At 39.9% G+C, this 72,089-nt stretch overlaps 3 protein-coding genes across 3 annotated transcripts; 1 reads left to right on the top strand and 2 right to left on the bottom strand.

Moving 5' to 3' along the window:
* Window positions 1–13,983: 13,983 nt before the first annotated feature.
* LOC135711309 (mantle protein-like) lies at window positions 13,984–14,702 on the bottom strand. Its single transcript, XM_065234099.1, has 2 exons — window positions 14,613–14,702; window positions 13,984–14,533 (listed from the first exon to the last, which is right to left on the bottom strand). The coding sequence occupies exons 1-2, from the start codon at window positions 14,616–14,618 to the stop codon at window positions 14,045–14,047; spliced, it is 495 nt and encodes a 164-aa protein (XP_065090171.1). The 5' UTR covers window positions 14,619–14,702; the 3' UTR covers window positions 13,984–14,044.
* An 18,040-nt stretch (window positions 14,703–32,742) lies between these two features.
* Window positions 32,743–34,226, bottom strand: LOC135711308 (involucrin-like). The gene is made up of 3 exons (XM_065234098.1): window positions 34,175–34,226; window positions 32,961–34,098; window positions 32,743–32,879 (listed from the first exon to the last, which is right to left on the bottom strand). Exons 1-3 carry the CDS (start codon window positions 34,178–34,180, stop codon window positions 32,743–32,745), a joined length of 1,281 nt encoding a protein of 426 aa, XP_065090170.1. The 5' UTR covers window positions 34,181–34,226.
* Window positions 34,227–37,690: 3,464 nt separating this feature from the next.
* On the top strand, window positions 37,691–59,272 carry LOC135711306 (uncharacterized). Its single transcript, XM_065234095.1, has 3 exons — window positions 37,691–38,345; window positions 38,407–38,675; window positions 57,971–59,272. Exons 1-3 carry the CDS (start codon window positions 37,691–37,693, stop codon window positions 59,270–59,272), a joined length of 2,226 nt encoding a protein of 741 aa, XP_065090167.1.
* The last annotated feature ends 12,817 nt before the right edge of the window (window positions 59,273–72,089 follow it).

The raw sequence follows: 72,089 nt of genomic DNA, 5'->3' as shown, positions 1-72,089 counted from the left end.
AAGAGGAATTTTCCAAATCGATATCCAAGAAGGATTACCTCGGGTAGGGTCCAAACAAGGATCGAAGAGGAATAAGAGTTGAACGAGGTAGAGAATTTACAAGTTGAGCACTGAAAAGGTCTGTTTAAATTTGTTGTAGCTTTAGGTAGTAGTAACACTTCCTTCAGCAAAAAGCAAATAGATCCGCACGGCATGAGAGCACGATGCGGACTGCCAGTGGAAAATTGTGATTCATTTATCCGAACACTTTATTGTTTAAGAAGGTAGGAAGCGCGTTAATATGTTCGCCAGCAATATTATCATTTAGGGATGATACCTATACAAAATGGCTGTAAACCACGGGCTGACTACAGGGACTACCGTGATATATATTTAATTTTTATATCATATAGGTGTAAAGGCACTTCAAGACATAATTATATAGTATCCGAACTATGAAGTTCACCGAAATATGCAACTGACTCAAAAGTAATTTATTTTTTTCATGATTTTCCAACATACACTTCTCGAATATGAGGAAAATCGAGTTTGGTTTCACTCAGTCTTTTAGCATACTCCTAAACATAGTGAAATTTTCATCGATTTTCTTCGAGAATTCGATTCGAGAAGTTTTTCCTGGGAAAGCACGAAAAATTTTTCTCACTTTGTGAGCAAATATACACTTAGAAATGACTACACGAGACGTAATCCTTATTGGACGTAAATCATGAAACGTAAACAAACATTGCATGTAAAATTAAGTGTTCTTAAACCGGAACATAAGCAACTCGACGAAGAGTACGTTTGATTGAATTGATTTTCTAGTTTCTTTCAATTGATTCTTCTGTCAAAATGGCCGCTTACATGTGTCGGTATCAGGAAACCGAAATTTACACGACTTTTTCGTAGTGTGTACAATTGACGAAAGTCGAATTAAATTCACTTTTGAGTCGGTTTCATCGTTCGAAAGAATCATTGAATCCAATCCAACAACGTTGAATATTGTTTGCCATGTAATCTGAATGTGTTAAACAAATCCAATCTGATACAATCTCTCAATGTTCTCAAATCTGCATAACTCACCACTCCACCCTCCACCGTATAGTTGACTAACGCGAGGATTTCCTTCGACATTTCACGCGAGATGAATGTAAATGCACAGCACCACCCACACCCTGCGCCACTGGTACAATCAGAAGAGTCCACGTTACACATACCAAACCAACACCGGTTCCCGTGTTGGAAAAGAATTCCCGCAGGTGCAAACGTCGACCGTTTCTCCGATCCATGTCAAGAAAAACGTTATCGACAAGTTTCAGTGGACACGACGACAAGACGACGCCACGAACGTTGACGATGATGGCACCAAAGGTGCGCATTCCTTTCCTTCGAAATGGTCGCTCCACCGATTGGACCATTGTTTATGGTCTTCATAAATTATCGCTGAATACTTTCAATTATTTGCAACTGTCGCCATCCATTTGAGTTGAATGTCGCATACTGAGTTGGTGCTTATCTCATGAAACGTGAGAACTAGGATGGGGTCGCGATTTAGTTCTACATATCTAAAAATTATCAAACGCATTGCTTTCCTTTGATGCAACACACATTTCACGTCTCTATTGTTTCAGCTTGACCAAGCCGATAATTCGATGATTGGTGTTTGGCTTTAATTTCCATATCGTCAGTTTGGGACAGCGTGGCTATTCATTGCTCCCTATTTTTTTTTGCATCGTCATGATTGAGCTCCCGGGATGGAAGGCTTTTGCTAATCAATCGACGATAAAGTCCGTGTGGTTGCTAAAATATTAACCCCGTGCGTGGTGCAGAAAATTTCTGTATCAAATAGAGTAAAGAGCAAAAAATAAAAATAGTGCCAGCCAGTTGCCACATTTTTGCACTTTTCGTTTCAATAAATCGCGGCAGTGCACATCAAGCCCACCAATAAAAGCCAACGTTTTAGCTTGAATGTGAAACTCCAATAAAAAAAATACCCTGCAGTTGGCTTTCAATAGTTCAAATATTTTTATCGGTTCATGATTTGAGCGCTATTTTCGAATAATTTATTGTGACCATTGATGACAATTTTTTGTTCATTGAATATGCAGTGCAGTAGGGCAACAGTGGGAGTAAGACGGACAGTTGATTGTTTGACGGTTCAACTATTAAATAATTATGTTTTTGTCACATCCACTCTTAGTTTACGATATTTGATGCTTCTCAGAATACTCTTCTGGGTGGTTATCATTTTATAACATTGTGGACGGTATCCTCAAAGTATCTTGATATTTTTGATCCTCCGAAAAGCATTGTTCTGGCAATGCTTCCTACTATGAAGACTCTCTTGAAACAGTTGACATTGAAGTGGCACCTTCTTGAAGTGGTAATATCTTTCGGTTGATAATTTTCCAAACGAGGTCAGAAACTTTATCACTGTTCTACAGTGGAATTGTCGATGTCTCATTCCATAATTAGAATCTTTTAAGTTTTTAGTTCACAATAATGGTTGTGATGCATTTGCTCTTTGCGAAACTTGGCTCTCTTCCTTTTTATGATTTTAAAATTATTCGATTGAATCGTGAGGATTCGCGTGGATGAGACGTCAATCTATCCAGCGGGACCAACTTAATGAATTTCAAAGACGATACGTGTTTTGCTTCTCGAAAAACCCGTGTCCCGCTGGATAGACATACGATTCCGGCAATGACCGCTTGGATCGACCAGGCTTCCAAGTAAATGTGATGTACCAAATGCGTACTTTACGAATCTGTAATTCGTTCACTTTTATGTAAATATAATTTAAGAATTGCCTAGTACTATTTTGAGTTTATAATTTGTTTTGCCATATTAATTATCGTTCACGTTATTTATTTACCATTAACATTAATTCATTTCGTGTTAAATTGTCAGATCCGAGTTGTACGATTCCCTTCGGGCTCGAGGTAGACAACCTAATGTCCCAGTTCGGGATATTTTGGCTAGACGCGATCTTACCTTACGCGATTAACCTTAGATTGTAAGTTTGATTAACCTTGTGTTTAGTTTGTATTTTTTGTGTGTGATGTTTTTTTTTTGTATATTTGTTTCTGTAATAATTGTTTAATTACAGAGTTGATATAACGTCGATAGGATTAAGTACATGTTTTTGAAATAGTGAAATTTGTTAATCATAAATCATATTCCAAATCTCCTTTCCCTCTCCCGATCCAAACAATTGTTATCCACTAACCTCGAGAAGACCGCAAGTAATCGGTCAAGTCCTTTAATTTTAGGTTTAAGACATTTATAATACATAAAGAAAATAATATCTTGGCTCTGTAAAGTTTATTCGATTAAGTCTGTAAAAATACTGTTATTAAAAAAATTGTGTGGTTAGAATCGCTGCAGAAGGAATTGCTTAAAAATGACTAGAAGAAAATATTCGCCCTGGATATATTGATTTGGGAAGTACGTTCCAGTTTGTTCCAGATTGTTCTTATACATTTGTGAATTGTATTTTTGGCGGGGCGTGTTTGCTTTTGTGGGCAGTACTTTGATGATCGGTTGGTGTGGCTGGGGGCTCACCCACGCGTGCTGGCGTCGCTATCAGACAGGAAAAATTTCCCCTATCTGATGGTGGTGTTGGCATGCGTGGGCGGGTTACCGGTTGCGCCGAATTGGGGATCGGATGCATTGTTTGCGGGAGTGTATGCGTTCCTTCGGGGGAAGTAATCGAGATTTATATTCATCGTTTCCCATTTGTCAGGGGGATGACCTCGATCGCGTGAGGTATGTTCCTCGGTTTTTACGGTTAGGTGCCGACGAATAATGCATTGTGATTTTTTTTTTCATGTTGAAGCATGATTGTTCCGATCGAAGTGCCAAGCATGCTTGGACCAATTAGTATTTGATGTGTTGCTGGGTGTGCTGCGATCATGAGGGCCATCGTTGAAGACTGACGGTAGTTACGGCGGGTCGTGTTTGATTGTGTGGTTTGGTGGTTTTGATGCGGTAGTTTGACGTATAATCGGGGCGGTCCGGTGAAATATGAAGGAAAATACAGGCGTTTTAAAACGCAATAGAGTTTGGTCGAGATAGCTTAAAAGATGTGCAATATTTGTACGCTGGACGTCGCGTCAGTCGTAGTTTACTTTGTAAAGTAAAGGACACGGTAGCCCAAAAATTTGAAAGTTTTATGGATTCTATTCCCGTCTTACGTAAGAACCAAATCGAAAGAACGAACGTCGCGTAAAAGTAGAATTTAATGAAGACATAAGCGCTTTTTCGTAGCTTTTTTGTCTCCAGGTTTAAAAGAGCGTAGAGGCTTATTCTTGTGTATAGGGCACAGCCGTCGAGTTTGAGTTTGAAAAAATCCTAGGTCCTATTATATTTGGGAGACTTATAGTAACATCGCTTGATTATCGTGTGTTTTGTGAAACATAACATCGTCATCAACATCACCGTCGGGGCCGGTTTTGAATGGTTGCAACAACATTGCGATCGTAGCGAATATGATGTGATATGAGGGGCTTGGTGGTCTTAGAGCAACCATGTTTGCTTTCTGAGTAGAACATCATGAGTTTAATCTCAAGCCCCCCTCGATTACTTGTTAAGTTGAAAACGTTTTTGCTTACTGAGCAGAAGATCGTGGGTTCAATCCCAAGCTCCTTCGCGTTATAGGATCGTTAGGATATCAATTCAGCTTATCGTTTACCAAAACGAGTCATGCTGCCAACCCGACCCTTTTATCCAACATCCCAGTGATTTCTCGTGGAAGTGCAGATGATTTCTCGGCTTTCAACATAGCGGGTATCACGCCAACACATTCCTAACCATTCCTATCTTGACCTGCGTTTGGGTGCGACTGTCGCTGTTATTGCCTTGTTTGAGATCACCAGTTTTTAAATATTGAGGATGAATGCTAGTCCCAAGCATCGTCTGTTGGTTCTCTTTGTAATTACAGCTGATCTGGCAATAACAGAGTAGCATCCGTGGGCGGTCAATCATGCTCATGGTAATACCAATCGGTGGAAACTAACGATTTTAAATTGGCTCACACTAGACTAGCCTATCGGTCTCAAGTGTATCGATGAGCGTGCCTATTCTAGTCGAAATTCTAGTACACTCAAAATACTCGACACGTTATTGTTACGTGAAAAATCACGTGGGGCATCTCTTTTTCCGTTGACGTCAATGCGTCATGTGCGTTTCACGTAAACCCTAAGTGATTTTCACGTCTGAAAAAGAAATGAGTGATTCACTAATAGTGCTTTACAATATGGAGCTAGTTCATTGTGCATGTTTACAAGTCATTGAAAATTCAGATTGGTTTGGTTTTTATTTTTGTTAGGCAATTTAGTGTTGTAAGTACCTATAATGAATTAAAGTTTTGCATGGAGATTAATTTAGTTTGTTCCATTTTTAGTATGATGACAAGGACTATCTTGCATGGACATCAAATCAAGTGGATGTTAAAAGCTGATGTATTCTGGTTTGTGTTCTTGTTCTTCATTCGTGACGCGGTCGAATTTTATTTAATTATATATTTAATGCTGATGTGTTTTGTTTGTCTATTTATGTCTATTAAGAAATAAAGAATACATTTTATTGAAACCGAATCGTAGCATTGACGTTTTTTTTTATATATAGTAAGGTTTAGGAAAGCTTCAAGAAGCCTGGTCTATAGTGTAGTTGGCACGGTGTGGTATCCACTAGTTGTCTAGTGCAGCTCCACTAAAACCCATTTCTTACTCTCTCCTCTGCCTGGATCCCCCCGGGACCACTGTGAAGCGACTACATTGAAGCATTGACGTGAGGATTATATTGAGTGTATTACACTATGTGTGTTTTGATTCGTTATGAAAGTTTGACAGATAAAATGAGGGGTGCATGGATTTTCCTATGTTTCGAAGACAGTACCAAAACTGAACCAAAAAGTTGAGCATGTTCCGTGCGTGCCTAAATCAACTGGATAATACGTTATACCGTGCCTTAACTAGCTATTTGAGGCTATTAGTCACAAAGCGTTTTCTAAAAATTCGATTAATTCCAGTAGCCAGAATCCATTAACTTGACTTTCAAAACAATCAATCCATGCCACTGAAATAAGCAGTCCCGAGAGCACATACCAACATTTCCGACGAAAGGTTCGCCTCGTCTCGAAACTTAGCTCGATACTTTGTTACCGGGATGCACACTTCCAATTTTCCACTGGGTAAATAAACGAATGTTAAATTAATTTCTTTAAACAAGTTCCATTGTCACGGTTCGAGAGTCTTGTTCTGTTTCGCAATAAAACCGTGTTTACACAATCAAATTGTACTTGAATCCATCCATTGTAAAGAAGGACCAGCAGCAGTAATAGTCAGTGGTGCGACAATGCTGAACTTCTCAGCTGGTGCTTCTTGGTAGGTACTTGATGCGCACACCTTTGTTTTCCCAGGTGTGCGATCCTGATGGGAAACTTACACACTGTTTTGTGTACCTAGCTATTTGCACTGCTGATGGTGACTTTTCCGCCCGCCAGGGTGTGAAAGTGAGAAACTAAATTCAAACCATCCGTTCCGTACAACTGAGACGTGAATTTTTACACGTTAACAGTTATGCATATGTTTGCTATTTTCACAGTTTGGAGTTAATAAAACAAATCATCGGTAACTCAATAAATGATAAAAATGTGATAAATATACAAGCCACAGTATCTGTGGTACCTTCGCAAATGCAGTCACTTTACAACTCGATTGATGGATGGATGGCCTTAGGCCAGGTTCATCGGGACAGTAATAGACTGGTCCACTAAAATAAAAGATCAAATTTTCAACGGACCAACCCCTAGATTTTTTTCCTTTAGGTAAGAAAACCATTCACTGAAAGTTTTAGCTCATTTGGTTGGAAAATGAGCTGGCGCTTTTAAATGAAACCAAAAAACAGCTGAATCATTTAGAGAGTGATTACCTCAACTAAAGACACGAATCTGGATGTTGGCCTGTGGAAAATATGAACGTTTGTTTTTTAGTGGTAATCTATTTGATACGTTGCAGAAGTTGCCTGTATTTTGTTGCAATATATGAACAAAATGCACATATAAATTCAAGAAGAAATATTTCCATAATACTAACATGAATCGTAATGCTGTGTCAGACAAACAGACATAACTCTTAGAAGGTAATTCTTCATAAATATCGTCAAGCGTATTTTACATTCACACTAGTACCCTCTATCATGCACATTCCCAAGCAGGGATTTTTAACCGGAGCATCCCTCGTTCATGCGATTTGTTCAATAGCTGCTTTTACCTCGATCTGTCTACACACCAGCTGTGTTGAATAAAAACTACAAGGGACAGCCCTATGGGGTTGTACGCAATGGTGACGTAGGACTACGTGGCCTTATATAATAAATATTATTTTTTGTGTAGGAAGATGATGATGACGTGTAGGCAGCTGGATCAGCAAATCGGACCGGACAATCCCATATTCTTCGGTTCAATGATTGGGCACTCGCAAGAGTCTCGGCCCGTCTGCTGCTGGACAGGGGTTTATTTATTTATTTGGAGGGAACAACCCATACTAGTGGGCGCAAAACCTCATCATTTCAGTACCAACAGATAACATGGAATCCTACAGATACATTTGCTTGAACTTAGTACTAAACATATAAAAAGATATTAATGATAACATAATTAACTGAATTTAAATACAGAAAACAGAAACCGTCAGGAAGTTAAAAGTACGTTATAAAAGAAGATTCTTTAGTCTATCACGAGAGGTATTAAAATCAAAGCAGTTATAACCATTGTTGAAAATCTTGCACATGCTAGTTAACGGCTCATTAGCGTGAACTGCAATTAATGTCCGATCGTATTAGATCAGCGGTGAAGGTAGCCTTAGAGACGCCTCAGCGAACACTAAGCCAACGAAAGGCGAAACGTACAAATCTTCGCTGAATAGCCTAAATACGATTCACCCCGTTGCTGTAAAAAGGAGCCCATACTACGGAACAGTGCTCTAATGTGGAGCGGACTAGTGAACAATAGAGTGTTTTTAAACAGAAAATGTCCCTAAAGTCTTTGACGGAACGAAAAATGAAATCAAGTTGAGAAGACACCTTAGCGGAAACATCAGCCACATGGTCCTTGAAGGTTAGTTGTGAATCAAGTAGGACGCCTAACTATTTAATGGTAGATTCATGGCTTAATAGTTGCTCCTGCAGGCTGTGAGCATAACAGATAGGTGATTTTTTTTTCCTGGAAAACGTTATAATGGCACATTTAGAAACATTTAATACCATCCTGTTCTTGTCACACCAAACAGGAAAAACGCCCAGCTGCTGCCGAAGAAACAATGCATCACTTTTATCACAAAGTATAGTTTGAAATTGTCAGCATAAGACAGCTTCAGGCAACGGATCGAAAAGTGAACGCCATTCAGATACAATAAAAATATGAACGGTCACAGATGACTGCCTTGAGGTACACTAGAAGAAACAACGAACGGTTGAGAAAAATGATCTCCAATCTTCACTGACATATGTCGACCGGTGAGATATGAGTGAAGCCAATCAAGAAGGGAACCGTGAAAACCAAGTCGCTCTAGTTTGGCCACTGCAATCTCGTGATTGATTTTATCAAAAGCAGCAGAAAGATCGGTGTAGATAACATTCACTTGATGACCTCTTTTCATCTCGCGTATGGTTGATGATGTGTATTGTAGCAGTCGACCTCTTCGGCATGAATCCGTGTTGTTCAGTCGCGATGTAACTAGAGCATGTGTGTTTTAAATAATCTAGCACCAATAGTTCAAAAAGTTTTGAGACAGCACATAAAGCAGCGATACTACATAAAGCGCCAAATTGGACGAAAGTGGATAATTTGTAGAGGAAATTAGGAGATGCTGCCACGTAACGGCGATGTTCCCACTTATCTTTACACAATTTTCTGACGGAAGTTGGACGTCTGTTTTCTGTGCCTCAACGACAAATGGGCACTTGGAAGAGTCTCGGCCTGGCTACTGCTGGACACGAGTTGATCCGGTGGTTGGAAAGGCGCAGCGAATGATACCTCAACTTCGCTACGTGAAATGGGCACTCAGAAGAGTCTCGGTCCGGTTGCTTCAGGATTCAGCTAATGTATGGACGAAAGCAACAATTAAGGGCATATCAGCTGAAGTTTTTCTTCTTTTTTCAGTTTTGTCGCTTGTCAATCGGACATGATAAAATAATAATTTTTCGAAAACTAGAAAATCATGCACCACCCATTTTGGGTATTTTATCATACACTTCATCTGCTGTGCCTTTCTACACTAAATTATGCGTTTAGAAACAGCTGGTAGAATATCAGTGTCCACCCAGCTAAAGCTCCTCCCCTTTTTAGTTTTTCTCGTAAACTCCTTCTCTCAACATGTTTGTAAATCTTAGCCTTTAGCAAAAAGACGTTTAACACTTTTTTCGGCGAATTTATGATCCTATTTCACGTCATTGTTCTTTTCGATGCCTGATCAGATAAATTAGTACTTTTATTTATTTTCTCTACTGCGCTAAATCAAACGAGTGGAATTAAGAAGGGATGTCGGTTACGCGCTCGAATAATTGAAAATTCGATAAATATTTAATCGAATAACTGGCAAAATTTTTAGGGTCCTTTTGGTCTTTTGGTGGTCCTTCGAAAATGTCGCACAGCAGAAATGCAACCAGCAAGTATAACCCAAGAACCAAAAGCGTTGCAATGCTAGTTTTCATTACTATAACGAAGACTGAATTAAGGAGTTTAGAAGCAGATGGGTGAAAGTCAATTATCTTCCTCGATTTCCTCCTCGGATGACCATGGTTGCACTAACCTATTTCGCAATATTTCTGCTATGCTCTTCTATAATGCAGAACAGCAAACGTATCAATGAATGTGTTTGCCGTCGAGTTATGAACGAAACATAAAGTCGATGAAGAGAATCGATTAAAATCACTTGCACGCCTGCTTCCAAGTTTGGTTACAAGATTACAATTCTGAAGAGCATTTTGTGTGGTCGTTGAAGGGGTGTAGATCTGAATATGGCGATGAGTGTGCAAAATGTTACGCAATTGCATCCTCCCTATTGGCGAATCAAAGCAAAGTCAAAACTGGTTATGCAAAACTTAGTTTTAAGATCCACAATTACAAAAAATGATGATGTACTAAAAAAAAAAATCATGCGATTTAAAGAGATGAGCCAGCCTCTGGCTGAAAGTCTCGCTAATAGAGATAACCTAACCTAACCTTCATGCAATTTGACAGATATCAAAACGTCATTACCATTTTCACCCATTCGCCACCTGTGAGTCAATCATCACTTTGATTCTTCAATTCACAGACGCCCCAAGATCGGAGGCGAATGTGTTGGAGAAGCAGCATATGCATGTACACTATTGGTGGATTTGTTAGTTATTTCGACGCTTTTGAACAATGTTTGACATTTACCACTTTTTCTATAATTTCTTGTTAAAAAAAAAATCAACAGTCAGAAGCATTATTATCGATGCGTGGACATATTTTTGATCGATTGGTGATAAATTATTGAAATTGGTCCAGGGTCAGCTGAGTTATTAACGTTCAAACTCTTTCATAATTTCGTTCTATGTTCCATTTTCGGTTTTCCCAAAGTGTACTCTCACATAGAAATCACAGACGCAGTCCTACGTCAAAACAAAACAGAACCAAGTCAGTGATGACGCCGCGTAACGTGGGTAGATCACCTTTTTGTGGTACGTTACGGGATGTAAGATCTACCACCGATTCCTGACTACTTCAAACTAGGGAAACAAGATTTTTCAGTTATCAAAAGAACGCATCGTAGTGCTTGTTACTTTTTATGCCTTGTTGATAGTGACAAGACTCGGCTTTGTCCACCGAGGAAGATCTTGAAAAAAGGAAAAAATGAGTAGTTAGTTAGTCTTCATCTATCTGATTCCTAATCTTCTATTCGTTTTCACTAATTTGAAGTGGTTAACCCTCCGTTACTCGCGCCAACTTTTGTAACACGAGTACTCGCGCGTTGTACTTTGTTCAACAGTGTGAGTTTTCCATTGCCATTTTGCAGCCGAGCTACCAATCGATATGAAACCAACGGGTATTCCCTAAAAAACTTATTTTTAACTAAACAAGCTTAACTTTTATCACAGTTAACCCCCAAAAAAATGCGGATAATAGAGAAAATATGAATGGAAACCGCGTTATCGGTGTCCGTACTACGTGGGATTTGACTTAATTGGTTACAACATGGAAAATCTCGAGATCCTGACCAGATAGCAAGTTACTGTCTTCGGAAAAGTTGTTCTAGAGATCATAACCTTTTCACTGGTGGAAAGTAGTTCCGAATTTTCTCACTACGTAGCGCACATGTGAAATTATCGAATATGATATATCTCGAGATCGTTACCAGATAGAAAGATACTGTCGTCGACAAAGTTGTTCAGGAGGTCAAAACCCATGACTTAGAGCACAATAGTTCAAAATTTTCTCAATACGCGGCGCTAGTATACACATGAAATTCTAATATAAAATATCTTGAGATCCTGACCAGATAGAAAGTTACTGTCTTCGGCAAAGTTGTTCAGAAGGTCAAGGTCTTTTCGTTGGTGGACAGTAGTTCAGAAGTTTTTCACTTCACTTCATGTACAATTCTCCCATATATATAATATCTCTAGAACCTTACCAGATAAAAGCTACTGTCTTCGGCAAAGTTCTTCAGGAAGTCAAGATCTTTTCGTTGGTGAAGTAGTTCAGAAAACTCTCACTACGTGCAATTCTCACTAGTATATACGTGCAATTTTCGCATAGATTAACATTGACTGCTGTTTAAAAATGTAAGTACTTGAACACTAAGAAATAAGGTAACTCAAATGCTTTAACCGCATATATAAGAGATTTCGCGTATTGAGAGAATATTATAGTAATCGAGTACAACAAACTCAGGGGAATACAATACCTCCAAATGTTTAAAAGCTATTAATTGTCACATTCCTTTCCTTTTCTTATTTCCTAAACTATTCATCTCCTTGTAAATCTGCTTAATGCTATTGGTCTGCCTGCTTTTTCTTTTTAAAGTTCAAGACTTAATAAGAAGATTTATTCTACAACTTTAAAGGTTAATTGCCTCCCTAAGCGGACCCCCCGCATCCTAATTCTTTTGTTAATATACTTAATGTCATTAGACTTTCTGAAGTTTCTTATTTAAGTTCATTTGATGATTATGATATCTCATTAGTCTAATTTAATAAATTATTAAAAGCTCTAATTCACCCAATCAATCATAACCCATGCTTTATTAAGTACCGGCACTTGTGCTTGTAATCTAAAATTAAACGTGTTTCAAGTACTTTTGATTTAAGGTTATAATGTTCCGATTCAAATTTCGGACGATTCAAATTTCGGACACTTTCATTTTTAATTATATATTACATCCAGTTAGAAACAAAGTAATAATGTTAGATGATCGTGGAGGGCACAAGTCAAAAAAATTTAAAATTTACAAGACATGTGGATCATATTCGACCGAGATAATCAACTTTTAAAAGTGTCCGAAATTCGAGTTTAAGTGTCCGAAATTTGAATCGGCACGGTACCTATTTATTACCTATCTTAGTTCGACCCAGGTAACACCTTCATGTGACTAAAATGCTTCATTTTGAAGTTAGTTTTCTAGCTGATTTTTAAATTATATAGGGTATATGTTCCAATTACGCTCTCACGTTTCCACTATGTCACACCACAAAAATACATATGGGTATGTTACAATAGAAGCACACCACAGTGGAAATCCCCAGCCATAGTTCAAACACTTATCCCAAATCAAAATGACGCACATATAAGATTAGTTACAATACCATGTACAAAAACGGTGTTTAACATTGTTCCCTGAGTAATACCTCAATGAAAACAACAATGAAAGCTTGCCACGCAAATAGAAGGAGCACCGTTGGGCACCTTCTGAAATATTTCAATAGTTTAATTCCCTTGCAAACCCCAATAAATCTATCTGCGTAAAAATAAATAAAATAAGAGTGATTTGCGGCAAAACCCGCCAGTATCACACCCACCGTCAGTGCCTATACGTAAGCGTACTATGGCGCGGCTCTCAATAAAAGGAGTAACAAGTGTGATACTATCACTGCTAGACTAGATCTTTGGTTCTCTCATGCAGCGGTTTATCAGAGAGGGGAAGCTTAGTAATCCCCATTACCTGCCCATGTCGCCATTCTATCGCGGCATGAGCCAGCAACGCCGACCATAAACCTACCGTCTCCAACACTCCACTATAAAGCATGAAATTAAGCCCACCCACCAACAGCAAGGTGCAAAAACTAGCCAAGGGGAGGGATAAATAACAAATTTAATTGTTTAAAACCATAATCCTGAATATTGTGGAGCCTGCTATACGGTGGCCATATGGCTCTACAGTTGTTATTTGAGTGCCATTGGTAATATTTCTTCGAGTAGATGTGATTTGATATGTCACTTGATATGATTCCGAAATATAACGGCATTTACCGTCCGGAATATCCGGTTCTACCGCCTTGGTATTTACGAAGCCCCAAAAGGATTTCAAATTCCGGCGTAAACCAAACTACCCAAAAAAATATTAAAATGTTAATGTCCCAAAATCTCTGTACTAGGTAAGTGCACCAGTTTTGGTTTTAGCTTCCTATTTTGCTCATAGCTCAGAAAAACGATTAAATCACATTCTTCCTGCGTTTTGGGTGCGATTGGGTACCTCGATGAATAAAATTTAAATTAACAATCTAACCACAGCTTAATAGCTCAAACACAGCCAAAATAGGAGCATGGCCATAATAGAAGCATTTCCTCCATTTGATCTGCTATGAATCGACTTCAAAAGGTGTGATTCTTCCAATTCAGTTTGTTTTTCTGACTATAAAATTTGTTTTCTTAGAGATTAAATGATTTCTTTGAAAGCCCACGTAAACTTGAAAGCATTTGAAACAATTTTTAATTTTAAGCAACACTTACTTTGATTTTATCTACACAAACTATTCTATACTCGCAAATGCTCATCGAATGTTAACAAAAACACAGAACATAGGTCAACGGCTACATAATTCAATGCTTGTGATGTCTGATCTTAACCGACACGGCAACTGGCTTCTCGACGTAGACAGGCTTTTTCACATAGACTGGGTAGGGCCTGTCAACGTGAACGGCATATGGCTTGGGGACTTCGATGTACTCCTTCTGTACAACGGGAACTTTCACTAGGACCTTGTAGGGAACTGGAACTGGACGATCAACTGGAACATGGACCTTCTTCTCGATGTAAACTGGAACAGTCTTCTCGACAACTACTGGAACCTTCTTCTCCACTGGCACCGGAAATGGCACTGGTACCTTGACGTGTTTCTCCACCTCCACTGGATAAGGCACCGGGACGTTCTTGGTGATAATCACCTTCTTTTCCACATGATGGTGATGATCCAATGAAAAGTGGCTGTCATGCAGACCGCGCTTCTCAACTGATTTACCCTGGTTCTCCGGATCAACTGCTGGCGCACCGGCCGCAAGGGCAACTACCACAGATAGAATGATAAAAAGCTATTTGCGACAACAGAAAAAAAATAATCGTTATTGCACTTGTCTTTCTAGATCGCTACAATAATTTCTGCTCATTCACCTTCATAATATATCACACTTTCTTGTATCTTGTATCTCCGAACAACCCACGCACACCAAGTGCCAGTGAGCTAAGAAAAGGACTGTAAACGACTGCTGTCTACAGAAAGTTTACAAAAACTTTTTATAGCTAAGGGTCGTCTCTTGAAGCTGTTGCAGTCGATTTCATCATTGATTGTGCGGGTGCGATCGTCTGTACGTTGCTCATAAATTTTAAAACTGCTCTAAATTAGACGCCAATTTGGTTGTTTTCGTTAACGAAAGGCTCCAAGCGAACCGAAAGCGTGTCACAAAGTTGCCACACAGCTTGACCAATACACAATAGTTGGATGGTAGGTATGATAAGAGCAGCCTGAAAGAGGTCAACCATGCGGAGAAAAGCACATTTACTATATTTTGAATGTGAAGACGACAGACGGGTGACAGCATGTGGGCGTGGGTTGTGAACCGAATCATTGATTTTGATGTGTTAAGTTTCAGTTTTGACGGTTTTGTAAGAATGTTTGCATGTTTTTATTTTAAGGTTTCATATGACATTTGGTGGTCTAAATGAATTATTAATTTACAATAAAGGCATTAATAAGAACAAAAAGTTGCGTTGTCTCACAGTGGGCCAGGAATGCAATCTAGTGGGACAATTTAATTAACCAAAATAATGATTTGGTAACATCGGCGAAATTTCTCATTATATTGACACACCCAAGTAAAATTTTTCGTATACATAAACACTTTACGAATTTAATTTATGAGGCGTCAAGCTGTATTTAAAATAAACGACTTTTAGGGTTTTTAGCTGAGTAAAAGTTGTATGTTTTTAATCAGCCTGAGTAGTTGGTTGTGTAGAAGCCATCAAAGTTATATATTCACTTTATCACTTTCAAAACAAATGGCATGCATGTCATGCCATTTGTAAACTTCTTACATCGTATGCGTATGTTCAATCTAGAAAAAAAAATTAAAGGGTTGTTTCCTAGACATGACAAATTTGATGTATGTCATGTATTTTGGACTATTATACTTTATCTTAAATTTTTCAAGTATTTCAATGTTTCGGTTATGGTGTAATGTTGGTTCAAGTACTTTTCGTGGAATGTAATAAATTATTAAAATTTAAATGTGGGGTCCTGAACAAGCTGTTATATATATTGGAGTAGCACCCCAGTATAGTTCAAAAAGATGCCATGCATGTTGTGAGATAACACAATTGCCAAAAAATACGTTAATTTTTTTCAGTAGCTTCATCATTAGTTTTAAATTAGGTCTCTGTAGCAGAGAAGATTGAATTTTATGATAACGCAACAGGCAGTCATCAAAAGAATCAGAAGACGGTACTTTCAATATTGAACAAAATGTTGGTTCATATGTCAGCGAAGTAGGGGAGGAAGGGGTATAACCATACACACTTAGAATAAATCACCGACTTCGGTAATTCATTTACCGAATTCTCAACAGCTGAACGGTCGGTAATGTTTTCGGTGATCGAGAACATTACCGAAAAATCTGTAAACTGGATCAGCAAAATTAGCTGTCAAATTAACCGAACGATCGGTAACGTTTACCGCTGTGCATTGCTTGATTTGTAGTCGACTTTACCGGAGAACTGTAATTTTGAGGACGATATGCAAATCGAAAATTACCTAAAGATCTGTAATTTTTTAAAAAGGTCACCGACTCAACTGTAATCAAGGTGGCGGTCACTGCAACCCATGCAAAAATTTGGCTGCAGTCGTGATCAATAAGTTAGTGTTGCGAATTGCACCACCGATGAACAAAACCGTTGGCGAGTATCTGAAAACAGCATTTGGAATCTTCTTCCAATACTTTCTTGTTTTCAGTGTAGCGCCGAATCTTCCCGACAAAAACTTAAGATTCGGTGCTACACTGAAGACAAGGAAGCATTGGAAGAAGATTCCAAATGCTGTTTTCAGATCGTCGCCAACGGGAATGAAACTTGGACCGACAGCTGAAAAAACAAGCAACAACATCGGCCATCTGTAATCGGGATTTATTTAGATAACGGAAATTAATTATTTACGGAAAATATCTACGATTCGCTCATCTTGGTGTTGCATAACAGTCTCCATAATTTCACCTTTTTTATTTTTCACAAGCACGAACGCTTTTAATGTCGATCGAAAATAACAATATGATGGATTTGACGTTTACCTAGACCGTTACACAGCAAAAAAATAATTTTGATATCACATCAAAGTGGATGCACTAGAATCATGTCGAAAATTTCATGTAATTTTTATGACCACATAAATAAACGAATGCAGTAAAAGCAGCGTAATGTCAGTCCATGCATTGTATAAATGATAATTCGACAGTGAGCATTCATAAGGGCGTATACGCGATGATCGATTCTCTTCATCGAATTTCTCTTTGCATTGCTACAGCTAAGCGAAACAATTTTCTAGAATTTGTTCAATGCAGAGTTGTAACAAGTTGTATTAGCTATCAAAAGCAATAGCAAACGTACCGAGAAACGTTAAATCTAGCGAGTTATTAACAAAAGAGAAAATCGATGAAGAGAATCGATCATCGCGTATAGGCCCTTATGCATGCTCACTGTCGAATTTTGTCCTTTTTAGCAAGTAATATTACACCATATTTTCGACATGATTGTGGTGCATCCACTTTGACGTGATATCAAAATTATTTTTTTGCTGTGTACCGAACTCAGTAATGGAATGCTTTGTTTACCGAAACTTCAGTGATGAAGCTGGTTTACAGACCTGCCGGTAAAAATATTTACCGTTTTCTGTAAATTAAAATAAAATTACCGAAATTCGGTCATTTCATTTACAGTTTTCAGCAATAAAGCGAGAAAATACCGAAACATCTGTAATATTTAGCATTACCGATCTAAGGCGGTAATTTTTTTTTACCGAACTCAGAGTCTCTGTTTAAGTGTGTAGAGATAACTCTAAGACTAGAAGGTCCCGAAGAAACGTGCTCAACTTTTTGGCTCAGCTCTGGTACTTACTTCGGTCCCAAGCTAATCGATGCAACCCCTCGAAACATAGAAAAATCCACGAACCCCTCATTTTATCTTTTGACCTTTATAGCGAATCAAAACATCTCCAATTTGAAGGAATACTGTGACTTTTATTCTCAAATCAAACGTCTGATTTCCAATTAGTAGGTGTTTAGTACAACATTATTTGAAATTAGGGGGAATCAGTTCTTGAATTTCAAAGTCAGAGCAAATCTTGTATACCGGTTCTCCACCTGTTTAATGTTTTGATAGTAAGCATCATAGTTAAGGTACACCGGGGTAAGTTGAAACGTTACGTGTATCTCTTAGCGAAAATGAATATTCACTGTAATTATTTTTGAGAGGCATTATGTGCTACTGCAAACTACTATATTAGAAATAATTTCAGTGTTTATTCACTTCCGATAACAGATACATCTACCGTTTCAACTTCCCCACGCGTTTCAACTTGCCCTAGTGTAGGGTAATGGATTTTTCCTATGCATATATGGACATGAAAAATGTGTGTTTGGGGAAAAAGTCTACCATTCTAGTTTCTAATAATTATCCATTATGTTCTCTAATAGGAACGTTTTTATTCAGCAATGAATTTGAATCATGGTTGGACCTAAAAGTGCATCATGGTTGGACCTATTATATAAAGTACCATTTGTATGCTTAAGAGCCCACAGGACCGAGTATCATAAATCAATCAACAGCCGCTAAATGAAAGGTATTATGGTCACATAGAGAACATATTTTTTTGGAATCGGTCAACCGGTTCCGGAAATTTGACCAGAACATGCTGTGGTTTATATGAGGCATGAGGCTAATTACGATCTCAAACGAATAAAACTTATCATGTGACACCTCAAATCACATTAGAATTCAAAAACTAGTTGCATGGTAGTCATTTGGGAGGCCTAGTGCCACATTGGCCACACCTGGCCATGTTTCGATGCCCCAGAGAAGTGGCCAGTTTGTGAATATGGTCAAAAAGCATTTAAATACATTAAAATTCAACAACCTGTTCAATGGCAATCGTAAGGAATAGTCAGCATCACGATGGCCACATCCAGTTAATTTCCGGAAGCCCCTTGGGAAGTAGCCAGTTTTAGACTTTGATCAAAATCCATTGTGCGATGCCTCAAATCACATGAGAATTGATCTATTTCCACTATGCTCTGTTTAAGAAAGTTGTGACTAGGAAAGTATACAGAAAATCATGTTAATGCGCGAGTAGGAAATTGTAAACAAACCGAAGGCTTGAAAACACCGAACTCTCTCAGCTGCGGTCTTGCGTCGTTTCGGAGAACCGTCTGCTTGACGATCCTTCGCATCCAACTGACCGTAAAACATATCTGGTACCTCTTATATGCAATTAGATTAACATTCGAAGTCCATTTTGTTTTACATATTCTGCTCAAAAAATACTTTCTAAGCTCCGCTTTTTTTATGAATGGGGCGGAGCAGAAAACGCTGATGCCGTGAAAATCACCGTCCCCTCGGTGGAACATTATAAATCCGTGGCGGAGACACTGCAACTCTGGAAGGTGGAATATTTCACCCACGTCGTGCAGTCGATGAAGCCCTTCAAGGTCATTCTACGCGGGCTGCATGAGCTGGATGTTTCGGTTGTGGAAGAAGAGCTGAAACGCAACAACCTTCAACCCGTGAAGGTTTTCGTGATCAAACGCCACAACGAGGCGATCAAGTATCGCGACCAACTGTACCTGGTGCATTTGGTTGGCGGATCCACAAACATGAGGCAGCTTTAAAGCATCCGAACGCTGCTCAGTGTCGTCGTCGAGTGTGAGCGGTACAAGCCGGTCCACCGTGAAGTGACGCAGTGTACCAGCTGCTTGAATTTCGGACATGGCGCGCGCAACTGCCATATGAAGTCGAGTTGCTCCAAATGCGGCCAACAACATGTCACTGCCCAATGCATCGTGGACATGAAGGACAAGCAGCCAACCTGTGTCAACTGCGGGAATGCCCACACATCGACTAGTAGCAAATGAGGCACTTCATGACGAACTTTCACGTTCACCATCAACGCCCTTAATTGGAACGCCCATTCAGTGGCGAGAAAACAGCCGGAAATTAAGATTTCCTGCGCCAACATAACATCGATGTCGCGTTTCTAACCGAGCATATCTCAAACCGGAGGTCAACTTTAGCCTGTCAAATCACACAATTGCTAGACTGGACCGAGTTCGAGCACAGAGGGGTGGTGTCGTTGCCATTGCCATCAGGAGAGGACTGGAGTACAGGATGCTGCCTGAATTTCGTCTATCGTTCGTGGAAGCCATTGGGGTTGAGCTGGCATCACCGGATGGTCTCATCACACTCATTGCCATCTACTGTCCTGCCCAATGTAAGGACTCGGATGGAACAATCGATCGTCTCAAGAATGACATCCAGAAGTTGACTCGTCGGAAGGGTAAGTTTATCCTCGCCGGTGATCTCAACGCACGCCACTCGCTGTGGGGCAATGCAAGAAGTAACAACAATGGAGCAGGGCTGGCCACGGACCTGCAGGTGGGACACTACGTGGTCCTCCATCCGGACTCGCCTACCTTCTACTCAACAGCCGGTGTCGGATCCACCCCCGACATCGTTCTCACCAACATGGCGGATGGTTGCTCTGAGCCCCGTGTCATTACCGATCTGTCATCCGACCACCTACCGGTGGTTTTCGAGATGAATCAAACTATCAACCAACGTCAGCAGCATCGTAGGCGAAACTATCATCGAGCGAACTGCCTTCAACTCCAGCGGTTTATGGATCGAGTGGTCGAAAATCCTGCGTTAACAACGACGGAAGAAATCGACGGCGTGCTGCAAGCGCTCTCCGATGACATAGGCGAAGCGGAACAACGGTTCATCCCGACAACCCCGGTGACATGTTGGTAAACTTGGTAAACCTTGATGATGAGACCAAGCGTATAATATCTCTTAGGAATTGTGTTAGGAGGCAGTTCCAAAGAACGCAAAACGTTAGTAGGAAAGTTTTATATAACAAATTAAACAAAATTATTGCCATTAGGGTAGAACAACTTAGGAACAGGCAGCTTGCAAAAGACCTTAGTAGTTTACCAAATTACTCTAGGCCCTTCTGGCGTTTAACAAAAGTGCTTAAAAACAAACCAAAGCCCATGCCGCCTCTTAGAGTTGATAATGAGGTTCACATAACAGCCGTCGAAAAGGCGAACTCCATTTCTCAACATTTTATGGCTTCGCATAATCTGGGTCGAGATATTGTCAGCCCGATGGAGGGTCCGGTGTTTGAGAGCGTCTACTAGCTAGCTACTGCGCCTAGCGAGCTTCCGGCGGACCGGAAAATCACACTTGATGAGCTGGTGAACACCATCAAGTCGACGAAGAACATGAAGGCACCGGGTTTCGACGGACTCTTAAACATTGTCCTGAAGAATTTGGGACCGAAAGCACATAATCTTCTGGTGAACGTCTTCAATCGCTGTCTGGAGCTTGAACACTTCCCAGCTAACTGGAAACGGTTCAAGGTGGTACCGATACCGAAGCTGGGAAAGGATCCTACCAACCCGCCAAGCTACCGTCCGATCAGTTTGCTTTCCTCGCTTAGCAAGTTGTTCGAAAAACTCATTTACGCCAGACTCCTCGAGCACACCGCGGTGAACGACATCCTACTGGACGAGCAATTTGGATTTCGACGAGGTCACTCGACGGTGGACCAACTCAAGCGGGTCTCAAACCTCATCAATCAGGCGAAGTCGGTCTCGAAGACAACGGTCATGGCGATACTGGACATCGAAAAGGCATTCGATACCGTGTGGCACGATGGCTTGGTGCACAAGCTTCTACAATTTCGTTTCCCCAGCTACCTGGTGAAGATCATCTCAGACTACCTCGACGGCAGGACGTCTCAAGTATGCGTAGGCAGTGCTCTCTCGGAACCGTATGATGTACCCGCTGGTATCCCTCAAGGAAGCATCCTGGGGCCCATATTGTACAATCTGTACACATCGGACATACCGACACTGCCGCAAGGTGGAACACTGTCGCTGTTTGCTGACGATTCGGCAATTAGCTACAAGGGACGAGTAATGCGCACTCTCGTATCGAAGCTTCAAAACGGATTGGATGCCTACACCATAATCTCACCGACTGGAAGATATGTGTGAACGCGGCCAAAACGCAAACCATTGTGTTTCCACATAGAAACACCGACCGGCTCAAACCGTCATCAAAGATAAAGGTTCTGAACACTGAAACTGAGTGGTCACCCGAGGTACGCTACCTTGGCCTGATTCTCCACAGTAAGCTCCTCTTCCGGTCGCTCGTGGAAGACCGAGTCAAAAAAGGCACCATCATGCTGAAACGTCTGTATCCGATCATCAACCGTCGCTCGAAAGCATCCACCGTCAACAAGCTGGCTGTCTACAGGCAGATTGTTGCACCTATGCTGGAGTATGGGTCTCCGGTATGGAAGGGTTGTGCTAAAACACATCGAAAGAAGCACCAAGTCCTGCAGAACAAGTTCCTGGAGATGATTCTGAATCTGCCTCCGCGCACACGGATAGCCGACGTTCATCGGCTGGCGAATCTCGATCAAATTGACCAGAGAATGACTGTGCTCGCCAGTAGGCACCAAACTAGGACTCCAAAATTCAGAGTACGAAAAAAATTAGAAATATTTACCCATAATTTTGTAAATAGTTGGTTTAGTTAGGATTTAAAGTAGTTAGATAGGAAATTTAAAATTTAAAATTTAAAACTTAAAATTTAAAATAGAACAAATGTTCACACTGTAAAATAATAAATACCAATTAGCAAAAATTAGCCAATGGCTTTCAGTAATTTTAGTAAAGAATGAATAACAAATGTTGATCACTTACATTGTAAAACTATGGTAAAACAAAACAACTGAATAAAAATAAATTTAATGTAAAAAATGTAAAAATGTTTTACAGTCAGTTGTTGATAAATCACAATCATCATCGTGAGCAAATTTTTTCGCAAGGTTCAAGGAGCATTTTTACAATGTGGCCACTCTATCGGTCAATCCAGGTTATCCGGGGAACAAGGATATGGCCAGTATATTCAAAAATATTTATTCCAAGTTAAATACGCTTTGATCTCGTGATTCTGAACAATATGGATAAACCGCAAAGATTCTAGGACAATTTTTATAATGTGGCCACTTTATCGGTCAATCCAGATTATCTGGAGAACCAGAATATGGCTACTTTGATCTCGTGATTCTGACCAACATAAAAAAAAAATCGCAAGGTTCTAGGACAATTTTTATAATGTGGCCACTTTATCGGTCGTTCCGGATCCTCCTTTAGGCCAGTAGAGTTTTCCTGAGCGCGTATATGGTGTCTTTACACCATATATACGTAGTACTATCAATTTCCAGTAATATACGTTAAATAAAGCGTAGAATCATGTCGATAGATACTGGCATTTCCTACTTTTCCGGGAACTTGGGTTGATCCTGACCCTCTACCTCGGTAAGAAAAAGTCGATTCAGCAGAATTTTTCCTTTGAGAATATGTATAACATGTTGACTGAAACCGTTTGACAGCCGAGATATTCAATTTAGTAACGGTTTTGTAAATTTTTGCCCACTGTGCGGTGGCTGAATGCCTATATAAATAAAGAAAACAATCTACATAATTTGTAATGTTTCACTGCATGAACGGATACTGTAATGTGATTGACGTAAAATTTCGATCAAATTTTGTTTTTTTCTGAGACTTGAAAATCTTGATGATTTTATACGGAAATATTTATACTGGAAAATGTTGACTGTATGCTTTAGTCCATTGTAAGAACTGCCATTACATTCGTTGTTTGACAAATGCAGAGGATGTAAGAAATGCACCCTTACATTTGATATCCATGCCATTTGTTTTGCTTCAATAGCCGTGTTTCGTTCATCAACTAACTAAACTCGGGGAGACCAGGACCAAAAGGAGAAAAGAATTTCCATCCTTCCATATTGCCAACTCATCAATCATGATTGCGTGTAAGTATGTTAATCCTGATTTAACGCTCTGATGTAATGGTCAATGTGCATGGTTACTTTGGTGCGCGCCAGATTTTCAATCTCAATATTTACCACCCAGACGATGGCATTCTGATTAACATCATGTTTAACAAATTTCTCCCAACACTATTCATCGCAGTGCAGTGGCTCTTCCGCTATCGGTAAATCAGTAATTTTAAAATGTCCCAAATGTCGGCGAATGTAAATAATCTCCAAGCTTTGGGACTGGGAGTCGAGCGAGTCATCCGTCGTAGCGTGCCAAAAGTTGCTAAATACCGCGCAGTCGCAACTCTATGTTCCTTTGTTCCGGCCACCGTCGCCAGCCGAAAGCACACCAGAACCAGCAGCGAACGGTCTCGAAGCTCTGGGGGATCTCGGCAGCCCTCGAGGTTCCCGCCAGTTCCCCCAACGAAGGTGGCAGGGGCAAACGGCTATAAGGATGAAATATTCTCTAAATACTATTCCCTAACAAACAATGAATTCATAATTTATAAGAGCGAAACCAGAATCTAATAACCTGCATAACGCGGCAATGTTCGCCACAGTGAAAAGGATGTGAAAAAAAAAATTGGGGGGAGGCAAAAAAATGCAAATAGCGCTATCCATAGCAATGCTTTGTGTCCGGCATAGAGAATTTCTGCCTCGCAAATGGGTGAAAGAATGGAGACCCAGCTGATGGTGTTGATTCCTTGCCGGGCGCGAATATGGTTGCGATGTGGCAATTAGGGGTAATTTTAAATGATTTTCAACCACATTCGGATGAAATTTTTGTTCGATAAATTTGAGATATGTTCCGATCTGCATTTTGTTGACAAAAAAGTGTGCAAAAAGTTCCCAACTGAGCAACCGTCTCCAGTAACGATTCGATAAAGCGGGACATTCTTGCCCACAAATCTTGCCGTCAGAATGCGTGCCCTCGTTGCTGGAATGTTCCCCGGACTAGGAGAAGACCTACATATGGAACACACAAAAAAGTGCAACAAGAATGCCGAAAATGCAATGACGTTTCAGGAGAGCAGTCAACAATGAACCAGCCGTTCGTTTGATTGTAGAAGGCTACCACACACACGTGGGCGATCCTCCGGGAACGAACGGGCCGCCGTGGGAACGAACAGTCTCAAATCTTTTCGCGGGTGGCTGTCCAATAAAAATTTTGATTCATTGCACTTGGTTTTATTGCTTTTTTACAAATGTATATCCCAAAGTGCAGTGACTGCATGGATCTGTCCTTGGTTTACAGCAGCTCTTACATGAGCAGAAAAACGAACAGGCGTGACGGTCCCGCCATGGGAGAGCAGTCCGACTTGGCTGCCGTTCCGTTCATTGGGATGGCGGCAACTCGGGGACAGTTGAATGGTATTGATGAATGGTTTTGTTTTGGGGAATTGTTCAACAGAATATGTGTACCAAGTAGAAACACATGAATTTTCCTAGACCATGTGAACTGAGGTCATTCACAGTTGCACGGGAAAACAAAACAATGTTCTGTGACAAAGGATGCAAACAATATTTATACAAAAAATATTATGGGAAAGCTTCGTCCAGGTTTAGGTTGAAGTGTTTTCATCTCAAGGTGCAATTTACTTTGATGCATGTTTCAAAAATTCAATCCCAGATTTTTTCCATGTACCTATCCTTTTAGATTGCAAAAAGCTCTCGTCAATACATTCCTTTTGCTATTTTACACAAAATCACGCGAGCTTTTTGCAATCTGAAATGATGTGTCGAAAAAAAAAACTGTGTTTGAATTTTTCGAAAGCATCACCTTAAAAAAACCAGCGATCCTTTATAAAAAAACTGATTATCAATTTCACATGTTTTTGAAATCTAAATTTTGAGAACTGTTTCAAATATTTATGATGATCCGTTGTGGTAATGTTTTGCAAAACATGTACATTCCACACCTCTGCATTTAGTAAATTTAACAAAAATATTTACTTGTTATATCCAGCATGTGAATCAAATGAACCACTCAAGAAAATATTACAAAAAGAATAACAGTCCTGGATGAAAAGAAAATAACAGTGTTGCTCTTATGGATTTCATTTTATGAATTATTTTTAGATAAATGTAGCGTAAATTTTGATTTTTGTATAAATATAAGCTTTGGTCCACCCTAATGAAAAATAAATGAACCACCCTAGTCACGTATTAGATGCTAGGGATGGTTTAAAATGATATTCACACTTAGAAATTATCGCCGACTTCGATAATTTTTACCGAAATCTGAACAGCTGAACGTTCGGTAAAACTTTGACCTTCATTTTAAAGGCAATTGAATTTGAAAATAATATCAAAACATGTTCAACCTTATTTAAATGATCAAATCTTGTCATGTTAGGGGAGATTTAGTTTCAAAGTAGCTGACAAGCAATTGAATTGAATTGCATAAATTTAACTTTTTTTAACTTTAAATTTTAGCTGTTCACATTTCGGTAAAAATTACCGAAGTCGGCGATAATTTTTAAGAGTGTACAAGTAGTTGTGAACATTTTTAAAAGCGAATTCAAAATGATCTAGGTATATCTCACCTCCCATTCACAGAATTTATATTTTCGAGATAATACCAGATCTCAAATTCAAATTTTCATGATATTTCGCTTTAAAAAAAACTCAAAATTTGACGATTGAGAACATTTTGCACATGGTTGGGTTTTGAAAATTCAAGATGACCATTTTCATTGGCATATGGATGGTAGACTTAAGGTTTGCGTGAGCGTACCTTGAATTCCTAGTAATCATCGAGAGAAGTCAATGTTTACAAAAGCTGCTACGCCCTAATTCCAGCTCTATCTAGATTTGTTGATCAAACTGCCACTTTAAAGGTCGGCGCACAATGGGCACATGGGCTAACTTTCAAAAAAAAAAACCTGAAAATTTATCCATTTTGCGCCGGCCTTTATAGTGACATTCCAATCAGTTTGATCAACAAATCTAGATAGAGCTGAAATTAGAGCGTAATAGCTTTTGTAAACATTGACTTCTTTCGATGATAACTAGGAATTCAAGGTACGCTCACGCAAACCAACAAAACCGTCGGGTAGGGAAAGTCTTCCGCTACCCGATGGTTATGTTGATTTGCGTTAGCGAGTCATGAATTTCTAGAAATCTTCGAAAGAAGTCATTGTTTACAAAAGCTATTTCGCCCTAATCCCAGCTCTATCTAGACATATATTTTTGAGGATGGTTTTTATATTTTCACTATCTTTAACTTTTTATTAGTCAGCAGGAAAATGAATAATAGCTTGATGTGTGCTGAACCCAAAACTTATTAATATTTCACATCACTAAGGCCACCCGCACCAATGCGTTGCTGAAGCTATTTTAGCAACCTCCACTATAACGCAGCAACCGCACCGGGGTTTGCTATTCAAGTGCGGGAAATAACAATCTGCCTCTCGGTGAACAGCGGGTTAACAAATTTGGCAACACGATAGCAATCGTTACTATTTGTAAAGTGTCATTTTTGTTTTTTCAATTGGAAATTGTTAAAAATCCCTTGCAATGATGATATATGAATAGGTTTGATTCTGAATCCAAAATTTTGACCACAGGGACAGCAAAGAGGTCCTCCGGGAGACCCGGAACATCCGTAAAAAAGTATCTGGAGCTCCATGGTTTTTTAAACAACTTGCTGTGATGCTGCATGAATCAATTAGGATTTGAGACCAGGATGTGCCTTCTGGTGGCAACGAGACGGTTAATGAATTTGAATCTGGAACCAGTATGCACACTCTGCTGGCCACGAACTTGTCCTCCGGGAGATGGTCAGCAAATTGCGCATGCAGGTTCCAGATCAAAATTAATTCATGCAGTTTTAAGTGCTTTAAAATAACAGAGGAGCTTTAGAATCTTTATAACAAATAGACCACTTTTTTTCTGATATTCTGGAGAATCGTCCCGTGGCCAGCAGAGTGCAGATACTGCTCTCAAATCCAAATTCATTCATATGGATTAACAACAAGTCATTTAAAAAAAAACGTTGTAATCTAGGATAATTTTTACGAATTGACAACTTTTCGGATGTTCCGGATCTCCCATAGGACCGTTCCGATAGATTCAAGTTCATTCATGTAGCATCGCAACAAGTGATTTAAAAAAAAGCTGAGCTATAGGATCTTTTTCTGATCTTCCGGAGGACCTTAGGACCATGTTACCCTATTGACCTTTTGACCACTTGCGTAATCCCATTTTCAAGTGCGAACTTTGTTATCTTCACCTTTGCTCCAGCCAAAAATGTTGGTTTGTTATTGTTATCTTCTCTTTCGGACCATCAATACTCGTGCATATAGAATGGACTATGCGAGATCAAGTCTCCCCCATTTTTTTTCTAAATGCAATTGAAGGCATCTCCCAGCTAAACACACTTTTGAGAATTCATGTATTGTGTTACCAGCACTAAATTAAAGTTCGGAAGTCTCACTGAGGTTTTCCGTGTTGGCACAACCATGCCAGCAACGAATAAAGTTAATGATTTGATTTACTATACTTGATACAAAGTAGCTTAAATAAAGTTTTAGTTACTACTCGTATCTTCCAGACAACAGACGTTGTAGCATTACTCTCTCGCTGCACATAATCCTCCGACAGGTTATGGGTCTGTGCGTGATAGAGAGTGTAAGAACAAAAGAAAATTTGTTTTGCCATTTTTTTCTTTCGCGAAAATTGTTCGGTTTTTCGCAAAGTTTCGAAAGTTTTCGCGTGGAAATGGATGGCAATCGGTTCAACATTCAACAATTGAACGATTTCAATTATCCCACCTGGAAATTTAGCGTGGAATTGCTCCTCACTCGAGAGGATTTGTGGCTGTGCGTCGACCCCGGCGTCAAGAAGCAAGTGGAAACCGACGACGCCTGGAACGCGTTGGACTCCAAGGCTCGGTCCACCATCGGCCTCCTGATCTCGGATAACCAATACGGCAGCATGGAACGAGATAAAGAAGCACCACGAAACAGCAACCCTAACCTCAAAAGTTTCGCTTCTGAAGCAGATCTGCGATAAACGTTTCGCGGATGGTGAAAATATGGCGGAGCACCTCTTTGCCATAGAGGATTTGTTCGAGAGGCTGAAGAATGCGGGACAGGAATTGGAGACAAATTTTTAGGTCGCGATGGTCTTGAGAAGTCTGCCGAGTTCCTACGACACGCTGACGACCACCCTTTGGAGCCGGTCTGACACCGACCTCACCCTCGAACTTGTCAAACGGAAGCTGCTGGACGAGGCCGTAAAGCATCAAGGATCATCCGGAGATTTGGTGCTGAAAGTCGGAACTGTGCACGGTCGGAACAACTAGAAGGAACCTCTAATTTGCCACTGGTGCAAAAAGGAGGGCCATAAGCAGTTTGAGTGCCCGCAGCGCGGTCGTGATTCGGACGGTGACCCGAAGCAGAAAGGAAAACAACAGAAGAAAAAGGAAGATTGTGTTTCGTTCGCGTTCGTCGCCGGCACTCGTGAAAGTACTAACGGTTCAAAGCCGTGGGTAGTGGACTCGGGTGCGACGAGCCACACAGTTGCCGATCGGAGTTTTTTCATTGAATTGAATTGAAAAGTTGTGACATTAAATCTGTGACGCTTGCCGACGGAAAATTCGCGAAAGTGGAAGGCCAGGGGTGTAGCACGATTGACTGTTGTGATGAAAATGGACTACCAAGAAAAATGAACATAAGTGTCACGCTTTACACACCCGGTCTTGCCATGAACTTGTTGTCGGTGCCGGCAATAGTGGAGAAGAACGCCGAAGTGATTTTTGATGCCCGTGGGTGTCGAATCTTGCGTGACGGGACGACGGTGACCGCGGCAACGTTGAAGCGTGGGCTGTACCAGCTGAATCAACCGAAGAAGGTCGTGTTGTCGGCGAGCAACAGACAGTTCGGGCACAGGGACCCGACCACGATTATCCAGATGAAGAAGGAAGACTTGGTAAGCGGTTTGAAAGTGTTTGAGTGCGGCATCGAAGAGCCATGTGATTGTTGCCTGAAAGGGAAGAGCTCCCGCGCTCCGTTCCCGAAGGAGTCATCATCAAGCACGAAAGCGACGATGGACCTGGTGCACACCGACGTGTGCGGCCCGGTCGAAGTGCCATCCGTCAGCAGGTACCGTTACTTCATGACTGTGATCAACGATCACTCCCGCTACTGCGTGCTGTACCTTCTGAAACACAAGTCAGAGGTGGCAGCCAAAATCCGGGAGTACGTGGCGCTAGTGCAGGACCGCTTCGGCTGGAAGCTGAAAATTATTCGCTCGGATCAAGGCGGAGAATATACCGGAGAAACGCTACGTGATTTCTACAGAAAGGAGGGAATACAGCCGCAGTTTACGGCAGGCTACAGCCCGCAGCAAAACGGAGTAGCGGAACGTAAGAACCGCTACCTCGTGGAGATGGTTCGATGCATTTTGTTTGAATCCAATCTGCCACAGTGCTATTGGGTGGAGGCATTGAACACTTCTGCGTATCTCCAGAACATACTCCCGACGAAGGCCGTCAAGTCATCACCGTTTGAACTTTGGCACGGAACCAAACCGGACGTGGAGAACCTGAAAGTATTCGGGTGCAGTGCGTGGGTTCACGTTCCGAACGAAAAATGGAAGAAACTCACGACCACTGCGAAGGAGCTCGTCTTCGTAAGGTCCTCACTAGAGCACAAAGCCTACAGGTTCCTGGACAAATCTACGCGGAAAGTGATAGTGAGCCGTGACGTCAGGTTCATCGAAAGTGCTACGGAAGTGCCTGCCGAGGTTGGTCATAAGAAGAAGAAGAAGCCAATCGTGAAGCCAGCCCCTGTCTGCAGCCAGGAGGAGATAATAGTGTTTGACTCGGTACTGAAGAAAATCGAGCCCGTTGCCGAATCCGTAGCGGAAGAAGATGAAGATGACGAGTTTGGTACTGCGGAGTCCGAAGCAGATTTTGATGGTTTCAGTGACGTCGATCCTGTGCGCGGTATTGAAGAAGCCAACGATCAGGATGACCACGAACGCGAACCCAAAAGATCCGAACGGGCCAATAAAGGTATCCCGCCGGAACGGTGCGACGAGATGACCAGCGTGACGAAGCATTTTGTGAATAAACCACGAACGTACGAGGAAGCGGTCCAACGCCCCGAAAAGGCTGTCTGCCAGGCAGCGATGGAGGAGGAGATCGCCGAGAATCAGACCTGGGAACTGGTGCAACTGCCTTTATGCCGACCTCGAAGAAGATATCTTTATGAAGCAGCCCCCAGGATTCCAATCGGACGGCAATTTGGTGTGCCACTTGAAGCGTTGCCTCTACGGCTTGAAACAGTCGGCGAGAGTTTGGAATTCGAAAATCGACGGCATCTTCAAGCAGATGGGTTTCGAGCCTGGCAAGGCGGACTCGTGCCTTTACGTGAAAAAGAACAAGGACGGGAAAAGGTGCTTCATCGTGATTTACGTGGACGATATGGTCGTCTTCGGCCACTCGGAAAAGGAGTTCGAGCAAATTCGGACCACCCTGGAGAAACATTTCAAGCTGTATTCTCTGGGAGATCTGCGTCAATTTCTCGGAATCCACATCGAAAAGGTCGACGGGCACTACACCATGAACCAAGGAAACTACATCGAGAAGCTGCTCGGAAGGTTCGGACATGGGAACGCTAAGCCGTCGAAGATACCGCTTGACCCAGGCTATATAAAACAAACGGAGGAGACAGCCCTGCTAACGAACACGTCCTATCGTTCGCTGGTGGGCAGTTTGTTATATGTCGCGGTCCATACCAGGCCGGAAATCAGCATCGGGACTTCGCTACTGTGCAGGAAGGTGTCAAATCCGACAGATCGTGACTAGACAGAAGCTAAACGTACGCTGAGGTACCTCAAGGGGACCAAGAACTTCCGTCTGCACCTGGGTGGCGGAGCCGAAGGTCTCGCGTGCTTCGTCGATGCAGATTGGGCCGGAAATGAAGGCGATCGGAAGTCGAATTCCGGTCAGGTCATCAAGTTCGGCGGTGGCGTAGTGAGCTGGGCCACGCGGAAGCAAAATTGCGTTGCCCTGTCGTCCACTGAGTTTGTGGCCCTATCCGAAGGCTGCTAGGAATTACTATGGATGAAGAAGCTTCTCAAGGATCTTGCAGAGGACAGCTCGGACCCCATACTCGTGTGGGAGGACAATCAGTCCTGTATAAAAATGGTAGAGTCGGACCGCATGGAGAGCCGGTCCAAACACATCGATACAAAACACGAGTTCACGAAGGATCTACGCCAACGGGGAGTCATTGATCTCCGTTATCTACCAACGGATCAAATGGTTGTGGACATCATGACCAAGCCACTGGACAGGATCAAGCTGGAGCGGCACCGTGAGTCATTCGGTGTCATGTAAACTTCTATGCGTTGAGGAGGAGTGTTGGCACAACCATGCCAGCAACGAATGAAGTTGATGATTTGAATTACTAGATTTGATACAGTGTAGCTTACAGCACACGACCCTATGTAACTGACAGTAAAAATAAAGTTTTAGTTCCTACTCGTTTCTTCCAGACAACAGACGTTGTAGCATTACTCTCTTGTAGCAATGATTCCAGTCGCGTCGGAAGTCAATTTATCAGCGATATACAAACCTAGAGCCACATGTGAAAAGGGCATACAAGCTTTTTGTAAACAAACCTTTGTAGGCCCTTTTCCGTCAAACCAACGACATCATCGACAAGGGGAAAATTTCTCCTACTGGTTTGCGTGAGTATCATATAAGTAGCGAGAAAAGGGCATAAGAAAGTTTGTTTACAGAAAGCTTGTATGCCCTTTTCACATGTGGCTTTTGATTTGTATATCGCTGATAAATTGACTTCCGACGCGACACAAGTAAAGTTCAGAAATTTTTGCTGTGTAGTAGACATAATTAAGCAATGTCTTTTGCACGACGGTTTTAACAATGACCCCCCCCCCCTCCCCTATCTAAGGGGTATCCAGACCTCGTCCTGAAAATGAAGAGCGTGTGTTCGATTTCAATTCTGCTCGAAGGAAAAAAAAACTATGTAAACTGATTTTCAAAAACAATTTTATTTAACAATATTCAACAGGATCATTCCAAGCATCAAACAATGTAGTTCCATTTGCGCTAAACTAGACTAGAGATTGAAGGATTCGTATCCAAAGAAGTTTCTACTGCTTGGATTCACGTTTGTGATAGGTGGAAATGTGGTGGTGTTGTTCTTCGTGCTGGTATTGTTGTTCCTGATTGTGGTGTTGTTGTTCTTCATGCTGGTGAGGTTGGTATTGGTGTTGCTGATTGTGATGCTGTTGGTGTTGACGGAAGGCCTGGACGTTGTGATCATCATGGTCATCATCGTGATGGCGCTGATCCTCGTAATGGTGATGATGATGATGATGATGATGGGCATCTTGATGCTGTTCTTCGTTATCGTCGTGTTCATCCTTGTGCTGAACCAATTGTTCAGAAACCGGAAGAGACGAATGCTGTATCTGGTAATGCTGTTCTTCACCTTGGTGGAGGTTATGCTCATTGTGGTGATCATTATGAGCAGGTTCAGAAGTATATCCAGTCAACTTCAGTGCAGCTGAATTTTGCTGAACATGTTCGTGACTGTCTTGATTCTTTTGGTAATCATGATGATGATGATGGTGCTTTTCAAGCAGCACTGGTTTCTCAATAATAACAGCGTATGGTTTTGAAACTTCAACTTTGTGGACATGCGTGACTGGAACCTCCTTCTCAACTTCTACGCGCACTGGACGATCAACGTGTTTGACGACCTGCTTCTCGATGTACACCGGAAATGGTTTCGAGACATGGACCGCGTATGGTTTCGGCACTTCCACATGGACTTTGTGGACTACTGGAACCTTGACTTCCACGGGGTATGGGACGTAGCGATTGACATGGACTGGAACCTTCTTTTCAACGAAGACTGAAACTTTCTTTTCCACTTCGACGGGATATGGCACTGGACGATCAACATGAACCTTCTTTTCTACGTAGATTGGGACTTTCTTCTCGACCTCAACTGGATACGGAACCTTGACTGGGTATGGAACTGGACGATCCACATGCACTGGAACCTTCTTCTCAATGTAGACTGGAACCTTGCGCTCAACTTCAACACGGTATGGCACTGGGCGGTCCACATGGACAGGAACCTTCTTTTCGGTGATGGTGTGCTTCTCAACTTCAACCTTGTAAGGAACTAGTACCTTCTTGGTGATGATGGTATGCTTATCGTCTCTCCAGTCATAGGCAATGTGTTGGTGAGCCTGATTATTATAGTGATTCAAATATTCAAATCTTGCCGGAGCTCCGTATCTATAAGACGGCTGGAATCCACTTAACATTTCAGGATGATGAGAAAATCCATGACCATAATCACTGAGACCACGTTTCGCTTGCACTTTAGTTTCATCGTTGGCTTCTACTTCTTTGTCGGTATCCACTTCCTTGGTCGGGTTTTCGATCGCTGCTCCCAAGACAATGGCCAAAGCCATTGATAAAACAACAAATTTCTATGGGAATAACAGAAAGGAAAGCAAATAATTAATACACTGAACAATCACAATCACTTCTTCTGATCACACGTACCTTCATATTAGTCTCGGTTGTACCAATCTTCTGCACTACCAAATCCGGTGAACGATCACAAACGAATGATGCTCTACCCCATCAGCAGCAAACCATTTATACTGTACCAATTTCTTCATCGGGATCTTTTTGCCAAAAGCACGATTTCCGCTCGCATTAAACTGGATGATATCAACCGTATCGTAATAGGCTTAGGAGAGAAGCGCGATCAAAAACGACCGAAAATAAACCACGTTACATGTGCCAGCTAGCAGAGCCTTGCCTTGTAAACAGGCGTCATTTTGGAACACACTTTTGAAAAGTATCTTTTTAGGGAATTAAAGTGAAATTTAATAAAATGCTTAAACAATGCATTTATTTTACCCACCATGATCATTTGACCTTCTGTTACTTTGATTTTGTGTGGAATTGTCCTTATTGTATTTTGAAAACACTGATCGTCAATGGACATACTGAGCCGTAGAACAGCTATCATGGTTCTTTGCCTCGATATCGACTAGCACGGTAATTAAGGAAAGTTTTGTTACACAGCAAAACATTATGAATAAACATCCATGCATGCAAGCCATGCATGTAAACTTGTTTTTCACGCAAACTAGCAACTTGCAAAAAATGTTGCTTGCAAAGATGAACGGTTGCATTTAATATTTGGAATATTTCATATATATTTCATTTTACATTTTTTTCACGATCTATAATGTAATCTGGATTGATATTTATATGCATCATAGTGAAAAAAAAATTACACTACTTTTTCAAACTGCGTAATTTAACATATACAAACATGGTCCCTTGGGACCTCAGATAGCCGTGTCAGTATTACCAAGCCAGAAATGTATGCATTGGTTGGCATGGAAACTCTCCATTAATAACTGTGGAGGCTTTAAAAAAACACTAAGTAGCAGACAAACGTTCCTATAAGGGCATCATACCAAGGAGATAAATAAAGTAAGAGCCCCGCTTTCCTGAAAGGTTGATAATTGCATAGGTAGCTGATTATCTGATAACGGCTTCATAACTATCCGGAAAGATTAAGAAACATATGTTATAGGACTTAAAGCTTTTAAGGGCAGAGCACAAGCATATTAAAGATATTGGAAACGTGTTGCTTAAAATTGGACCCACACTGCAGAGTAATCATTTGAACGATTTTTGTGGGCATTGCAAGATTGCTCAATAAAATCTGTTATATGACCAGTTCACTAACGTCTCTCTTTTATCGCACAGTAGTTCACTTGGTCAAGGACTATTGATTGGTGGACAAAAATTCATAAGTATCTCACGACTTGGCGCTTGTGTGCAAGTTAATTTCATGAATATGCTATATCTTGAGATCCAGGCCATATAGAAGGTAACAGGCTTCGGAATTTTTTTTCGGTTGTTCAAGGACTTCAGAATGATGGACAGAAGTTCAGAATTTTCTGACTACGTGGCACTAGTGTGCAAGTGAGTTTCCTAAATATGCTATATTTAAGGATCCAGGCCATATAGAATCTTACACTCTTCGACACAGTTGTTCAGTAGGCCAAGGACTTTTGTTTCGTGGACAGAAGTTCAGTTTTTTCTCACTACGTGGCGCAAGTGTGCATCTGGATTTCCTGAATATGCTACATCTTTGGATCCTGGCCATATAGAAGCTTTCTGTGTTCGGAAAATTTGTTAAGTTGATCAAAAACCTTCTATTTGCCGAAAATTCCAAGATATAGCTTATTCAGGAAATTAACTTGCACACTAGCACTTCGTAATGAGAACATTCTGAACTTCTGTCCACTAGCGAAAAGTTCTTGAACTACTAAGAAAATTTGCTCATGATTGTAACCTGCTATATGGTTAAGATCCCAAGGTATAGTATAATCAGAAAATTCTCTTGTTTACTAGCGATGTGTAGTGAAAAAACTCTGAACTTCTGTTCACCAACTGAAGGTCCCGAACCCATTGAACAACGGAAGACAGAAACCTTTTATGTGGCCAGGATCTCAAGATATAGGGTAAGCGAGCCAGTTTTTGTCCCAAGAGGTTTCTTATTCGACCCTATATTAATTTTCATAATTTTTCATTCTTTACTAAATGTTTATCCATGCAAGGTTAGAACATAGCTTTTGGCATAAATTTACACGAATAAAACCTGAACATTTATTTAAAATTTTAGTAAGGGCCAAGGTCCAAAAACTGGAGTACTAGTGCCACGCGCTATGTCTGATGGCACTTTTTTTGCAACTTTTGTGTACCTCATTTTTTTTTCTTTTTATGAAGTTAGTATTGATCCCAACTATCAAATCTGTTCAGGATTTAAAATATTTTATCTTGGTTTTTTTGAGAAAAAATAGTTTACATAGGACTACACACTTAGAAAAATCCATGTTAATTTAGGTGCTCTGGGAGTAACATATACGAGCGTCAATTTTGACATAAATTTCAGTCATTACAAACGTGAAATATAGCTTAATCAAACGTTTTTTTCGTTGAGCAACGAACTTTTCAGTCTCGGAGCATTTTTTTTTTTAAATCTTTATTTAAGAGATTTTTAGCCATAGGCTAATTCAGCTCTAGTCTCGGAGCATTTAATATTGTATTTTTGCTCCAAATTACAAACAAACCTTGGTCTAAGTTTCAGATAAACATCTGTGTCTGAATCTGATAATAGTAGCTATGTGTCTGAACTAATTTCAAAACTCCTGCATGCATCTCAATGAAACTTAATTTCCTATATGCAAGACTTGCAACAGCAAGTTGATTGTCCAGGTCAGAGGTGGTCTTTAGCTGGTAAGGACACTTGATCTCTACACAAGTTTTTCTGCAACATGTACAATTGATCATTAGGTCCGGCGATGCACCAATATATGGCTTTTCCTTACACAAAAAAATGCCAATCTTTAACTGACGCATTTTCGTGACACTTATACAGTGCTTTAACGTAGTCTATACCACGAGGCTCTTGTTTTCTGCCATACAGTATTGCCGGTGTTTCAATATATCGTAAGTAGGGATAGCAATTTTTTTTAGCAGTGAAAGTTTTGGGGGAGGAGTATCAACAGATGCATTTACTGCCTCTTTCATAACGGAAGCAGTCATTTGATCAACAAAATGACTCGGGATCAAAACCAGACCACTCCAAACGACCCTTGACTGAATCGCTTATGTACTTTGAACATTATTCGATTTTGTCAATAAACAATACCAACATCATTCATGTTTAATGTTTATTACGTTCCGATTCAAATTGTACGAATCTCAAAGAGCGCTTGCAGTTTCCTCTTCGTCGATATCACTGTTCTCGCCATTGTCATCTGTAATGGCCAAAAGCATCCCCGGAGCACACCTCACTTTTGTTTTTCGGTAGTTCCCTCATGTTGGAAATTAACGGCACTTTCTTGCGACTCTTGGCCTGAGAGTATCCAGTTCCGTGAGTTCGAAGATTCACGAAGCTTGAAAATCACTCAATTGACGAATGCTGCCCCTATGGAGTGACAGCTTACACTTCCAGAAATTCAACCGAGACGCACCGTAGAAAGCCTGATGGAAGCTCCCAATCGCCCCAACCCAGTCTGGCATATCGCAGCCTCCGTTCATCACAGCCGTCTCGGTGCTGTAGTTGGTGGTGGAAAGGGAGTCTTCCACCATGCTTGCACACGCAAGTACTGTTTTGATTCGAGCTTTTCGTTGCGTGACGAGTTTTCCCGCACCCAGGTTATCATTAGCTGTCCGGACCATGATGAAATGAATCCTGTTGCTGCTGCACTTCGGACAAATAGACGCATCGCAGGAACGAACGATGAGTATTTTCAACCGGGACGCACCGTAGAAAGCACTTGGGAAGTCCTCGGTTCTTCTAACTCAGTCGTGCCGATTCCTGCCAGCGTACATCAATGTCGTCCCGGCCCTGAGCTTAGATGTGGATCGGGGGTCTTCCAACTTGCTATGTCAGGCAAGTACACATATTATTCTGAATATTCGCTGCCTGATGCCGAGTTGAATTTCAGCACCCTGGATGTCACCGATCGAGGAAATGCTTCTACTCCTGTTAATTGGAACCTGGGACGCGCTGTAGAAAGCATTGTGGAAGCCCCCAATCCCTCTGACCCAGTCCTGCCATCTGCCGCCTCCGATCTTCATAGTCGTTCCGGGCCTGTGGTTGGATGTGGAGAGGGGGTCTTCCAACCTACTCACTACGGCGAGTATCCACTTGAGATTGTTCATGTCCATTCGCCACCTGATGTTTCCATGACTTCCAGGGGAAATTTCCTTACCTCATGCGACCACCGACCGTAGTAAACACGACGTCATTTTCTACTACCAAAATGTAGGCGGAATGAATTCTGATGTTCTTGACTACCACCTAGCTGTATCGGACCGGTGCTACGATGTCATCGTTTTTGTCGAGACTTGGCTCGATTCTCGAACGCTTTCCATCCAGGTGTTCGAATCCGAATACGAGGTTTTCCGCTGTGACAGAAATCCGAAAAACAGTCGGAAATCTACTGGAGGTGGTGTTCTCGTGGCAGTTCGTTCCAGGTTAAAGGCGAGAGCTATTGAAAACGTCTTGTGGAACTGTGTGGAACAAGTTTGGGTGGCCATAGAACTGAGCGATCGCACACTGTACCTATGTGCGGTGTATATTGTACCTGACTGGGTTCGTGACAACGAACTTATCGATACCCATTGCCGGTCCGTTTTCACCATAATGGAGAGTGCGACACCAATTGATGAGATAATCGTTCTGGGTGACTTCAATCTACCCGGCGTTTCCTGGAAACCATCTCACAGCGGCTTTCTCTACCCAGACCCGGTACACTCTGTATTTCATACAGGATCAGTTAGCCTTCTCGACTGCTATAGTACAGCAACACTGCCTTCGATAAGCTAAACCATGCCATCGCGATTGCCAAGTTGCATAGACTTGGGGTCAGCGGCAACCTCTTGCGATGGTTTCGTTCATATCTCAGTGATCGGCAACTGATGGTTGCCATTGGTGACAACCGGTCCATATCTATCTGGCTACATCAGGAATACCTCAAGGAAGTCACCTGGGACCTTTGATTTTCTTACTCTACTTCAATGACGTGAACTTGGTCATCGAAGGCCCACGACTATCGTATGCAGACGATCTTAAAATCTACCTACGAATCCGCTCGATTGATGACTGTCACTTCCTTCAACGTCAGTTCGAAGCCTTTGCCAGCTGGTGTAATTTGTACCGAATGGTGGTTAACCCCACTAAGTGTTCAGTGATCACTTTTACTCGGAAGAAAGAACCAATCACATTTGAATACAAACTTATCGGCACTGTAATCGACCGTGTGAACCATGTGAAAGATCTGGGTGTTATTCTGGATTCTCAACTTACGTACAAGCAGCACATCTCGTACGTTGTCGACAAGGCGTCTAGGACATTGGGATTTATCTTCAGGATAGCAAAGAATTTCTCCGATATCTACTGTTTGAAGTCACTGTAGGGTAAACGCTCCTATAGTTGCGGTACGTTAGAAGCGTTAGGTTCCTATAGTTGTGTATGGAGACTCCATACACAACCATAGGAACCTAACGCTTCTAACGTACCGCAACTATAGGAGCGTTTCCCCTACTGTTCCTTGGTGCGATCCATTCTGGAATATTGTTCTGTGGTCTGGAGTACAAACTACAACAATGGTGCTGAGAGAGTTGAGTCCGTTCAACGCCGTTTTCTTCGATTCGCTCTGTGGAAGCTGCCTTGGAGAGACCCATTTCATCTGCCCAGCTATGAAAGTCGTTGCCAGCTGATTGATCTGGAGCCCCTCCGAACTAGAAGAGACACCTCTAGGGCCCTGTTCATTGCGGACACTTTACAAGGTAGAATTGATTGCAGTGCAATCTTGGGGTAAGTCAACATAAACGTCCAATTCCGTGCGCTACGTAACAACGTTATGCTGAGATTGCCACTTCAGCGCACAAACTATGGCATGAACGGTGCAATAGGTGGGCTACAACGAGTGTTCAATCGAGTCTCGGGCATCTTCGATATCCAAATGCCTCGACAGCTGCTACGAAGATACTTCTCATCGTTCTTTTCTGGCACAGTTAACCGTGAATGATTGTGTGTTTTATTTATGTATTTTATTCTTAGTTTTTATTTTTTGACTTACCTATATAAGTTAATTAAATCATCATTGGGGCTATACACAACCTGTTGATGCAGACAAATAAATGTATAAATATATTAATTAATATTATTTTAGTTAAAAGCTCAGCTTTCCTCGGACAACAAACAGATCGCCAACAAGAAGTCCTTCAACGGAGCTAACATAACCCGATTCAAATTTTTGTAGACTTCTAGGCTCTTCCGGCAGTTGATTTTGGTTTCCGGAAAATGGTGATCGGTGGTTCAGTAAGTACTGCACTACATGGCCGATAGTCACCGTTGATGGAATATTCACCGTGTTAGTCTGAATGCGATATGGGTCCATCGAATTGATTACACTTATTCTCTATGCATATCTCCGCTTAACATCTTCCGGCATTTCGTAAATAAGACCACACTTGGTCCTGGATGAGGAATTTAGCATGCGTATATTCACTGAGCTGAAAAAACACTACGTCCACGTAAACAAAGGCACCAATATCTGTAAAAAAGTAAGGTTAAAAGATTTCGTGATCTGGTCTATAGCTTGAGGTCGGTAGTTTAAGGTTTTTTTAGGCATTTCAGGACGTTGTTAACACTGTTCATGTACAGCAGGACAAGGAATGGTACAATATGGCTGCCGTATGGTACCCCGGACTCAAGTCCCCGGCAAGGTGACAGATAACCTTAGTTTCACGTACCCACTTGCAAATAGTATAGATGTCGCCACACAACATAAACAAAGGGATTGTCCTTCACCGCCTCAATGGCATTTCTCTATGGGAATCCAACTTTTTGTTTCTCCATGTGTGGATGTCAAACAAGCAAGAATGCTATATGATAAGAGCGAATTTATAATTTTCGGGGTGAAATGAAATAATTCAAACAAATTGAAACCGATTGATGGAGGTTCATTTTCTTATATAATCAAATGGCAATAAAAATACTTTGCTGTCTCCTATTTTATTTTCCTCTGCAATATAATCACCCTACAGATTTCTTTTTTTGATCATAGTGGTGCGATAAAGGTTTACCATATGAATAAACAAAAGTTGACTTTCCCGTGTTTCTCTATAGAGATTAGTGAAGTTTAACGCACGCACACTAGTGGGTGCACCGTCGTGTAAAGTTGTTATTTGGCTAACGTAAAAATGTATGAAATTTGATCTGCAAAAATGGGTTTGACAGCAATTTGTTATGTATTTTCCTCGGATATTCACTAACACGTTCTCACATATCGCACCAATACAACCGGACGGTAAAATCTCTATTCTTGTGTTCTTGTGTTTTTTTCTGACATGCAAGACTTCGGAAATTAAACTGAAAATACTCAATAATCACCACAAATATTTCAAAGTTGGAAGATATTATGAACGGCTTAAAAATAGACTCCTAATGAGCATGTAAACAGGATGCAGTAAACAATCATCGCAATATCTTGATAAATCAAATAAGGGTCTCATAAAAAATATTCATAGTGAGCTTGTAAAACGAATTAATTAAAGTGATTATCTTTTGCTACATCCGTCCGTATCATTAACGTTATTTATTTATTTAATTAAATCTTCAACATAATGTTGTACAGATATTTTCTAGGCTAGGTGTCGAATTCTATGTCTGTAAGTAGACTTACTAATGTTAAAATCATATACATCAAACGTTTCATTAAACACACGACAGCACAAAGTCCACGGTTCGTTGAATCCATAGTTGGTCCGATGGGTAGGTTGCCACAGAAGCGTGTAACTACGTAGAACTCTTTGAGGAGCATTGATGTAGATTTGGCTCACAAGAGAGTTGCAATCCACGTCACCGTTAAGCAATCCAAACACGAAGAGTCGCTGAAGTAGTTTCCTCCTTGCTGCCAACATGTCCAGGTCAATCAGCCTGCACCGTTCTTCGTAAGGCGGCAAATTTACCGAATCGTTCCAGGGCAGAACACGTAAAGCATATCTTACGAAGTTTCGCTGAATGGCTTCAATTCTGTTAGCTTGAATAGCGAGAAAGGGTGCCTACACAACAACAGCATACTCTAGAAGACTGCGGACGAGAGCACAGTATAGTGATTTCAGCGCGTAGATGTCCTGGAATGCGTTTGTGTTTCGTTTCAAGAAACCTAATGTGGCGAATGCTTTAGCAGTTATCATGGAGATGTGCTCATTGAATCTGACTTTAGAGTCGATGATAACACCCAAATCCTTAACTGAAGAAACGAAGAGCAAACTACTGAGTCCTAACCTATAGTCATGTCGTAAGGGCTCGCGTGAACGGCTAAAAGATATTGCGCAGCATTTTGGTACATTAACCTGCATACCCTTCAAGGTACACCAGCGCAAAAGGGAATCAATATCCTTCTGGAGTGCGCAACAGTCAAGTCTTGACTTAATTGTACGAAAGATCTTTAAGTCCTCGGCGAACATAAGTTTCGAAGAACACAGTCGACTACACAGATCGTTCAAGAACAGGATGAAAATTAAAGGCTCCAAATGGCTACCTTGGGGAACACCAGAGGGTATCTCGAAACTAGGCGAATTAACACCGTTAATGCTCACATAGGCTGAGCGGTCAGTTAAGTAAGACTATAGCCACTTCGTGGTCCAATTAGGTAATCCCATACACCTCATTTTGTCCACTGCAAGCACATGTGGAACCCTATCGAACGCCTTACTGAAGTCCACGTAGATCGCATCAACTTGTCGTCGTTTTTCAATGGAGCTGATCAGCGAGTTGACAAACACCATTAAGTTGGTTGTTGTAGAGCGTTTCCTCACGAAGCCGTGCTGATGTTCGGTAATTATTGGCCTAACCGCTTGATATACGACCTCATATACGATCTTCTCCAGAGCTTTTGGGAGGCAGCTTAGAATCGAAATTCCGCGATAATTTTCAACGTTGTGGATGTTTCCAGCTTTGTGAATAGGTGTGATGGACGCAACCTTCCACATTGTGGGGAAAACACCACTAACTAGCGAACGATTGAAGATAATCGACACAGGTGAAGCGAGAGATGCACGCTAACCCTCAAGTACCCATTAATGAGTAAAAAAGTACGCATTTCGAAGAAAATGGCTTAACTCATGAAATGAGTAAAACCAACTTTACTCATTAATGAGTATTTGACGAGTACTTCATAAATTGGGTAATTTTGAATCATCGTTCTTTTTCGGTAATGTGTAAAAAGTACCCATTTTTAAGAAAAAATCTTTATAGGGCTCATTATCATCAATCATAACTACGTCAAAATTCAATTTAAAATGGATTAGGTTACTTTATTAAAGAGACTGGCTCGGCCATTGGCTGGTTCGTCTCCGGAGATTCAATTTAAAATCATCAAACAAAACTCAACTTCAAAACATATCGATTTCTTCATTGATAATAAAACATTGTTTATTTAGTGGATGATGAAAATGTAACCAACAAACAAATTTCAGTCTGCATTGTCAGCTTTAAAGGATTCCAGAAACATAACACTCAATCGGTTAACCGATTATCTTGTTCTATGTTTCATAGTTTTTTACGCTAACAATATCAACAAAATCTTTAATTTTTTTAGTTGTGACAACGATGTGGTGCTACAGGTGCACCTTGCTCAACCTTATACGCAACGTATCTTGCAAGTTGCTCGGCCAGGGAAGATTCTGCACTTAGAAGTGCAATAAAAAGTTCAAAAAATATATTTGACGATTTATACTTCCACGCTGCGCTTGCTTCTGCGTTTTTAAAAATGGCGTCACTTCGCACTGAATCAGTTATGAATAATTCAATATTACGAAAATAATCATTTTTTGACATTTTAGAACCAGTTCAAAAAATGAGTACAAGATACTCACTTAATGGGTACTCTGGAGTTAGCGTGTGCAGAAAATTTCTTAATGAACGATGGCGGCAAACAGTCTGGACCAGGGCCTTTAGAAGGATCTACAGATGAAAGAACTTTCATCACCTCTTCAACAGATACATCCAACTGCGGCAAGTTGTAATGAGCTATGCTGCTAATCCAGTCACGACGATCATCCGGAGAATGAGTGGGAGGGGTAGTCGAAAAAACATCCTTGAAGAATTTTGCGAAGAGATCAGAAACTTCTTCCGCGGAGTCAGCACGAGCTTCTTTATAGGACACATCGAGTGGTATACCGCCATTCCGCCTAAGTTTCTTCACGTAGGTCCAAAAAGACGATGGATCCTACTTTGCCTTCGACTCAATGCGCAATACATATTCATGGAAAACTGTGTTCAACCGGCTGGTGTAGTGCTCCTCCATGTCGTGAAGTAATCGCCTGTTTTCCTCAGTCCGTTGTTTGAAAAGACGTTTAAATGCTCTCCGTAACCTGTTTCGGAGGTTCCTAAGTTCCGTGGTCCACCATGATTGATTGTAGTGAACACGGAGGCAATGTCGTCGAATAGGAGTATATTCGTGGATGATATCGAATATGGCTCCATAAAACCGGAAAACAGCATCGTCAATGTCACAATCAGTCAAAAGCGTCGTCCAGTCTATCGAGCCTATCCGGGCGTTGATAAGGGGTTCATTGCAGAAGTTGAAATCGTAATAACAGCGGTCCAGCCCAACGTCGTCAGTATTACGAAGGTAGTCAAATTCGATTCCTCACCAAACTTGAAGTCTCAAGAAGTAGATGAGTCCATAAATTTGTATGCTCTATTATTTAGTTACACAGTTATGGGCATAGTGACAAGGACAATACAAATACCATGAAGACTTCTGAAAAATGTAGTGTTCATATAAGTGAAGTGATTGTTAATCAGAATTTTCTAGAATATCAGCTGAAATTGAGCTCTGAAGATTTTTGCACATAAGTAATGGTCGCAGATCCGTTGTAGCACGATATTTAAAATTAAGTGAAATTGAACAATATATCACATATTTAGCTTAAATTCATTTGAGGCCTTCGACATACGTACAAAGTACACCGTTGTACTAAAGTTGTACTCTTTTATGCTAGTACCTCAAATTGTACATTTTGCAGTACTAGCTGCTTATAATTAGTACACTCTTACTCACTACAAAACCATTCTTTCTTTGTTCATCATCGACGATAATAGCAATAGCGTTGAAAACACCGAAAGTATCCTTGTTCAATTCTCATTTGTTCTCATTAATTCGATGACAATCATCTATTTTCGTTTTACAAATCATATGTATAACCTTTTGGTTCTATACTGCTCATATACGGTACACAAAATAAAAAATAAAATTTTTCATAAACTGATACTGTATTGTGCATACTACGATTTTTTTTAACTGGCATCACTGGAGTTCTTATGTCGCTAACGTCGCATGTGCGCGCGACAATAAGATGAATTTTAAACTTTAATTTTGTTTACAGTACATCATTTCCGTACTCGCCCTTTCAGATAACACTTCTGAAATTTATGAGTTTGACAGAACCACCAGCACCAAATTGTCGGGGTACACTGGCAATATACTGGAGAGCTGTCAAGTTGCCCCCGAGTTGCCCGGACTTTACTAGAAACGAAGACGACACCCGATCACCAAGCTTGGCAACATATTCCCTCCAGGCAAGTACAAGCGCAACCAAGAGTGAAGGTTATCATTTTCACACTAGCGTCGCGTAATGAGTAAGTTCTGAACCTCCGAACAAATTTGCAGAAAACAAAATCCAAAGATGTCAAGATATAGCATGTACAAGAAATTCACTTGCACACTAGTGCCGCATAGTGATAAAATTCTGGACATATACCAACCAAAATTCCTTGATCCACTGAACAAATATACTGATTCACTTGAACACTAGCTCCGCGCAGTGAGAAACAGGAAATTCACTTGAACACCAGCGCCGTGTGGTGTGAAAATCCTGCACTTCTGTCCACCAATCAAAAGTCCTTGACCTAATAAACAGACTTGCTGAAGAATGTAACCTTCTATATGACAAAAATCTCAGTGAGAAAATTCTGAACTTGTGTCCATCAACCAGAAGTCTTTGACCCACTGAACAACTTTGCTGAAGAAATAAAGCTTCTATATGGTTAGGATCAACTTAAAATCAATGGTGTCTAACTCTCCATACTACGTACCGTTTGTGCCCTTTTAGTATGGAAATACTATCTAACATGAACTTCTTCTATAATTAAAGCAAGAGCTGCCTTAGTACCAAAATGCGAGGTTAGATTCGATTCAATTATAATACACGAAGATCTTCAGCTCTTGATGCGTCTTAAAAATGTTCAAAGGAGGCAATATCAAAGAATACGCGATCCTGCAATGAAAGTTATCTGGCGGGATTTGCAAAAACAAATTAAGAAGCGATTCATTGCCCTGAGGAACAAAACTTTTGAAAATAATGTTTCGAAATTAGATCCAAGTTCCAAACCCTTTTGGAAGCTCACAAAAATTTTAAAAAACCTCAAAAGCGGTAAAATTTTGATCACAAATTCGGAAAAAGCTCAGCAACTTGCTAAACAATTCAAGAGTCCACATAATTTCAGTTTTGATCTTACTAGTCTTATTGAGAATCAGGTTGCTTCAGATTATCTGACTATTTGTTCTCGGGAAAATATTTTTAATGATTCCTGTGCGACTGCTTTGGACGAAGTAAGATCAATAAAAAAAAAAAAAAATGAAAAATATGAAACCTCCTGGTGATAATGAATTTGTTATAACCCCCGTAAAAAAAACTCCCAGGGTACCTTGTCTTTCTTGGTAAAATTATTCAACAGATGTTTCCATTTGGCATACTTTCCTGATAAATGGAAAAATGCAAAAGTTGTTCCAATTTTGAAGCCGGATAAAAATCTAGCTGAAGCTTCTAGCTACCGTCCAATAAGTTTACTTTCTTCAATATGTAAACTTTTTGAAAAGATAATTTAAAATAGAATGATGCTTCACATCAATACAAACTCAATTTTTGCAGATGAGCAGTTTGGATTTTGCCATGGGCATTCAACTACTCATCAACTCTTAAGAGCTACCAATTTAATTCGTTCAAACAAATCTGAAGGCTACTCAACTGGAGTTGCTCTTCTAGACATAGAAAAAGCATTCGACTGGCATGAAGGTATGACTGCTAAATTGAAAAAGTTTAATTTTCCGCTGTATATTATGAAATTAGTTCAAAATTATTCAACTGACAGAACTCTGCAGGTAAATTATCAAAATTCCAAATCTGAACGACTACCTGTTAGAGCTGGCGTTCCTCAGGGTAGCATTTTTGGGCCTACATTGTGTAAAATTTTCACTTTGAACCTCCCTGATTTGCCTCAAGGTTGCCACAAATCTTTGTTCGCTGATGACACAGGCATGTCCGCTAATGGAAGAAATCTTCGTGTTATTTGCAGCAGACTGCAAAAAAGTTTAGATATTTTCTCTTCTTATTAATAAAAATGGACGATTTCTCTTAAAGCTTCTAAAACTCAACTTAACATATTTCCACGTAAGCCTAGAGCTTCCTTTTTGAAACCTAGTAGTAGTTACATACAGAAAAAATACTGAATTTTAACTGTCGCGTAAAATCTCCCCTCACTTAATTTTGAGCTAAAGTTGGCATAAATAACGAAATTGTTTGCAAGCTTGCCTGCATAATATCGTGTAGATTTATGCCAAACCTAGCGTTAACAACGCGTGCGCTAGATATCGCAGAAATTTACGCGATGTCACTATGAACTAATTGTTTCAATACAAACTATGAAAGGTATTAATACAGCTAGAGTTCCCCAATTTCTTGGTCAAGTCAAGTGAAATATCTTGGATTAGCACTTGACCAAAAATAAGCTTTTCAAGATCTCATTTGTATGTTTGTATCCTCTTTTTAAACAGTAAATCCAAACTTTGCCTGACGAATAAACATCTAATATTAAAAAAAAAAGTTTTTAGACCGACCATGCTTTACGGTGTGCCAATATGGTCAATTTGTTGCACTACCAGGAAAAAAGCACTTCAAAGGATTCAGAACAAAGTTCTGAAGATGTATTTGAAGTTGCCTCCCTGGTGCAGTACTGCTTATTTATTTATTAATTTTGAATTAGCAATGCAGGAGCAATGTAAAAACACTTAGATATATATCATAACAATAAAGAGGCTGGTAAGTTGCTATAGTAGCTGGAACACCTAGGTTAAAATGTAGCTTATTTTAAATTAAAACAAATAAAAAGTTTAAAAAAAGGTAGATAATTTAATGTGTTTGGATTGTATCATTGCAGAATTTGATTGGTTACATGTTTCATTGATGTATTTATCCTTAACATAGATTTCAATGCATCACATGAACAAGGCGTATAAGTGAAAAATTCGTAACTGATCCACATGGATTGTCACACATATCGTCATTCCAAATTTGAAAAAAAAAAGAACTTTAATTCATTCACTTCTATGTCAATCGTCACACAAACTGCATTCATTCCATCTAAAGGGTGTTCCAGAATGTCTAAGCACGACTTTGGAACACCCCTGCTTGTTTCAGATGACGTTTTAGCAGCTGAGTATCACGCTGAATCATTGTTTACATTTTTGATAAGCTATCATATCACATCTCTATAATCAATCAATACAATAATTCTTCTGCATTTTTTTTTTTTTTTTTTTTTTTTTTTTTTTTTTTTTTTTTTTTAACTCTTTATTTGTTCCAAATTCAAAATAAATTACATTTCATTTTTAACCTAGGTGCTCCAGTTACTACAGTAACTTACCAGCCTTAATTGTTATGATATATATCTAAGTGTTTTTACATTGTTCCTGTCTTGGCCATTCAGTATTTTAAACAGGTTTTTTAAACCTGCATGTCAGTATAACAATTGAGAGCTTAAAACTAAATAACTAAAACTAAATCTTATCTAAGTATAAAGGGAATTAATCGTTGCAATTGAGGATTGTAACGATTTTTGCCGGAAATTATTAATTATTTTGTTGGACATTTGTGCTAAAGTCTCAACATTCGAAATTCTATGTACTTCGGTAGTACTGTACCAGGGAGGCAACTTCAAAATCATCTTCAGAATTTTGTTCTGAATCCTTTGAAGTGCTTTTTTCCTGGTAGTGCAACAACTAGACCATATTGGCACAGCGTAAAGCATGGCCGGTCTAAAAACTTGTTTAAATATTAGAAGTTTATTCGTCAGGCAAAGTTTGGATTTCCTGTTAATAAGAGGATACAAACATTTTATATATTTGTTACATTTGGCTTGAATGCCCTCAATGTGATCTTTAAAAGTTAATTTATGGTCAAGTACTAATCCAAGATATTTCACTTGGTTTGACCAGGAAATTGGAACTCCGTTCATAGTGACTATGTGACTACTACTAGGTTTCAAAAAGGAAGCCCTGGGCTTATGTGGAAATATTATAAGTTGAGTTTTGGAAGCGTTGGGAGAAATCTTCCATTTTTGTAAATAAGAAGAGAAAATATCTAAACTTTTCTGAAGTCTGCTGCAAATAACACGAAGACTTCTTCCTTTAGCGGAAATGCCTGTGTCATCAGCGAACAAAGATTTGTGGCAACCCTGAGGCAAATCAGGGAGGTCCGAAGTGAAAATGTTATACAATATAGGCCCAAGAATGCTATCCTGAGGAACTCCTGCTCTAACAGGTAGTCGATTAGATTTGGAATTTTGATAATTTACCTGCAGAGTTCTGTCAGTTAAATAATTTTGAACTAATTTCATAATGTAAAGTGGAAAATTAAACTTTTTCAATTTAGCAATCAAACCTTCATGCCAAACACTGTCGAATGCTTTTTCTATGTCTAGAAGAGCAACTCCAGTTGAGTGGCCTTCAGATTTGTTTGAACGAATTAAATTGGTAACTCTTAAGAGTTGATGAGTAGTTGAATGCCCATGGCGAAATCCAAACTGCTCATCTGCAAAAATTGAGTTCGTATTGATGTGAAGCATCATTCTATTCAAAATTATTTTTTCAAAAAGTTTACTTATTGAAGAAAGCAAACTTATTGGACGGTAGCTAGAAGCTTCAGCTGGATTTTTATCCGGCTTCAAAATTGGAACAACTTTTGCATTTTTCCATTTATCAGGAAAGTATGCCAAATGGAAACATCTGTTAAATAATTTTACCAGGAAAGACAAGGTACTCTCTGGGAGTTTTTTGATGAGGATATAGAAAATTCCATCATCACCTGGAGCTTTCATATTTTGAAATTTTTTAGTTATAGACCTTACTTCGTCCAAATCAGTCCCCCAGGAATCATCAAAAATATTTTCCTGAGAGAAAATATTCCGAAAATCCCGAGCAACCTGATTCTCAATAGGACTAGTAAGACTTAAACTGAAATTATGGGAACTCTCGAATTGCTTAGCAAGTTTCTGAGCTTTTTCCAAATTTGTGATCAAAATTTTATCACCTTCTTTAAGCGCTGGAATTGGCTTTTGAGGTTTTTTCAAAATTTTTGTGAGTTTCCAAAAGGGTTTGGAACTTGGGTCTAATTTAGAAATATTATTTTCAAAAGTTTTGTTCCTCAGGGCAGAGAATCGCTTTTTATTTTGTTTTTGCAAATCCCGCCAGATAACCTTCATGGCAGGATCGCGTGTTCTTTGAAATTGTCTCCTACGGACATTTTTAAGACGGATCAAGAGCTGAAGATCATCGTCTATTATAATTGAATCGAATTTAACCTCGCATTTTGGTACTGAGGCAGCTCTTGCTTCAACTATAGAAGTAGTCAGAGATTCAAGAGCATAATTAATTTCATCTTTGGTTTGCAAAGGAATGTTTGGATCGAAGTTATATTCCATAAATGTTCGATATTGCTCCCAATCAGCCCTATGGTAATTGAAAGTAAAGCTGTTGGGATTAGAAATTATTTCTTGGGATATTTCAAAAGTTACTGGAAGGTGATCAGAACCGAAGTCAGCATGGGTAACCAATTGGCTACAAAGATGACATGAATCAGTTAAGACCAAATCAATAGTTGAGGGATTTCTTGCAGAAGAAAAGCATGTTGGGCTGTTTGGATATTGAATAGTGTAATAACCTGCAGAACAATCATCAAACAGAATATTACCATTGGAATTGCTTTGAGCATTATTCCATGAACGGTGTTTTGCATTAAAATCACCAATAATAAAGAATTTAGACCTATGACGGGTAAGTTTCTGGAGGTCACCCTTGAGAAAATTCTTTTGCTGGCCTACGCATTGGAATGGCAAATAGGCAGCTATAAACGTAAGTTGTCCAAATTTTGTTTCAACAGAAACTCCCAAAGTTTCAAAAACTTTGGTTTCAAATGAGGAAAGAATTTTATGCTTGATTCGTCTATGAATAATGATGGCAACGCCACCACAGGGTCCATCAAGACGATCATTTCTATAAATCAAGTAATTTGCGTCCTTCTTAACCTTATGGTCAGGTTTAAGGAACGTTTCAGTTATAACGGCAATATGCACGTTATGAACTCTCAAAAAATTAAATAGCTCGTCTTCATTATCTTTAAGAGATCGAGCATTCCAATTTAAAATGTTTAATGCTTTAAAATCCATTACTGAATTTTAAAGTCATGACAATATTATTAGCAAATTTTACTCCAGTTTGAATAGCATCAAACATGGAGTTAGATTTAAGCATATCAGAAATCATGTCAATTAATGAATTCTGTAAAAATTCCATTTTAGGGGCAGTAATGCTTCCTAAGTCAAAATTGTCAAAATTTCCGTTAGAACGTTGGTTAGTATTTTGATTTCTACCCGGTGCAATAGCAGCATAGGTAGCTCCATTAACTCGCTGAACATTGTTAGCAGCGAGGGGAGTAGGTACAGATGAAACATTTGAAGCAGGGGTGAAATTTGTACCTACGGGTACGAATGTAGAATTTGATCCTCGCTGACCGTTGTTAACAGCAGAGGAATTTGTACCTGGTCGGAAACGTGGAGCGTTTCCTACCTGTCGGTTAGAACGAGATTGTAGGATCGCTTTGCGAGTCTTACATTCCCAAAAATTGGATTTGTGGTTTTCACCACAATTTGAACATTTAAATTTCTTAGGATCTTCCTTCACAGGACAGTCGTCCTTTGCGTGAGAGGAATCACCACAATTCATGCATTTAGCTGGCATGTAGCAATTTTTAGTTCCGTGACCCCATCCCTGGCACTTACGGCACTGAGTGAGGTTTTGGAAATTTCCTCCAGTCTTCCTGAAGTGTTCCCACTTCACTCGGACATGGAGCATAAGGCTAGCTTTTTCTAAGGCCTTAAGGTTGTTTAGTTCACTAGACTTGAAGTGAACTAAATAAAAATCATTAGAAATCCCGTTGCGCGAATCGCCAGGACGGGATTTCATTTTCATTTTGATTACTTGGAGTGGCACAACTCCAAGTAATTTTGCCAGTTCATCTTTGATCTGATCCAGGGATTCACCACTGGGCAGTCCTTTCATGACAACCTTGAACACACGTTCAGTTTTGGTGTCGTAAGTAAAAAATTTGTGCTTCTTCTCAGTAAGATACTTGAGAAGACATTTAAATCCGTCCAAGGTTTCAGCCAATACACGGCATTCACCCCGACGTCCAATTTGTAGTGAAAACTTAACTTTCACGAAATTCAAAAGTTCCATGCGAAGAGCATGGAAATCGGTAGTGGTTATCACAATAGGGGGAATCTTTTCCTTCTTGGCATTAAGCCGGGAAAGTTTACTAGAATTTTTCTTGGATGATGGATCATTCTCATCATCCGTGAGCAAATCAAATTGATTACTCAAATTAATTTCTTCAGAAGGGGGGTCAAGAGCTTGCCCCTTTCTTTTGCGTTTAGGCGCCATGGCGGCAGTAAATTTTTTATCCAAATCGACTTCCAAGCAGATTACTATAAGAATCTGAAGGATCGAAGAGGAATTTTCCAAATCGATATCCAAGAAGGATTACCTCGGGTAGGGTCCAAACAAGGATCGAAGAGGAATAAGAGGAGTTGAACAAGGTAGAAAATTTTTACAGGTTGAGCACTGAAAAGTGCTGTTTAAATTTGTTGTAGCTTTAGGTAGTAGTAACACTTCCTTAAGCAAAAAGCAAATAGATCCGCACGGCAAGAGAGCACGATGCGGACTCTGATTCTTCTGCATTCTTTTCAAGTGGTTCTCACGAACCACTTTATCCACATATGTTAACTATGCACATGTTTAGTTCTATCAATAAATCAATTGCACCATTATGTGTGCATCATACGCAGAAGTCCCACACTAGCAAGTAGATCGAATTATAGACCTCCGTGCAGCCTGGGACTCTGCTGCGAGAAGCAACCTTTTAGCACATGTCGCAATTATTCCATTTACATACCAATACATATCGATCACCAACAGGCAACTACTGATTGGTCTGAACGAGTAGTCCAGGCACCTCCTTCATTTATAAACTTATGTAGAATTATGCAGAGTTAGAGTTAAGTTTTCTTGAATAAAGCAACTCATTCAGTATCAAACACTTAAACCGTCCGGGTGTTTTTATGCCATGATGATGACAACATCAACATCAGTAATAAAATAAGTGTTACACATTTCGACAAACAGTTTCGTGTATCGCAAGTGTCGGTTCTTTACATTTCCGTAACAGTGCGAAGCATTTCTCCGCAAAAGAGCACACAGATCGTGCACAAATGGTGTACTATCCCCAACATTTCTCTGAGTCAATTAGCGAAATTGGAAGGTGTAAGCATCGCATCGGAGCCGTTCGAAACGCGATTCGGAAGTATGGTGATGAAGCAACTTTCCAGGACAAGCAAAAATCTGAACGTAAACCGAACCCTGTTGACCGAAATCTGGACCGGAAAATCGCACAAGCTTTCACTCGCAAGAAAAGTGCATCGGTTCGAGACGTGGCTAAAAAAGTGGGATCCTCGAAGAGTAACGTCCAGCGGGCCAAGGCAAGAATGAGTCTAAACGGTCTAAACACATATAATAAGCAGAAGAAGCCAAAGCGGAGTGGAAAACCAGCCACATCCGTCAAACCGAGGGCTCGGAAGTTATACGACCAATTTCTATGCGGAAAATCGATGTGCGTGATTATGGTCGATGAATCATACGTTACATTTGATTACAAAAATCTCCCTGGTGATCAGTACCATACCTCTCACGTCAAAGTCACGAGTTCAAATCTCACCCCCAGACAAGTCACGAATGACCCAAGAGCGTTAAAGTGACTATAATAAAAAAAAAAAGTAGTACACCGGTCGTGATGGTTGAAGTGTTGAGGACACGGAAAAGTCGATTTTTATCGAAACATTTGGTAAAAGGCTATGGTTTGGCAAGCCATTTGTGCATGTGGTATGCTTTCCAAACCATTTGTGACAACGGAGACAATGACAAACCTGGTATAAAGACAACAAGGTCCAATTCGTACTCAAGGAGATGAATCCGCCAAACTGAACCCAAGCCAGGCTAATGGAACCTTTTGTGCCCTGACCAAAGCATATTTACGGAAACATGTAAAGGCATCAGATTCCGTTACAAAGTTTGCGAAAGACAAGAAAAGTATCCAACATTGTTGGAAAGTCATCTGTGCTGAAGCTAATCAGTAGCGTTAGCGTTAGCGTTGTTATGATATACTTCGTAGATTGGACACGATCTTCTGAAATTTTCTGTTAGACTACTTTCAGGAATAATGCTGGGGAGTAAACATTGGTAACAATCTAAACCCATGATTTTCTGCTCAGTAAGCAAAAACGATCGCTCCAGGATCATCGAGCATCTCAAAACCATAACGCTTTGCGACAGTACAGGACTACGTTTTCGCTTGATATGCAAATAGTTTCCGAGGTTAATGTGGCGGTTTATTGGGCTGTGGAAGAGCTTGGGGTTAAATGCATGATTTTCTGCTCAGTAAGCAAAATCGATCCCTCCAGGGTCATCGAGCATCTCATAATCCACAGCACTTCGCGTCAAAGTACGAATATATGGATGAACTATCTATTATTGAATAACTATTATTTACTATAATTACATGACAGAAATAAAATATCAACTACAAACAAAACGTGACTTCTAAAATCTCAAAAAGATATTCTCACAAATATATTTCACGCAACCAGGAATCTCAAAACCATTAGACGCTACAATGATACTCTGCACATGTTAGACACAATAAGAGGCCAAAAAGCAAGCGTCCGACACACAAAACCCGCCAAATCCACTTGCAGTCACAATCAATGATTCTACGAATCGCGAGCGCTCACGAATGATAAAAACCGCTGACTGCGACACTCTGAAAGCGAAATTGACAGGCTCTATACGCCAAACACCCGCCCGCAGCCGATTTCATCATGGAAGTTCTATTAACAACCAAGATTTAATCGTTTAAGGCATACTGAAGCATTAAGATGGTGATATGTGTAACTATAGGAAATCATCATCGTTGCAAATATAAAGAAATTAAACATAAACCTTTGCTTCAGTTCCGTCAACCTCCATGTCCTTGGGGAGGGCTGAAGCTAATCAGTAGCGAAATAAAAATCGAATTTGCTGTAAACAGCGTTACGTTGTCGTTTTTTTCAAAATCATGCTTAGACATTCTGGGACACCCTATATCATCTATAACATCTCTGGTGCTTTTCCACCACCACTATCGGCATGTAAATTAATTTCCCACATTCCAGCAGGCAGACAATCTGATGTGCAGAAAAAAAAAACAAATCTGCGTCCACAAAGTCCAAAAACACCGGACCAACCAGCCACAATCGGGACAACTGCAAGAATGCCAATTCCGACGTAATAAATTCATGTGAAAATGGGAAAACAGAATGAAAAATAGAGCAATAATAATTGCTGTAAATAAAACCGGTCCTTGCTGTTGCTGCACGCCGTTCCGTACCTACGGGGAAACTATGGAGGAGTAACGGCAGTGAAAAAGTGTGGACGGTAAAAAGAATTGTAGGAGTGCTGGTATGGATTCGCAAAATAAAAAAATATCATGGGTTCTGTAGTAACTAGCCTAGATGCAGTGTGTTGTGAAAATATACGCCCGATCGTTGACTGGGACACTGCAATTTCATGGGCCAGGAAAAAAAATTGCTTGTATGGAATAATTTTTATAAATTGGGGGAAAATGTGCATTCTGCTCAGCTATTCAGAACCTTTACATGTAGGGAGGCGACAGCCGGCGCCGGTGATGTAGTGGTAAGCGTGACTGCTTTCGCACCCAAATGGGTCTGGGTTCAATGCCAGCCGAGGTCGGAGGTCTGGTCACGTCTTCCTTCGGAAGGGAATGGGTTTGAATGGGTGCGATATCCTACGCAGGTGTGGAAGCTGCCTTCCTGCACCTTCGACTGCCGTCAATGCATGGCAATCAATGTCCGTCGGTGATATTGGCACTAGATTGCGGAGCAGAGACCGACGTTATGTAAAGGAAAGAAGGGAGGCGATGCAGTGTAGGGGAAAATTGAAACCTGAGAGATTAGCAGGGGGTTTTTAATGCAATCGTTTATTTGTTGGTCAAGTTGAACTCTATGTAGGGGAAATGACGGCTTCGGCATGCCAGACTATTTTCGGCAACCCAAATTGAAACACTATTTTCACTGGATTTTCTTACGAAAACACTTCGCTGAATGCATGCAAACGATTCTTTATGTTTTCAGCTTCAATTTGACTATATTTTTACCACTAAGAAAAAGCAATCTAGCAAGGTTTTCTTGAAATGAAACACACGCACTACAAATTGTAGCTGATTTCGAGTTGCCGATAATAGAACAGCAGATTTACGTGTAGTTCAAATGGAACGGTTGCCGAAGAAAAACTGGTTGCCGACAATACTCGCTCTCACTAGAGAAGATTGGAGCTTTGTAAAAGCGTTTCAAAACAGTTTTTGACAATTCTTTCGACTGAAATTGTTAGAGCAGCTGGCAGCAAAAGATTGTAAACAAACCAATACTGCATATGTGTGCGTTCCATAGAGAAAAAGGCTATAGAAAGAAGGTCGCTGCTTAGGTTGCTGAGAATACGTAAATTCCCCTATTTCCAAATAATTTGGGCCATGCATTCGTAATGTATAAAGAAATTCAGTTGTTAAATCATAACAATCAATATCCGGATATCCGGAAAAAATACTGGAATTGCGGATTTCCGGATTTAAATTGATAGCGTCCCTAATAAAAATTGTATGGTTAATTTGCTTAACGACGTGTTCTGAGTATCATCCAAACCATTTGTTGAATAATTCGATGATTTGGGTTATCGTTCGTTTATGGTTATTTTTTATTAGGGGTGCCGTGTTGAGATTATCATAATATTATCATGATTCTCAACTTGAGAAATATTATAATTATGAAATAATTATAAGCAAGAAAAAACATTTTTATCAATTAATTTCCATATTAAATCGATGCGTGAGACAAACAAGCATATTTGAAGCTGAAAATTTTAAATCAAGATCCTTAATTCTATTATTTCACGCGTTCTCCGCACTTGCACATGTAACTAAATTTATTTTTCGGTCGTTTTTGTTTTGTTTTGGAATACTCTTCTCGCCTAGGTCATAAACGAAAATCGCTTGCGGGTTGATATCACCCAGTTAAGTGCGAGCGGAAATTGTGCTTTTGGCAAAAAGATCCAGATGAAGAAATTGATACAGTATAAATGGCTTGTGGCTGATGCAGTAGAGCATCATTCGATTGCGATCGTTCACCGGATTTGGTAGTGCAAAAAATTGGTACAACTGAGACTAATATGAAGGTTTGTGTGATCAGAAGAAGTGATTGTGATTGTTCAGTGAATTAATTGTATGATTTTCTTTCTGTTTTTTCAATAGAAATTTGTTGTTTTATCAATGGCTCTGGCCATTGCGTTGGGAGCAGCGATCGAAAACCCGACCAAGGAAGTGGATACCGAAAAAGAAGCTGAAGCCAACGAGGAGACCAAACAGCAGGAGAAACGTGGTCTTAGTGATTATGGTCATGGATTTTCGCATCATCAAGAAATGTTAAGTGAATTCCGACCAGCTTATAGATTCGAAGCTCCAGCAAGCTTAGATGATTTGAAAAACTTTAATAATCATGCTCACCAGCACATGACCTACGACTGGAGGGATGAGAAGCATACTATGATCACCAAGAAGGTTCCAGTTCCTTACAAGGTTGAAATTGAGAAGCACACCATCACCGAAAAGAAGGTGCCTGTCCATGTAGACCGCCCAGTGCCATACCGTGTTGAAGTTGAGCGCAAGGTTCCAGTCTACATTGAGAAGAAGGTTCCAGTGCATGTGGATCGTCCAGTTCCATACCCAGTCAAAGTGCCGTATCCAGTTGAGGTCGAAAAGAAAGTCCCTTTCTACGTAGAAAAGAAGGTTCATGTTGATCGTCCCGTCCCATATCCCGTCGAAGTGGAAAAGAAAGTTTCAGTCTTCGTTGAAAAGAAGGTTCCCGTCCATGTCAACCGTTACGTCCCATACCCCGTGGAAGTCAAGGTTCCAGTAGTCCACAAAGTCCATGTGGAAGTGCCGAAACCATACGCGGTCCATGTCTCGAAACCATTTCCGGTGTACATCGAGAAGGAAGTCGTCAAACACGTTGATCGTCCAGTGCACGTAGAAGTTGAGAAGAAGGTTCCAGTCACGCATGTCCACAAGGTTGAAGTCCCAAAACCCTTTGCTGATATTATTGAGAAACCAGTGCTGCTTGAAAAGCATCATCATCATCATCATCATGATTACCAAAAGAATCAAGACAGTCACAAACATGTTCAGCAAAATTCAGCTGCACTGAAGTTGACTGGATACTCTTCTGAACCTGCTCATGATGGTCACCACAATGAGCATAATCACCACCAAGCTGAAGAACAGCATTACCAGATCCAGCATTCGTCTGTTCCGGTTCCTGAACAATTGGTTCAGCACAAGGATGAGCACGATGATAGCGAAGAACAGCGTCGTAATGTCCATCATCACCATCATCATCATCATCACCATTACGAGGATCAGCGCCATCACGATGATGACCATCATGACCGTCTCGAGCAAGCATTCCGTCATCATCAAGAGCACCAATTTGAGCAACAACAGTATGAACAACAGCTTCATGTTTCTGGCCATCACAAGCGTGAAACCCAGCTGTAGAAAAAATACTTCTTATGATGTTTGCATCATTGATGCGAATCCCTCAATCTCTAGTCTAGTGTCGCAAAAATGGAACTGAATTGTACACTCAGAATGATCTTGTTAAGTTTGATAATTATAATTACTTTTGAGAATCAACCTGCATGTTGTTTGTTCTTTTATCTGGAATTTAAAATCAAAGGTTAAACGATGTGTTTGAAGAATGAAGGGTTGTACATTTTATTTCCAGCATTCAGGTTTGAATTTATTTTTATAAAAGCATTATGATATTTTAAAAAATTTTAAATGGAGTTAGTTTTGGTTAAACTTATTGGATACCAATTTATTATTTACACGTATTCTAAACAAGTAAAAATTTTCAGTGTTTTCAATTTATTTAATCAAACAAAAACAAAAAAAAAGGGATTTTTCAATGTTCTAATCCATTCAGACTATCCTGCTGCTGAATTCCGGGCATTAATTTCATTGACAAGAAAGATATTTATGCATATTAGATATATGTAGAAATTTTTATCTCTTCGTTGAAATTTATGCCTGGAATTCAGCTACTGGAGTGCTAATTCTTAACAATATATCTAAATCACCAAGACCGGGTTTATCCTATGAAGAATGTACAAAAAATTCCATACAATCTAGATTCATCATTCAAGATTCGATCAGATTCAATTAACTGGAAACGTTTGAATACTTTCTTAACAAACTACTGTCTTGATAGAATATTTGAATTTTTAAGCAGTTGGAGATCCTCAGAACTTGATGAACCTGAAGTCTTGGAAAAATATCCAGAGAACTTTACTTATATCTTCGTCTATATGGAGATCTTTTGAATATTTCTTGCTGTCTAGGAAGGATGTCAGAAAGAATATCATGTATCTCATGCAACGTTTCTTCAACATCTACAAAACTCCCTTAACCCTCCGTTACCAATCGATATGAAACCAACGGATATTCCTTTAAAAAAAAACTTGTTTTAACTTAACAAGCCAAACTTTTATCACAGTTAACCCACAAAAAAAATGCGAATAATAGAGAAAATGTGAATGGAAACCGCGTTAACGGTGTCCGTACTACCGCATGCGTGATAATGTTTGCACCATCGTACAAATAAGGTGCCCGTTTCACCTGTGCATTCAATGCCTTGGTTTTCTTTGCATGCACGTAACCTATAGCTCATACCGTAGTAGGCTGTGTATAAAAGACAATGATTTACTTAGTTTGACAGTTGCACCATGACGAAGTGGCAGCGTATTCGTGATTTGTACCACGCGCAAATGTCGCAAAAAGACATTTCAATCGCCGTGGGAGTGTCCCGGTGGACCGTCAAAAGGGTTTTAGAACGAGAAAAGAAAGGACAACTATCCGCGAAGGTGGCCACAGGTCGTCGGAGGTCAGCTCTGGTTCCAAGGATTATCGCTGCTATCAAAAGGAAGATTCGGGTGAATCCAGGGCGTTCAATAAGGAAAATGGCAAAGGAACACGGGATCAGTGACTTTAATCCGGTGGTAAAAAATCCGGCAATCCTGTTCACCGACGAGAGCATGTTTACCGTCGATCCCGTATCAAATTCCAGAACCGTTCTTTTCCGGTAAAAGACGTGGCCGACGAGCACAAGAACGTGTATCTGACCAAGCATCCTGCTAGCGTTATGGTGTTTGGATTGGTGGCTTCCGATGGCAAAAACATGGACCCGGTGTTCATTCCAGAAGGCGACAAGGTCAACACGGAGGTCTACATCGGGATTTTAAGTAAGTATGTTCTTCCGTGGATCAAAGAACAGTACGGTACGAAGCCAAATGTTGTATTTCACCAAGATGGGGCTCCGTGCCACACCTCGAACCGCACTCAGAAGTGGTTGCAGGAACATCTTCCGTTCTGGGCGAAGGATATGTGGCCGCCATCCAGCCCCGATCTTAATCCGCTGGATGACTCAATATGGCGCGTCATGAACGCCAAGGCCTGTTCTAAACGCCACCCGAGTACAGCAAGCCTCAGACAAACACACCAGATAGAAAGTTACTGTCGTCGACAAAGTTGTTGATAAGATCAAAGCCTATTTCTTGATGCACAATAGTTCAAAATTTTCTCAATACGCGGCGCTGTTACACGTGAAATTCTCATAAAAATATCTCGAGATTCTGACCAGATAGAAAGTTACTGTCTTCGACAAACTTGTTCAGGAGGTCAAGTATTTTTGGCTGGTGAACAGTAGTTCAGAATTTTCTCACTACGCAGCGCTAGAACACACGTGAAATTCTCATATAAAATATCTCGAGATCCTGACTAGAGAGAAAGTTACTATCTTAGGCAAAGCTGTACAGGAGATCATAGCCTTTTGCTGGTGAACAGAAGTTCAGAATTTTCTCACTAGATGGTGCTCGTATACATGTTAAGTTCTCGCATGTGATACATCAATAGATCCTGACCAGATAGAGAGCAAATGTCTTTGGCAAAGTCTTCGACAAAGTTGTTCAGGAGGTCAAAGCCTATTGCTTGGTGTGGCGCTAGTATACAAAAAAAAAAAAAAAAAATCAGCTTGACCGCCCACGGTTGCTGCTCTGTTATTACCAGATCAACTGCAATTACACAGAGAACCAACAGATGATGTTTGGGACTAACATTCATCCTCAATGTGTAAGAACTGGAGATCTAATATTTAGCAATACCAGCGCCGGCCGTGTCCGAATGCAGGTCAACTAGGGAATGGGAAGGAATGTGTTGACGTGGTACTCGCTGTGAAGGAAACCGAGAAATCCTCTGCGCTTCCACGAGAAACCACTGGGATGTTGGATGTGGGGAAAGGTTGCACGCACACGCAGGGATCGTTTTTTGGTAGAGCGATTATAATACACAAACACACACACACACACACACACACACACACACACACACACACACACACACACACGCGCGCACTCATCCAATTTCTATTTTTAGATCCAGGACCCACACTGTGGTAAGTGATGCGATCGGTGTTAAAGAAGAATTTATTTTCATTAAAATCTAGTGGGTATAGAATAAGACAAAGTGAAAAATTGCAAGGAAGGGGACGGCCCTGGGATTGAACTCCCGACCTTCTGCTCAGTAAGCAGAAACGGTAACCACTGAGCTACCGAGCCTCGTCGCTTGGTGTGGCGCTAGTATACACGTGAAATTTTCTCCTATAAAATATCACGAGATCCTGACCAAATAGAATGTTACTGTCTTGGGCAAAGTTGTTCAGGGAGCCAAGGTCTTTTGGCTGGTGGACAGAAATTATTTTTTTTTTCACATCATTGCGCTTGTATACACGTGCAATTCTCGCATTAGATATATTTCGAGACCTGCTAAACTGTCATCGGCAAAGTTTCCCTGGAGATCAAAACTTTTTCGATGGTCAACAGTGCAGAATTTTCTCACTACGCAGCGCTAGGATATACGTGAAATCTTCGCAAACATAATATCTCGAGATCCTGAACAGCTAGAAATTTAATGTATTTGGCAAAGCTGTTAAGGAGATAAAGATCTTTTGGCTGATGAACAGTAGTTCAGAAATTTTTCAAAACTTGGCGGGCAATTCTCGCATATCAAATATCATAAAAAAAAATGCAATTTACATCAGCCTAAGTGGGATAAGACAAATATATTCTGGATTTCTTATACTGGGCAAGATTTTCATGAAGATTTGTGGATACATAAATTGGGGTGAGTCGTTCCACTTGTATACCTTAGATAAATTAGTGGTAACACGTATCTCAGATGGAAAACATTATCTTAAAAGATCAATATTGCTGAAACTTCCACCAAATGAATGTTTAGATTCTCTCTTTCATTTAAAGCTTATTTCAAAATGTCTTATCGAGTGGTCTAGAACAAAAAAAAACCCTGTATTAACGTGTGCACGGACAACGAGACTAACCCAGAGAGTGAGGCACTTTTGCTCGGTTGAATGGAGAAATTTATAAAACCGTGCACTCCCGATCATAAGTTTAAGGACACGCCCTAAAAACGTCCAATTTTCGTTGGCTTAGAACATTTTAAAGATTTTGAATGGAAATACGAAGAGGCAAATTGCTCAATATAATTTTCAAATTTTGTATTGGTTGTTGCAGTGGTGACTGGATTTTTGGGAATATTACGAAATAACACGAAAAACAACGAACTTTTTGATTATTTCACGCCTAGAACGCTATTGAGTTTAACACATTTGGAAACAAAAAAGGTGTACCATTCGAATTTAAACACGTCTCAAAATCATTTTCCATCTAATTCATACTTAGAAAACCATATAATTGTTCACAAATAAGTAATTTAGAATTCAGAGTTGGTTGGAAATGCTAACATGAAGCCTTAGTGTGATGATTTATTAGCTAGAGAATGATCTTTTAGAAGAATGTAGGTGGATAGTTCCGTTAGAGTACGGCAGTATGAAAATTGAATAGAAGTTGAAAATGAGCGAAGGGCCATTAAAGCGACAGTTTTCAAGATGACGCACATTTTTGCCTAGCCCGTACGATGTACGCGGGGACTTGAAGTATGTCTCCAAGTCTCGTACGGGCTAGGCAAAAATGTGCGTCATCTTGAAAACTGTCGCTTTAATGGCCCTTCGCTCATTTTCAACTTCTATTCAATTTTCATACTGCCGTACTCTAACGGAACTATCCACCTACATTCTTCTAAAAGATCATTCTCTAGCTAATAAATCATCACACTAAGGCTTCATGTTAGCATTTCCAACCAACTCTGAAAATCGTTAACTTCGCGTATGAAGTAACATAAAAAACACTTTGAATGTAACAACTCAAGGCGGGAGTAGCCGTCAACAATGCTGATGATGGTACAGCACGCAACAACCACCCTACTGCTGAGCGGTTCCATATCATTAAAGCAACGAGTAATTTTCATCTTTTTTGATTTGCATGAAACCTTGCATACAAGTTTTTGGGGGAAAAAAACGCCGTTTTGCATACTTGGTTCGCCATTTTGAATCTAGCCTTACTTATGAGAAGGGCCTATGAAAAATGCACATGATATCTTCAAAAAATTGTATCTCGGAAACGGTTTGTCCGATTGGTTTGGTGTCTTGGGCGAAGTTTTAGACAATTGTTGGTGTTATATGGAGAAAATATGCACGGTAAAAAAAAAAGTTTGGTATTTGTGTTTTAAACTAAAATATAAATTTTCCCTTTAAAGTGACATGTCAATAATTTTTTTATTATCCTTTTGTTATAGCTGACTAAAAATGCTATCTAGTGCACAGTAGGTTGTTCTGGAGAAAAATAGATTACAATGAAAAAAATTGTTTTTTAAAAAAATACAATTTTCAAAAAAGCTATTAAGAAAAGTCAAAAAAGTTTGTCACCCTAATTTTATGAAAGTACATTAAATTTGCAAACAAAAAGTACTTCGGTAACATTTTTCTAAGATGCACCGTTTAGAAGATATTACTGATTTAATATTGTTTTTTTTTTATAACTTAATAAGTTTTGGCCCTTTTCGGATGTACTCCGTGTTTTTCTAGTTTCAAAAGTATTTTTTTCGGAAAGATTGGAAAATTTTGAGTTAAAATGACACTGACAGCTTAAAGATTCGAGTGAAATTCTCTGCCTTAAAAGTATTTTGAAAAACAAGTTACAAAATCCCACTATCAGGAACAATGATTTCTTCAAGTGATTTTTGGTGCGTTGTGCTGAAAATGTGCATTCAACTCTTGCATATCGCCTAACAGTTTAATCCATTTAAACTGGATGTGTTTATACTGTGCATATTTTTTCTCTATTGCCGAACATCGCCACAGACATCAAACCGATGAGACAACTCGATTTCGAGATACACCTTTTTGAGAACTGCAAATGTAAGCTCCTCAATTAGCAAGATTCAAAAGAGCGAATTAAGCTTATTTTTCAGGGATGGTGATTGTGCGCAATAAAAAATAACATTATATGTTGGATATCATCAGTTTATTTTTATTCCTGTATTTTTATAAAATTATTGTTTACACAACTTTCTTAACAATATTGAATATTTTGGCATCATTGTCAGGACAGTTTGAATAAAGCTTTGCCTTTATTGTATTTTCTGATAGAGGAAGAAATGAGTGGAATTTTAGAGTTCCTTGAATTGTTTTTGCATTATTATATTGATTATTTAGCTGCAAAGACATATTTTCGTATTCTTCTGTAGTAGAATAACAAAATGACAACTTTGTAAGTTCTTCTTCTTTTCGTTTGTTTGCCCAATTAAACAACTCTCTTGCAGTCTTTATCGGGTGTTCGCGTTCTTTGGCTAAACTTGCTCTGGTAGCCATGCGTTTTATCGTACCTCCAATAGCATCGCATGGACCTTTTCCGTGCGATGTTGCGAAGAAATGCCATTCAGCGTCAATACCATACTTTGACTTAAATTTACAAAGTTTTTTCGGTTTTTATACTGTGAAGCAGCACCATCTGACATATAATAATTTTTTTTTATGTTTTTATTTTGATCAAAATACATTATCTCTTTCCTTTCTTGCATCTGATGCCATATTTCTACTGGTTTTAAATTCGTCTACAATTTTTTGTACTGACCATGATTTTGGCAACAATGATAAAATTGATAGTTTTTCTTGCCTTGTGGCTGAATTTAAAAATTTAATTTTCATATTTTCTATGACTTCATCAAACTCGTTTGCTTTTTCTGTTTTAGCGTCTAATTTAAAAAGATTTCTTCGTACACCTTCGACGATTTCAGCGCACTTTTTTTCAGGATATTGAACATTTTTAACCTTACCTAAATCTATAGGCGAAACACGAATAGCTGCTATTCCTCGGTTGAATATTTCGACGTCTACAGGCATCGTGAAGTCTTCATTTGATTTAATTGTGCTTAGCGTTGACTCTGATGGTATCGTGACCAAACTTTCATAGCTTTGCGAATCAGGTACATCAGGTATGGTCTGAACAGTTGGCATCCTTGAGCCGCCGGCTACGCTTTGTTCCTCGTTTTGGGTGAGGTGAGCTCTTGAATCAATATGCAGACGGCAAGACGAACAAACACGAAAATCCTTGGTGTTCAGTGTGGATACCTTGGAAAATCCAATGTGTATTTAAAACTTACCTTTGCACCAAAACGTGTTACACTTTCCTTTACAATTATTATGTTATCAAACAACACTGGATCTCGTTCAAAAACACAGGATTATGAGCTGAAATTACTATAATCACTATGCTACTAGCAACCTTTCTGCATTTACTGTTTGGTTTTCCCTAGTAGATACTGGATGAATTCAGAACCGAGTCAGACATTATTATACAGCTCACGGGTAGAAATCATAGAATGCTGGGTAAAGACTGTTGGAAGATAGGTAGAGTTGAACGCTCAGGTATCGTCGAACCTTCAGGTACGAGTTTGGAGAGTTGGAGCGAGGTAGATTTGCTGGCGTAGGTATATTGTTATTGAAGAAGATTGTAAATTGTATATACCTGGAATGAATAAAGAGTGCGGCGGTTGTTGATTGAGGTATCAGTCGGCAGCCCTCTAGTTTGATGGAAGGTGACTACTGCGTTCTTTTTATTTATTATTAAGGAACGGTCAACGACGGAGCTAGCCTCGTTATGGCCAGCGTGGCCATGGTGGACTAGTTCCAACAAAGACCATGTTTACAATCACCAACTGTGCGTAGTACAGCTAACTGGTATCTGATTACCTGTATCTAATACTTGTTAGCACGTTTTCAGCACAACGCACCAAAAATCATTTGAAGAAATCATTGTTCCTGATAGTGGGATTTTGTAACTTGTTTTTTAAAATACTTTTAAGGCAGAGAATTTCACTCGAATCTTTAAGCTGTCAGTGTCATTTTAACTCAAAATTTTCCAATCTTTCCGAAAAAAATACTTTTGAAACTGGAAAAACACGGAGTACATCCGAAAAGGGCCAAAACTTATTAAGTTATCAAAAAAACAATATTAAATCAGTAATATCTTCTAAACGGTGCATCTTAGAAAAATGTTACCGAAGTACTTTTTGTTTGCAAATTTAATGTACTTTCATAAAATTAGGGTGACAAACTTTTTTGACTTTTCTTAATAGCTTTTTTGAAAATTGTATTTTTTTAAAAACAATTTTTTTCATTGTAACCTATTTTTCTCCAGAACAACCTACTGTGCACTAGATAGCATTTTCAGTCAGCTATAACAAAAGGATAATAAAAAAAATATTGACATGTCACTTTAAAGGGAAAATTTTATATTTTAGTTCAAAACGCAAATACCAATTTTTTTTTTACCGTGCATATTTTCTCCATATAACACCAACAATTGTCTAAAACTTCGCCCAAGACACCAAACCAATCGGACAAACCGTTTCCGAGATACAATTTTTTGAAGATATCATGTGCATTTTTCATAGGCCCTTCTCATAAGTAAGGCTAGATTCAAAATGGCGAACCAAGTATGCAAAACGGCGTTTTTCTTCCCCAAAAACTTGTATGCAAGGTTTCATGCAAATCAAAAAATACAAAAAATAAAAACTGGAAAAATTTCCCACTTGTTCGTGGAACCGCTCTGCTTTCTCTCTGAGATGATCACGTTGGTCATGACGAGAGGAGCAACACAATAGTTGGGTAAAGAAGAACTGCATTATAACACACCATCGACTGGAAATGCTCTCGCGACGTGGGGCTTTAGGTAGTGATGAAAACGTCGCTAGAACTATTCCACAGCCGCAGTCAGTTTATGAGCAACAAGAGGGACGCACATTTTTGCCTGTGGACTTGGAGACATACTTCAAGTCCCCGCGTACATCGTACGGGCTAGGCAAAAATGTGCGTCATCTTGAAAACTGTCGCTTTAATGGCCCTTCGCTCATTTTCAACTTCTATTCAATTTTCATACTGCCGTACTCTAACGGAACTATCCACCTACATTCTTCTAAAAGATCATTCTCTAGCTAATAAATCATCACACTAAGGCTTCATGTTAGCATTTCCAACCAACTCTGAAAATCGTTAACTTCGCGTATGAAGTAACATAAAAAACACTTTGAATTTAGAATTGTTTGCAAAATTGCAAATATTTTGCAAAATTATTTTTACACGTGTTTCGAGTAGAATGCAATGAGAGTGTAAGAGTCGTGTTTTGTGACTCGAACAGACAATCAAAAGCCAATGTTTTTGTATTCACTTCGGATAAGCATAACTGTCACTTTGACAACTCTATCTGTCATACGCATGGCCCGCACTTATTTCATCCCGCACTTTCAAAGTGTGGAGTCCAGTAAGGTGCAAAATGCGCAATTTAACAAAGGTTCACCCAAAATTACAATATTTTTCAAAACTAACTCTGAAGAATCATGATTGATTTTCTCAGAATTAACTTGGAAAAAAATTGAAACTAAAAGAAGAGAACCCTTTTTTTTTTAATAATTCGTTTATTTTTCCAGGCTCATTTGCTGTAGCTTTGCGGAGCCGATATTCATTGTTTAGATAACAAAATTACGTAAAATTAACGTTAGTAAAGCGGGGGCCGATTACTCGCGGCTATCTCGAGGTTAGGGGTAACAAATTGTAACAAATGGATGGCAGGGTAGGGATTGTGAACACAAGGTTTGGAGAGAACTCTTATGCTATACCATGCATACCATTCAAATAACCTATGGAAATCTGAGAGACCTTTCCTTTGGTTTGTTTTTCGTCGATCTTGTTTTCCGTGCTGAGCACCAATGCTACCGAAGCCAGGGAGGCAGCTCCCACACCTGGACCCTTCCTATCGACCCATTAACTCATGAACCGGGGACCAACGGCTTTGAACAAAACACATTTGCATGTTCACCATCCGGAAGAACTTTGCCGCATGTATAACTTTGACGATGACAGTTACTTCCTGTAGAATTTAGGATAGTGACATAAACATGGACCTAGATGGCCAAAGGACCGTCCTCCGGAAGATTCGGAGCATCCGTAAAATTGTCAATCCATTAAACTGATCCTAGTGTTCAGCGGTGTTATTAAATACTAGGGTAGAGCACTACTTCGTCGTAATCGGCCATTTCCGTTCTATCGATCAGAAAAAGATCAATAATATCAATGATTTCACCGTGCACAAATCAAAAATAGGTTTATTCCGATGCGTTAGTTCATTAGCTATAACATAAATCTTATTAGAGCGCTTTGTATGAATATTCACGCCCATTGTTCTAAAAACAAAAGAAGCGCTCCTAGCGAATCCCCTTTTTCTACGTTTATCCGTTGGGCGACGAAAATCTAATGGCGTTTCAATGCGTTAGGACGGAATTGAAACTCGTAAAACGAATTAAGAATCAAGAAGCAGTACTAGATTTTAAACAATATCACAACAATTTGTTACTCTTTATCAAATCTAACGGTACGTATGGAAAGATGAATAAATTTAGATGTCATCTTTGACAGAAATATTGCATATTATGTTTTAACTCGTTCAGAAAAGAGAGGTAAAGTGCGGGTTGTGCTTAGTAGGACGGAAATTAGATCAAAAACCCTATGTAAGAAAAAAAAAACTTAGGTCGTGACGTAAACATGGACCTGGATGGCCATTTGACCATCCTTTGAATGATTCTGAACATCCGTAAAAGTGGTCAATCCATGAAACTGATCCTAGAGCTCCACGGTTTTTTCGAAAACATTTGGAACTGTGATATAAGAATGAATTTGGGGTCGACTTGGGGTCTGGATGACTTTGGGACCGTCCTCCGGGGGATCTGGAACATCCCGTGTTTTTTAATCGTCTTCTGAAATGTTAACCTTTTTCCCTCTACCAACACATACGTGAGGGTTAGATCTCCACCCCACCACCCCCAAATTATTGTTTATCAGGACCTTCTATCTTTTATCGCAGTTCCAAGAGTTTTCGAAACAACCGTGGTTTTCTCACAGTTTCATGGATCTACTTTTGCAGATGTTCCGGATCTTCCGAAGAACGGTCCAATGGCCATCCAAGTTCATTTTTTTTTTTTTAAACTTTATTTTAGAGATTTTTAGCCTGAGGCTAGTTCATCTCTAAATCCAAGTTCATGTCTCGACCCCAAATTCATTCATATATCTCAGTTCGAAGGTTTTTCGAAAAAACCACTGAGCTTTAGAATCAGTATCACAGATGGACCACTTTTACGGATCTTCCGGAGGACGGTCCCATGGGCATCCAGGTCTATGTTTATGTTTATAACCCAAATTTATTCTTATATCACAGTTCCTAATGTTTTCGAAAACCGCGGAGCTCTAGGATGAGGTTCGTGGATTGACCACTTTTACGGATGTTCCAGGACCATTCCGTTGCCTCCAGGATCCATATATAGGAACCATGACTTTATTCTGGCTAATTATGGACATTTGTGCCTATTAATCTAATTTATAGGTCTTATGCCACATGCAAAACCTACAAACACAACTTTAAAAAAAAAGTGTAATGAGTCTTTTTACTTAAAAAAAAAGGTAGACAACCCGAATTTCAATCTTCTCTCAAACAAAATAATCTACAGACCCTAGAAAGTCTAGATGTAACTTTTGAAATTCATCAAGAAATGGCTAAGTTATGTCATTGGAAACTTGCCGTTACACGCTTTCACTAGTGAGCTTTTCGAAAAAAAAAACACCAAAAATTCTGAGGGGGGAGGGGCTTGAATCACTTATCAAGCCGCTTGATAATTCTGGAGGGAGCCTGGCCTCCTTGGCACCCCATTAGCTACGTCAATGGCCACTAGACTGATGCAAAATTTGACATTTTCGCTCCATAGTGCTCGAGCGGTTCCAAATCAGGTCTTGATTAGCCTCCCAAGGTTTGGATTGATTTGGTAAGAAGCTGACTGAGCAGGAACAATTTGAAGTTTATATGGGAATTACTTTGGGGAAACCAAACTTTTTCTTCGTAGTCTTCTATCCTTCTTCCATATTGCACCGTTTAAATTTTCGATAACTATTCTTGTGGAAAATTTTCTCAGCTACAACTTAGCGGAACATTGTTTTTCAGTCAAACATCAAATTAAATAGTTATTAATTGATTAAGCGATTGATAATCTTATGGCATGATCAAGCAACTGTTTTGTGGGCAACACTGTATTCTGCAGTGTGACATAGTAGCCATGATGTTTTAGCTCTATTCTACGCGCCAGAAACACCAATGTTGCCTGCTGAGCAGTTGATTGAGCATAATCATAAGACAATAGTGACTTGAATCATTAATAACTTTTGATCCTTACGTTTTATCGACGCAAACATAACACGCAAACCAAAAATCTATTAAGGCCCACGCACATTAGATCCGGATCGGACGCGTTGCGGCAAAGTGACAGCTAAATCTATTGTCTAACTGTCAAATTTACGTCAACGCAACACAAACGGATCTAATGTGCGTGGCCCTTTACAATGAATGTTAGTTCCGTTTCCTATCATCCTCTGTTCATGAACATCGCAACGAATGTTAGAAATTGACCATGCAGGTGATGTAATGGTTTTTTGTCTTTTTTATTTCGTGTTCTATCTGCGCTTTCGACTAAACCAGTAAGCTTGTAGAACGACGCACATTGTAGAACATTGTAGAACATTGTAGAACGACTCACACACTTGCCTCGAATCTCTCCAGCAAAAAAAGCTTACGAAGTCGAGTATGCGAGAAAATGAGCGCTTCATGTTTGCTTTTAGGCTATCGTATCCAGAAGCATGGAGAGAGCAGTGGAGAAAGCACAGGTCTGAAAATCGCAAAGTTTTGTGGTTCGAATCCAGTCGGCAATCTATTTCCTGTTTTTTCTATATAACTAATTTACCTCACTAATACACTCTACATTTTTCGATCTTCATTTTTCTTGCATTGGACCGCAGCTAGGTAATCGC

This window comes from Ochlerotatus camptorhynchus, unplaced genomic scaffold, assembly GCF_037179485.1.
Source record: "Ochlerotatus camptorhynchus isolate MF236.1 unplaced genomic scaffold, CSIRO-AGI_Acam_v1.1 ptg000431l, whole genome shotgun sequence".
Classification (NCBI taxonomy): domain Eukaryota; kingdom Metazoa; phylum Arthropoda; class Insecta; order Diptera; family Culicidae; genus Ochlerotatus; species Ochlerotatus camptorhynchus.
This window is presented reverse-complemented; position numbering and strand designations above follow the sequence as displayed.

What these genes read in the sequence shown, in the direction of transcription:
- LOC135711306 (XM_065234095.1), top strand. Translation starts at nt 37,691, where the DNA reads ATGGAAGCTCCCAATCGCCCCAACCCAGTCTGGCATATCGCAGCCTCC. An exon ending in CTTCCAACCTACTCACTACG is followed by an intron (nt 38,346 to 38,406) that starts GCGAGTATCCAC and finishes CATGACTTCCAG; the next exon opens with GGGAAATTTCCTTACCTCAT. An exon ending in GAGGTGGTGTTCTCGTGGCA is followed by an intron (nt 38,676 to 57,970) that starts GTTCGTTCCAGG and finishes TTTTTTCAATAG; the next exon opens with AAATTTGTTGTTTTATCAAT.
- LOC135711308 (XM_065234098.1), bottom strand. An exon ending in TGCCCATCATCATCATCATC is followed by an intron (nt 32,880 to 32,960) that starts ATCATCACCATT and finishes GTCAACACCAAC; the next exon opens with AGCATCACAATCAGCAACAC.